Below are 72,089 nucleotides of genomic sequence, written 5' to 3' on the forward strand. Positions count from 1 at the left end.
ATAACATAGCTGACCATGTAAAGCTAGTGCGAGAGGTGTTAAGGAAATTATCGAAAGCCAAAGTATATGTTAAATTGTCAAACTGTGAATTCCATCAGACCCAACTGGATTATTTAGGCTAGAGAATTTCCAGTGAGGGTATTGAAATGGATCCTGGAAAAGTGAGAACCATAATCGAATGGCAATCCCCAAAGACTCACAAACAGCTTCAAAGCTTTTGGGGGTTTGCCAACTTTTACCGACAATTCATCCCCTGATTTGCCGAAATTGCTTTACCTCTCATGGATTTTTTATAAACTGGCAAAGATGGGGAAAAGCCGCGACCGGGCCAGCCTCTAACATGGACTATGAACTGTCAAACTGCTTTTGAGAATTTGAAAAGACTATTTGCATTTGAGCCAGTCCTAAAGCATCCCTGCCCAGGGAAGCCCTTTGTGATTCAAGCTGATGCCAGCGATATGGCCATCAGAGCTGTACTATTGCAAAAGAACCATGAGGGGGTCCTGCAACCCTGTGCCTACACATCAAAAAAGTTCACTGACTGTGAGAGAAAGTGGGCAGTGTGGGAGAAGGAAGCCTTCACCATTCATTGGGCTCTGTTATACTGGTGGCATTATCTAGAGGGGAGCAAGGTGCCTTTCGAAGTATGGACTGATCACAAAGAGGCACTGAAAACTTCTCGCAAGCTTTTTAGCTGACACTTTATCCAGATTGCCTCAATACAAGAGTCAGCATGAAGAGATTAATGAATCAATCATACCTACACCCTAAGTTGCATCTCAATTAATGCTGCCAAGAGCCCCATCTTTGAGAGTCCCAAACCCCGACTATCCTGGGACAAGAAAACTAAAATAGGAACTCCTCAATGATCTATGGTTCAAGGACAAACCACCCTGATGCGTAGGGACAGATTAGCCTACAAAGGGGGGAAGTTGTATTTGCCCGAAATCCTCCATCACAATGCTCTCCAGCACGGTCATGATGTGAAGCAAGCTGGACACTTCGGCTATTTAAAAACACTGCATTTGGTTCATCAGCAATTTTGGTGGCCAGGTTTGAATGGGACGTAGAGAACTACGTCAAAAGCTGTGTGGTGTGTGCCACCATGAAGAGGATTCCAGGAAAGCCCCCTGGACTACTACAACTGGTCACAGACCCTTCCCAGCCATGAGAAGAAATTGTTATGGATTTTATAATTGAGTTACCTGAGAGTAGAGGAAAGACGGTGATTTGGACTGTGATTGATCTTTTTTCAAAGCAGGCTCATTTCATTGCCTAAAAAGGACTCCTGTTGGCCCAGAAACTAGCTAAGATGTTTCTTAAACACATTTACAGGCTACACAACATGCCAAAGCAAATAATCTCTGATAGGGAGTGCAATTTACGGCCAAATTCTGGAGGGTTTTTCTCAAACTAATTGGCTCATCACAGGGGCTGTCATCGGCTTTTCATCCATCTATGAATGGGGCGGCTGGAAAACTCAGTGGTGGAGCAGTACCTCAGATGCTATGTGGATTATCAGCAAAGGAACTGGACTGATCTCCTCCCTTTTGTAGAGATGGCTTATAATAGCACTGTTCACAGCACCACCGGTTTCATGCCTTTTAAGATGGCATGAAACAGGCGACTGGTGGTAGTCAGATGTTGCCATATCCTAAAAGTGGTACAATGGGTGAAAAGGTTGAAAAGCCCTGATCTAGATAAGTGTTTTCACTTCTGCTTTTCTAAACCTATAAAAAATACCATTACTCCTTGTCTTGCATTTTGGAATCAATTCCTAATTCCTTCTGTCTGAGCAGTTTATAATTGTTCAAATCCCTGCTTTACTTATATGAATTAATTTTTCCTTTTCCAGTTTTCCAGTTTCACAAACTGGATAGAGGTTCACCTACCACTGAGAAGTTCCTTTAGAAGTTTAGCTTGCAATTTATCCAAAAGTGGAACTGTCTACGGTAAATACAAATTCTCTTATCATCCAACATGAGCATCATCCCTTCAAAGAAAGCCACCTTCACCAAAAACTGGCATGAGATCCTCAAGAATAAGATTGTCTTATTTGTTTGGAGGAACATACGCATTTGCTCTTCCATGTTAGATTTAAATTGCTTTTGGTTCAAAATTGCTCTTTTTAGGGTCTACCTCCTTCTTTTCTTCTGTCCTTTCCATCTGATTGTGACTGCATTATGATCTGCCCATAGATTGGTGTCTATTGTGACATCCTCTACTTTCAGGTTTAGTTCTTTTGATATCCAGACCATATCAATTCTAGACCACGATAGGTGGCGACCAGAATAGTATGTGAATTGCCTTGTTTTTAAATTTCTCTCTCTCCAGGTATCCTGTATGTTAAAAGGTACTGGTAGTGTTCTTGTAATTCCTTTCCTTGTTATACCACTTTTGCAATCTAACTCTCTATCCACTATTGCATTAAAATCACCCATTAAGCAAATGTTCTCATTTTCGATTTCTTCACTAGCCTTATGCAATTTTTTATAGAATTGTTTTTGTCTCTCATTTGGGGCATAAATTCCAATGAGGGCTACTTTTTTTGATTCAGAAGAACCTTGATTACTAATATTCTACCCTCTTCATCCTTATAAATTTGTCTTGCCGAGATTCCTTCCCTAATGTACACCACTATTCCTCCCTTTTTCTGTTGTGATGATGACACAAACATAGTTTCTAACTTGGGATAATTCAGTAAGTCTTGATGTTGCCTATTTATATGTGTTTCTTGTAGAATTATTATATCCAGATGCATTTTACTAAGCGTATTGAGAATTTTATTCCTCTTTGCAGGGGAGTTTAAGCCATTGATATTTAAGGATAAAATCGCCGTTTCTTCCATATCACTGCTTATATTTCAATCTTGTCACCCTTGTTGGTCTGATCTCTTTAAATTCTTTAAATCTGCCCTCATCGCCATTTCCATTATCCACTTTTCCCCCTCTCACGGTTTCCTTTTCTTTACTTTGTAATTCCCTTGTTTCTATAACCTGTTCTTCTGTGGCACCTTCTTCTCTCAGTTCTCCTATTTCTAACTCTTCTTCACTACCAACATATTGCCTAAAGAACTCTTCTGCCTTATCTATTGTGTCTAACCTGTATCTTTTTTCTTGCCATGTCGCCATGATTCCTTCCGGCGTCAACCACCTGAAGTTAATGTTTTGTCTTGTTAGTTTAGATGTTATGTGTTGATATGGCCTTCTTAGATTTCTTACTCTTCTAGGGATTTGTTTGAGAACAACTAGTTGTTTTCCTCTAAATTCTATCGGATCATCTCTGGTTCTGTGTAAAATTTCATCTCTGATCAATTTTTTAACAAATCTAATGTGGACTTCTTTGGGCAGATACAAACAGCCAAAACCTATTAGATATGGCCAAAGCAGTTATGAGAGGAATTGCAATTGCGTATATGGCCAATGACAACAACACAAAAAGGCAACACCAAAAAAGCTTAGAGGAAGAACATAGGAAATTGGAAATACAACTACAAAAAACCCACAAAGTCAGGATCTGAAACAACAATTAGATCTAATTAAACACAAACTGAATATTATGGAGAAGGAGGAACTGGTGCAGAAAATAAAAGATGCTAGACAATTTTTTTTGAACATGCGAACAAACCTGGGTGATGGCTAGCCTACAGATTAAAGAAACACAAAGACAAAAGATGGAGTAGTAAATTATGTAATGAAGAGGGGGAGATGATCTATCAGAGTGAAGGGAAAAAATGTGACGTATGAATTTTATAAGAAACTCTATAAAGATGAAGAAAGTATTAGTGAAGATAAAATATTACAATGCCTCCAGGAAGCCTACCTACTGAAGGTCCCAGAAGAAGTCCAAAACATCTTAAACAAGGATATAACATGCCAAGAAATCACAGAGGCAACTAAAAAGCAAAAAAGCAACAAGATGCCAGGCCCAGATGGACTACCATCTGAAATATATAAGAACTTTCAAGAATTTTTAGGTCTAATCTTACTAGATGTATTCAATGAAGTGTTAAAAAAAGCAAAGACTCCAACCTCATGGGAAGAGGCAATTATTACATTAATACCCAAGGAAAATTCTGATTTGACACTTATCCAAAGCTATAGGCTCATATCATTACTTAATTCGGACCATAAAAATTTTATGGCGATAATGGCAGAAAGATTGACAAGGTTTTTGGCTGATTTTATCCATCCTGATCAAAATGGTTTTTTGCAGATAAGATATAATATCAGGCAGATAAGATATAATGTCAGGATTATATTAGACATGTTGGAATACTATGAGACCCACAATGAAAAACATATGGTGCTTGTTTTTGTTGATGTGCAGAAAGCATTCGACAATGTTAAATGGGATTTCATGTTGAATCAGTTAAAATATATGGAATTTGGTGAAAAGTTTATAAATATGTTCAAAGCAATTTATTTGAAACAGGAAGCAAAAGTAGTAAAAAATGGAGAAACTACCAAAAGTGTTCAAATACAAAAAGGCACAAGAAAAGGCTGTCCATTATCACCATTACTATTTGTCCCCTCTCTAGAAGTCTTGACTAGAATAATTTGGAAAGAAGAACAAATTAAAGGCTTAGAAACCAAAAAGGAAATATTTAAGTTACAGGCCTATGCAGACGATTTGGTTTTCATCATGGAAGAGCCCTTGAAGTCTGGTGTAAGGTTGTTGGAAGTATTGGGAGAATATGGAGAAGTAGCAGGTTTAAAGATTAATAAAGAAAAAACTAAAATGTTAGTTAAGAATATGACGAAACTACAAGAAAAAGAGCTAGTTGGGAAATTAAATATTCACATAACAAAGAAGGTAAAATATCTAGGGATCCAATTGATGGCAAGATGTGTCACACTTAAAGGAGATAATTATGATAAATTAGTTGATTAAATTAAAACAGATTTAGACAGATGGAAAAATTTGCAGCTCTCTTTTATGGGAAGAGTTGCAATAATAAAGATGAATGTACTACCTAAATTACTCTTTTTTATTTCAATGTATACCAATCAGATTAGGAAAGGAGTTCTTTGGAAATTTAAATAAAATTGTATCTAAATTTAATTGGCAAGGAGAAAATCAAGAATCAAATTTAAACTCTTACGGACTCTAAGGAAAGAGGTGGATTCGGCCTTCCAGATTGGGAAAAATATTATCAAGCAGCCATGCTCACCTAGGTGAAAGAGTGGATACATTTGAGAAACAGGAGATTACTAGCCTTAGAAGGCCATGATATGCAGATAGGGTGGCACGCAATTCTTTGGGAAGGAAAGCACAAGGCTCATCAATACTTCCAGAAACATTACATCAGACGGGCACTATTAGATGTATGGGTTAGAATCAAAAAACGCAATTATATGGAAATCCCTAATTGGTTATCCACATTGGAGATGTTCATACACCCAAATTTCATGAAATTAGGAAAGGTGACCATATACAAAGACATCCTAGATAAAGGAGGAGAATTAAAATCGAGGAAAAAGTTATTAGAAGAAGGGATAGAACTTGAATGGTGGGCGTACCTCCAAATACAATTGCCATATATGAAGGATAAAAAAGAATGGGGAATAAAACTAGAACGTACAGAATTAGATAAAATTTTATTAGGAACAGAGGAAAAAGATATAGAAAGGATATATCAATATTTATTGGAACAGGATATGTTGGAAGAGCAAGTAAAAGACAATGTTAATTTGGAGTAAAACTTTTGGTTATGGTATTGATTTAGATAACTGGCAAGAATTATGGCAAAGGAATAGCTACTGCGTACAAAGAAAACTTATATAAGATGTTCTATAGGTAACACCTCCCCCCCACATGAGATTAGCTAAAATGGATAAAAAGACCTCACCGAAATGTTGGAAATGCAAAGAATTGCTAGGGACCTACTACCATATGTGGTGGGAATGCTCAAAAGCACAAAAATTTTGGCATTTGATAAAACAGTGGTTAGAAGAGATACTAATGCAGAACATACAGTTAAAGCCAGAACTCTCTGTTGGTTATTACCAAGAATAAATACAATAAAGGATCCCTATACCTATTACTACACATGCTATCAGCAGCAAGATTAGTCTTTGCACAGAGATGGAAAGATAATGAGACACCCTCAGAAGATTTTATCCTGTGCTGAAATGGATAGGTTGACGTTAGAACTCAAGGATAATAGTGAAACAGATTATTATGAAATCTGGAACAAATTGTATAATTGTTTGGGGGAAAATAGATGGAAAAACTCTCTGATTCAGCAAAACACATTGATCAAGAAAGATACTGGTCAAAGGAAAAACATTAAAGTGAAAATTAAGAATATAGATGATGGGATCTATTAGAGAGAATACTTAAAAAAAGAAACATTTGTTTGAATATGTGGATTATGGATTATAGAAACCAAATGAGGACCCAGATTGTTGGGGGCAATCAAGCTGACTTTGTAATAATGCCGCTTGGGGGGGGGGGCGAAAGCCCTAATAAGCAGGCATATACATAGAATGAAGGCTATTGCTAAGCACATTGGTTTGTGCTTAAATTGTAAGCCGCCCTGAGTCTTCGGAGAAGGGCGGGATATAAATGGGATTAAAAATAAATAAATAAAATAAAACTGTTAATGATTTCTCTTTACAAATGTAAACCCAGCAAACACACTGTTAACCAACTATTATGTGACTCATGTTTTAAAAAATCAATAAAACTTATGAAAAAAAGAATAAGATTGTCAGATTAATATGATCTCTTTTTATGACTGAGTGATTAGTTTGATGGGCCAAGTGAAGACTGGTTGTAGCATAACCTAGCATAACCTGATCTCATTTTGACAGAGTTTTTCATTATATGCTTGTGGACAAGTTGTATAAATAGAAGATGGCATTTCTTTGAAGAATAAAGGGGAGAGTATGTGCAAAGGAAACCAAACTATGTGCAGACTAAGGCAGCTTGGGAGAGGTAATACTGTAGTTCTTTTGTACTCTGTAGCAATACAGCCACATTTGGAGCTCTGTACTGTATCCAGTTCTGACCACAGCCCTTTAAAACAGAGGTGGACAATCTAAAAGGATTATCTATGTAGAAGAATGACAGAAGAGCCACCAGAATGATACATAGCCTACAAATCCAATGAAGAACCATTAACAGAGCATGTAGCTTGGAAAAGAGAAAACTGAGGGGGCATGTGATAGCAGTCTACAACTGTCAAAGAGGCTGATACATGCAAAATGAGGGCAAGGACCTGTTCTCTCTTGGAACCAAGCGCAAAACAATAGATTGATTTTTTTTTTAAAGGAGATTAAGTCTGACCTTTAGGGGGAATTTCCTTCCTATAACCACCAGTAAAGCACTGGAACTCCCTGACTGGAGCTTTTCAAGTGGAGCTGGATGGCAACCTATTGGGAATGAGTTAGTGGATTTCTGCAGGGGACTGGAATAGATGAACTATCAGATCCTTTCATGTTAGATTCTCTTTCTATTTAGGACTATGCATTAACTTTCCATAATTGTACTCTTGTGCCTCAAGACTGATTTTGTTTCAAGGGTCTCATTTTTGCTTTAAAAGGCTTCCTGACCCTAGGAATTCTGTAATGACCCTATAAACCTAACCTTCTGTGAGAATTTGCCTAGAAGCCTTGCACTAGCTAGTTTCAAAATTTCTCTCTCCGATATACTGTAAGGACTCGCAAGTCTGATGAAACCACTTGTTCATTCCACTCATTCCAAAACTCTGAAGATCTACCTGCTGGCCTGCTAAAATTAGGAAGAAATCCAGCACCAAAGTAAAGCATTTCCTTTGCCTGAGTTACCACTGTATGTGCTTGGAGACTAGTAGTGCCCTTCTCAGCTCTAACAAGGAGGGAGACCTTGTCTTTGTGTCCCACTGAGGAGGCCAGTCCTAGCATTGGGGACTGCCAGCTCCATGCACAACCAAGTGTGTATTGACTTTGTGAGGGAAGGTGGTGTGGAGCATGAGGCCAAGTCATCTGATCCCTAACTGACCTATTCTTCTAAATTGTATCCTTGAAGCATGGCAACAAGCAGCTTGATTGAGGTACAGAAAAGAACAAAGTTCTTTGTGTAGTAAGAACAAAGGCTTTTCCTGTGAGGAGGCGGCTTCCCATCACCCCACAGAGATCAGCTGGCCAGCAATTTGTTGTACAGCAATTCCTCAAGGCATCATCAGTGAAAGGCAGAAAGGTTAGGAAAGCTTTTGAGATGTGGAATGAGCAAAGACACCCCCGTTTTTAATGTCTTTATTTTCCTGTTGTTCCTTGCCTACCTACCCCTCTCTCCTTATTTTGAATTTGGGGAGATACTGCAGATAACTTGAAAAAAATGTCAGCTCTAAAATTCTTAATTTTCAAGTGTATAGAACACATATGTGCATACATTAAATGCTCTCATACAAAATGCCATGCAACTTCTCTTTAGCTTTCAGTCAACTGTAATTATTTCCCAGACTTTGTGCCATCTACTTCCTGTAGGAATCCAAATTAAAGCAATCTTGGCTTCTCTATGTAATAGCTAGTGAGGGTGGGCCCATCTTCCATCTAGATCAGGGCTTTTCAAGCAGTGGTACGGGTACCATCTGTGGTACATTGGCACCTGGCAGGGGGTACGCGACCATCCTAGAGAGGTGGTAGCGGGGGAGGGGAATGAGCTGAACCGGTGGCAGCACCGCACAAGCCTGAGCGAGAGATGGCTGGAGCTGCAGGGCTGTCAGGGCTCAGCGGAAGCACCAGGATCAGCACCAGGCTCCAGTTGGAGCTCGGGGCTGATTCTGGCGCTTCTGAGCCCAGAAGAAACGCCAACAGCTGGAATGTTGCAGCATCCCCAGGCCCTTGTGATTTACATTCAGATGCTTGGCAAATGATTCATATTTATGATGGTCTGTGTCCCAGGGTCATGTGAAGTGACCAAAACCTGCTGCAACTACCCAAGAGAGGGGGGGGGAAATAAAAACCAACCCCCCCACTCCACCCCCGCTGCCAATCCTCAACAGAAATGCTCACAATAATGAAAACCTCGGACAGGAGGAAGAGTGCCGCCGGGAGGGCAGGCAGGCAGCTGTCCTGCTCGGATGTGGCTTGGGGGGCACTTTTTTCAGTGCCATTGTAACTTCAGTCACTAAGTGAACTGTTGTAAGTTGAAGACTACCTGTACTTCATCACTTTTTTCCTTTTTTGGGGGGGTGTCATCAAGTTTTTGACACCTTGCTAGGCGACTGGTGGTAGTCAGATGTTGCCATATCCTAAAAGTGGTACAATGGGTGAAAAGGTTGAAAAGCCCTGATCTAGATAAGTGTTTTCACTTCTGCTTTTCTAAACCTATAAAAAATACCATTACTCCTTGTCTTGCATTTTGGAATCAATTCCTAATTCCTTCTGTCTGAGCAGTTTATAATTGTTCAAATCCCTGCTTTACTTATATGAATTAATTTTTCCTTTTCCAGTTTTCCAGTTTCACAAACTGGATAGAGGTTCACCTACCACTGAGAAGTTCCTTTAGAAGTTTAGCTTGCAATTTATCCAAAAGTGGAACTTGTCTACGGTAAATACAAATTCTCTTATCATCCAACATGAGCATCATCCCTTCAATTTTTTAAAACTGTTTAGTTCAGCACATGCCTTTTGTGGAAGATTGTTCCATACTAAAAGCTAAGGATAACCTATTATTTTGCCATTTACAGTGAGCAGCTTCTTTTATTTTAAACATAACTTTAAAAAGCCTTTTATATTGTTTGCATTAACCCCAGCTTGTCCTTAAATTTTCCTGTTATCTTCTCTATAACTCTTGAGCAACTTATATTCATTCGTGGTGAAACACAAGTTTGACCTTATGGATGTGTCCTTTTTGATTTCCTGTAATTGAATCAGAGATGGAAGGCTCATCAGAGGTCATCTAATCCAACTGTCTGCATCCTCCCTTAGGATGTGCTAAAACATTTTAGATAGCCACCAAGTCTATTTTTCAAGGCCCAGACCGCTTCATAATGTAATCTATTCCGTTGGTTAACAGATCTTACCAATAGGAGATGTCTGCTATAGAAAGTGAAGCTATCTCCCTGTATTTCAACCCATTGCTAGGGAAACAGAGAATAAGCCCACTCCCTCTATTACATGACAATCCTTGAAGCTTCTGAATGTTGTTGCTGCCAGACCAAACTTTTAACTGCTCTTTATGTTGATTTCTAGTTCCCTATCTTGATAACTGTTCCCTCTTAATTTGCTCTAATCTGTCATTTTTTTAAAATATTTGGTGCCCAGAACTCAACAAAGTTTCCACAGTGGCCTTGATTAAGGGAGAATACAATGGAGCAGTTGCTTCCCAAAATAGTTTGTCTTTTCAGTAGCTGCATCACACTGATGGCTCATCTTTAGCTTGTTCTATTTAAACCCTACATCCTTTTCATGTTTATACTACCAAACTAGTTTTTTTTAATTTATGTATTTACTTGCATCCGGTGGTGAACATATCCAACACATCTTTCTTGTATTTTCCCCTCAACAACCCTATGAGGTGACTTGGGCTGAGAGTTTTCCCTATCTTGTGGCTTTATTTTTTAGTTCCGATGACGGACTTTGTATTTCTCAAGTTCCCTACTGTTCACGTTGGCTCACTTTTCAAGGCTGTTAGATAAATTAGTCTGGCATTTATTTGTGATGAACTCCTGTTGGCTTTTATTGATTCATTTATGTTGATGCATTCCTATCCATGTGCTCACAAATGTTCCAACAATCTATTCAAAAACGTGCCAGTATCAATGTCAAGTTGTCGAGTAATTTCCCAAGTCCTCCTTTCTTTTGAAAATAGGGACATTTGTTTTTGCCATCTTACCAGTACTCCAGGCCTACAAAATTATTAACTGTTAGTTTCTTCATTAGCATTAGTTCCACATTAAATTGCCACTAAGGCTTTGTTGTAGCGAAACTAGTGGTCTTTCTTCCCCTTCACTGGTGTCTATAGTATTCAGTTTTAGCTACTTTCCCCATCAGTTTCTTTTGTCATGGAATCCTATTTATTGATGAATTAATTAAAATCCACATTCATGAAAAGATACACATTTGATTAGATCTTTCTAACTTCCAGTATTAACACAGATTTTGTCTCCCAAATTATAGACGTTGCTTTCAATATCCTGCTGCTTCAACAGTGGTACTGTAGCTACCACGGATTGCGGGATTAACACAGAAACCTGCTCTGATTTGACAAATCACATCTTTGTTGCAGAATATTATTAAGATAATCTGAGATCTCCAATCCCATTTTATAAATCCCACCCCAAATCCAATTTATTTTGAACTTGATCTCTTCTTGCTATGGGAAACACGTCTTTAGGCCTATTTTGGTTTCACATATGAGAGATTTGCAAAGTTTGACCAGATGGCATCTTATGCTCATGAAGTTCATACACAGATGTTCTGTTAGCTCTGTATGGCATTCTATAGAGTCACAACAAGAACAAGGAAAAATAGCTACCTGCTGAACAGCTCTGCAGATTTAAGTGGAGAAGTATTGTTGCTTATAAAATGAGGAGTGAAAAGTATCTTAAAATTCATTTCTATGACTTGCTGATCTTCCTTTTCTGAAGTATACTTATGATCAGAAAGAGAGTTTATGTTAACTAAGAAGCCAGTTTAACTTATCAGCCTGGAATTTAAGGTGGGGATGACTAATAATACAGGACCTGCATTAAGATGCTCAACAGCAAGGCCCAAGCAAGAAACACTGTTTATGCAAACCAATTTGTCTCGATAGACCTTCACTTTGTTTCGGAATACCTATCAACATCCAATTAGGATAGGGCATCCGCACTGTCCATTTTGCTGCCATTAAAAGGTAAAGGTTCCCCCACACATGCGTGCTAGTCGTTTCCAACTCTAGGGGCCGGTGCTCATCTCCGTTTGAAAGCCGAAGAGCCAGCGCTTGTCCGAGGACGTCTCCGTGGTCACGTGGCCGGCATGACTAGACGCCAAAGGCGCACGGAACGCTGTTACCTTCCCACCGTAGTGGTCCCTATTTTTCTACTTGCATTTTTACGTGCTTTCGAACTGCTAGGTTGGCAGAAGCTGGGACGAGTAACAGGCGCTCACTCTGTTATGCGGCACTCGGGATTCAATCCGCCAAACTGCCGACCTTCTGATTGACAAGCTCAGCGTCCTAACCCACTGAGCCACTGCGTCCCTATTTGCTGCCATTATGTATCCTTTAAAGAAACCTCAAAAGCCTCCTGACTCTGGTCCACTATTCTTGCCTTTTAAGCTGTTTACCCACCTTCTGAATTACTATGAATAAGAGAGACAGATTCCTCTTCTGATCCATCTTTATTTGTAAAAGTCCAGATATAAAATCTTAACATTTCTTTAAAAAACCTGAAAAGGCACATTTAAAAACTATTGTATTTTCCACCCCAAAGCCTGGACTATATTAACCACTACCCATTTTTTCCATTGCATTATTCTTCTTGCGCTCTCAGTTGCTTTCATCCTCCAAAGTTTCCCTCTTCCTGCATTTCAGGAGCAAAAGAACGGAAGGATGTCAAGAGTGCAACTACCTCTGGTCCAGCAGTCCTTTAGTAATAGGTTTCTTTTTCCACCCAGCCTACAGAGGAGAAAAACAAAGACGTCAAGTTGTATATGCCATTATTTAAATATCAGATTAATCCTTGTTATAAAAAAAAAATTAGAGAACACACAATACTGCACTCTGAAAGCACAGGTGGATAAGTTAACTATGTGTTATAATGTAAATTCATGCCACCTGGCCTTCCAAAGATACTAAAAGGAACCTGTCTCATTCATAACATTTACTATTATTATTATAAAATATATTTATGTTTCCCATCTGAATCCTTACATAGCTTTCTAGAGCAACACAATGAGTCTATGATACCCTAGAATAGGCATGTCAAACTCGCAATGTCACGTGACATTGCATGACATATCGCGACTTTTTCCCCCATTGCTGGCAATGGGGTGGGCACGGTTATGGCATGACGCATCCAGCCTGTGGGCCAGCAGTTTGACATGCCTGCCCTAGAACATCGTTGAGTAAATAGTTGCTCACCTCCAGGGCTGCGTCTGAGGATTAATTTTCTTACTTCATCATAGACAAAGATGAGGAGAGAATAAGGGAAGGCACAAAACCACCATGAAGGCCTGCAAGGTTAGAAAAACAGTTGTAATACATAGCTGTACGACATAATTGATGGCTAGCAAAAGCTCAGAGGCTTCAAAAACAAGAATGAACATATAATTCAGAGGAAGCCCAGATGCCTTTAATGCATCACTGAATTAAAAATGATCAAAATTATGTTAAATCCAGTAATAGCAACTGAGGAATAAATGAGCTAATTATCAACTTCAAAGATCCAACATTAGTCAGGTTTATTACTTACTTCAGTGGGTACATTCTCAAGGCAACATCCATTCCTGGGCAGTAAGAGAGGAAAGCAGCAAGAGCAGTTTCTTCAAAGAGACCAAATATTAGGATCTTGTTCCTGTGGAAGCATTGAGAGATCAAAGTTGATCTTGCAGACTTTTCAGCTTGCAAACATTTCTTAAGGCTGCTGGCCTACATTACTTCCACGTTGTGTAATATTCAACAAGGAAGGGGCCATAGAGAAAAAATGCCCTTGTTAAGAGTCTGCTACTTACTTCATTCCTTGCTGGAAGACAGAATTCCTTCTGGTCTTACAGATAACCAAGTCTGCCCACTGTACCACCACTATGCTGACAAAGAATGATGTGTGGCAAGTGAATTCTACAATTTTCCTTTGCTCGTAAGTCTAAAGATTAAGAGGAAAAGAATCGGTTATTGGGCTTCCTCTTTACTGCCAATGAAACAAAGATCCAATGGGCATGGGGTTTAATAATGTCTGGTAGTAGTCCCCTTAAGCTAAAGAGAAACTCACCCACTGCTGTCCATAGCTGTCCTCCACATCATTTACCCATCGGTCATCCCACATCACTCTAATCCCCAGTAAGGACGATGGCAAGAAGCCATTTTCTGCGAGGATTACAAAGTATGTGAAGAAGCCCCCCAAGGCCTGGATCATCCCTAAACAAATAGACAGAGGTCAACAAATGTTAGCAGTACTTTCGGAACCCACATTCCAAACACACTGGGTGTCTATTTTGTGTATTATTTTAAACCGTCTCATGAAACTGAAAATATCTCACCATCTTCCAATTAACATAAGCGGGAATCATTTTTGTAGTACAGATTTATTCAAATGATCTATTTGCTTTTAACAACTTATTAAGGATGAAATATTGGCTACTGCTGTACTGATCTTTGTGAAAAAATATACAAAAGCTACTGCAACTTTCCAAATTCCAGCGAAGTCTATCTTCATTATGTCAAAGGACTATAGTTTTGCTAAAGTCTTTTGCACAATGTAACTGTACAGAGGGCCATTCCAGGAAGTACTGCCCTCTTAAAAGTACCTGCCACCCAGTTGTTAACCCCTGGTCCAACATCCAGTTGCTTCTCATTTATCCCCCTGGGTTTCTTATTTATACTCACCTTTTCCACTGAAGAATTCACCTGCCCTTTCCCTAGTTGTACAATACAATGTACCTTCTTTTGCAGTTTCCCTTAATAGTGTTAGCTCTTAATATTATTAGCACACTAAACTTCTACAGTATACAGGTCATGATTAAGAAGCCTCCTTATCAGCCACAATTCTGCAATTAGATAACTAGACTGCTTTAGCAATTGTAGTTTTTCATGTGAGAAGTCCAAGAATGCACACCTTCCCTAGCATGTGAGGAAATACAGTGTGTTGCATGCCTTATCAGTAGAAACTGATCTCTGAAAACTAGTCCAGACATATTTCCACAGCTGTGGCATCAAATTTCAAGGTGATGTAAGCCACATTCTATATGTGAGGTTAGAAAATTTGTCACAGTAGATAATGGGGGTTCACTGTTTCCCAGTCTTCCCCAGTTAATTTCTAACATGCAAAATATAACTTGGGGGAGGGGAAGAAAAAAACATACATAAGAGAAATGCAGAATAGTACAAATGGCATGTCCTGAATCTATTTTAGATTTTATGTTAATTCTTCCAACTTTCCTGCTTACCTTTCATTAAAAGAATGCAATACTTTTTCTGTCAACTTTTTCCCATGTAAAGCATTTTGCTAGACTTCCGAGCATTTGCCCTTCCATAAAAAACTGCCATCTCTATTCACCCCAAAGAGGTACAGGCGGGTACCTCTCCACTTACCAATCTGACCATACGCCATGCTAATCAGCCTTTCGTTTACCAGTTTGTCTGTCTTGGGGTTTCTGGGCTGTCTCTTCATAATGTCACTTTCTGCTTGCTCATATGCCAGAGATATTGCAGGAACCTTTGGAGCAGGAAAGAGAAGTTGCAGAATTAAATTAAGCTTCACAGACTGTAAGCTGATTCATATATGAATCAGTATCATCCACACTGAAAAAGCATTTGGCCTCACTGTGAACATTGTGCAACAGAAATATACTGTATGTCTCATTCTGTGGGGTTGGGGGGGGTTAGTTGCAATATTAATCAATAAATTTTACTAACCATATCAGTGCCTAAGTCAATGCATAAGATAGTGACTGTCCCCAGCGGTAGGGGGATGTTGGCAATTATGAAGATAAGGAAAGGCGTAATCTCAGGAATGTTACTGGTCAAAGTATAGGCAATGGATTTCTTCAGATTATCAAAAATCAGGCGACCTAAAAATAAAGAGCACTTTAAAACAAAAGATTGTCATATACTTGAGGCCAACCTTCCTTCCTGCCCAAACTCCTTAGAATACAAAATTTAATTCACTTTAATGAAAAAAGATGATGAAAAATCCTCTGTAGCAGAGCATACATTAATAAAAGGCAGATGGAAATTTAGCCAACTGACAAGTGGAGAACGTGTCTACTTTTCCAAGTACCAAACAGCAAGTTTTACATTCTTGTATAAACAAACACAGTTCCACATAGAATTTGGAGACTTGGAATATAATATGGAAGAAGAGGAAGGAGACAAGTTCTTTAATTTAGAAAACTGAGCTAAGTATTTACCTTCTTCAACTCCAGTAACAATGGAAGCAAAGTTGTCATCTAGTAAAATCATGTCAGCTGCCTGTTTAGAGACATCTGACCCAGCAATGCCCATAGCAACACCAATGTCTGCCTTTTTCAAAGCAGGGGAATCGTTCACACCATCTCCAGTGACAGCTACAATAGCACCCTGAAAGATTAAACAAACTCTTTTTTCCAGATACTTTATTTCAAGGACAGCCTAATTCCCCCCCCCCCTTTATGAGTATGGGAAGGGCACATATTTTCAGTATTAAAGCACAGGACTGACACTGAGAGACCAGACTGAATATTTCAGATATTCTCATCTGAAAAAACCTACTGCCAGACAGTAATGGACCACTGGACATGCAAATATAAAGCAGTGAGGCACCAGGATGTTATACAGAGCAGATCAATGAAGGGGAAAACCCTGCAGATCTGCAGTGGATGGAAATGCAAGAGAGAGATATTTTGGTTATATATTTAAGGCAAGCTTATTAATTAACAATATAATATTACTGAAAGTGTCTAAACAGATACTGGACACCAACTGTCAGGGTTTCATTTTACACTGACAATCAGAAACTGGAGGGGGTAGATCACTTTCAGTCTTTACCATTCTGATGTCTATGGAGATTCTCAGTCATCCAGGTCATGGTTGTCCCAAGGGTGCTTTTTCAAGAGGCAACTGGACTTTGTTCTTCCTTGAAGATGTTTCATTTCTCATCCAAGAAGCTGGACCAGAGCTGAAGTTTCTTGGATGGGAAGTGAAACGTCTTCAGAGAAACACAAGAAAGTCCAGTTCCGTCTTGAGAAAGCACCTTTGAGTTTACCACTCAGATTTTATATAGAATGGACTGACCAACTTTGCAAGGATCCCCTCTGCTTACCTGCCGTTGGCAGCCTTCTACAATAATAAGCTTCTGTTGTGGAGACGTTCTAGCAAAGACTATTTCAGTATGGTGTTTCAGAATATCATCTAGTTGTTCACTGCTCATATCCTTCAAGTCAGACCCATGAATCACACAGGCTTTGGCATCTCTGTAATTTAAAAAATGGTATATTGAAAAGTTGCAGATTATTTCTTCAAACCTTGCTTTCTAATGAAAATAAAGATATCCTTGAAGTTAACTCAGGTTCCAGTGACTGTACCCGTGCACTTTACTTGGCAATACACTAATAGTGCTTTGCTAATTGCCCTCTTCCAGTATTTTAATTTCCTAATCTAGCCAACAGTCCTGAAATTATCAGGTCATGCCCCAACCAAGTATTTGCCAGGGTCCAACAATACTGCTTAGCTTCAGAGATTAGCCCATTGCTTTGTGCTGCCATCTAATGAAGTGCTGCTCTCCCAAACCCATTTCACACATTTTTTTTGTCATGGAAGGAATCGGAGGCTGTTTTTCTAGGTAGAACTTGTTTAGTGGCAGACAGTTGCTAAGTACCTGGGAAGCTAAAGGGCAGACTGAAGGCAGGTGGGCCAATGGGACATTCTGCACTGAGGTTAACAGTGGTGATGGCATCTGAGAGGGGGATCGGGGCCGGTGGAAGTTCCTGAGGGAAGGAGTACAGACAAAGAGCCTTGCCCTAGTTGCTCATCCACATTTTATTTCATCTGAAACCTAGGACAGTCAAAGCGGTCCAGGTTTGGGCTCTGCCAAACAGGCTGAACTGAAGAAGGTGGCAGAATCACCATAAAGATTTGTTTGTTCTGGGTTTGAAGCAAACATTTTCACTTTGTGTGTACAAATCCTACTTTGCTTCCAAACCTTCAGAAGGACTCAGCTGCCTAAAACAAATACTGTAAACATCTCTTAATCTGAAAAAAAAAGAAAATACTGAAACCATTTTACTGCTTTACTACTATTATTCCTCATATCCTACCAACAGATATTGTTAAATGCCAGAAAAAAGAAATTAATTAGCAGGATTGCTCCACATTGCTCCCAGAAATGCTCCACATTTTCACTCTAACTGGTCCAATACCTGGGGTTGACCTGGCTGACAGGGATGTTGAGGCGAAGAGCAATATCTTCCACAGTCTCATTTCCCTCGGAGATGATGCCTACACCCTTGGCAATAGCTTTCGCTGTGATGGGATGGTCTCCTGTCACCATAATGACCTACAAAATGAAACAAATCAACCTCACCAAGTGCAGTGAAGACAAGGCCTAGAAGTCTTTTCAAAGGCCACTTGCCTGACCTGAGCAGTAACAAAGAAGCTGGTGCTGAAGAGAAACAGAATAATCAGCAATGACCCTAACCTTTTGAGATGGAAAGGGAGGGTACCAATAGCATAGTTTATCTCTCCCTCTCCACCAGTCTCATTCTTTACCTATAAAGCTATCACACATAGCCCCTTTTCAGTTATTTGGCACTGTACTTAGCCTTAAATATTTGAGGGGATAGCTTAGTAATGCGCTTTTACCTTTATTCCGGCACTTCTGCATTTGCCAACAGCATCAGGCACAGCAGCACGAGGAGGATCAATCATAGAAATTAGACCAACAAAACACAGTTTCTCTATAGGGAAGTTCACTTCATCTGTATCAAATTGGAAGTCTTCAGGAAACTGCTCATCAGGCAGAGCCAGGTGACAGAAGCCTGGAAGAAATCCCATTTCTGTTATTTGTAGACAAACAGACTAGGGCAGACATTCAGCAGGGATTATTGATGGTTAAGTTACCCAGTTCTGTTTGGGGAGACTTTTGTGTATTTGACATGGGCACTTAGGAGGAAAATATTAAGCTAGGCACCCTCTCTGCCACAATATTGCAGCGAGTGCTTGACCATGACATCAAAGCCATACCATCATAAGTGATAGTTCAAGCACTTCTTGCCCATTGGCTAAGTATCTTCATCATATATCCTTACACCCATTTCATGCAATCTCTTGGCTCTAAGGTAAGCCAGCTGGCAATGGAGTCCATAGGGATGGCGGGGAGGAAGGCTGTCAAAAGAGGCAAGATGGTAGCAGAGCAATGTAATAAACACCCCACCACAAGGGTGGAGCTTTAACTGCACTGCCACAACTACCCCCTTATCTTTTGAGGGTCCTATAGAGATCATGGTTGACTGACAGATTATTCTGAGAGAAGAGGAGGCAAACAAGAATTCAGTCAGGCATCTTACCCAGAACTCTCTCCCCCAAGCCTCCCAATTCAAGATAGGCATTTTGAAATGCATCTTTTGCCTCCTCATCCAAGGGAACTTCTTTTCCATGCATCAGGATGGAACTGCAACGGTCAAGAATTCTCTCCGGCGCACCTTTCATCACCAACAGATATCGTGATTCTGACGTGTTTTGATTCATGTGAATTGACAGCTGCATATTTTTAATAACAATGTTAGTTAACTGCTTTTGGACATATTTCATACACTGGTTTGGAATATACCTCACAGATGACAAACACAGAGAGCAAAAGAACAGAACCCTCCCAGCCAGAGCTATAATCTGACTGATACATAATTTAGCCTAATTGAGTTTGAGGAAAATAACAACACCCCAACATAAAAGATATTGAATCTGTTCCCAGGGAATGCCTCTGTGCAAAAAGCAGGGATTTCTTACTTGGTATTTATTGGTAGAGTTGAATGGGATCTCCACCACTTTGGGGTTCTTCTCCCTCTGTTCCCTGACAGATCCACAGCAAAGTTCAATGCATTTTAGGAGTGCCGATTCAGAAGCATCTCCTGCCACTGCTCTCTATGAAATGACACAGCAGTTCACAATAAGATCTGAAGTCTTTTGAAGGCAAGTCCCCCTCCCTTTCCAAATAAGCTTAATTTTATCAACAAGACATATTTCAGCATTCTGTAAAAGAAAACCAATTAGGTTTCTTATTTTAAAAAAGAGGCTAGTGTTAAGCAGAAACCAACAAAAGTAAATATTTTTCTAGCAATACTGTAAAGAGCAGATAGGCAGGCTTGATAATAATTATAGAGTGGAACAGATTGTGCTCAGCACTAAGAGAGGGCATAAGCCATCTGTAAATAACTTTTAAAAAACACATGATATCTCAAGTCTCTTTAAGTTCCTTTTACAAGTACTTTCAAGTAGTTAAAATGTAAGTTTCTTACTGCTGCTTGCCTACAAGTAGTTTGTTTTGCTGATGATACACCAGACCTGTATCATCTGCATCTCATTGAAATTTAAGGCAATCAGGAAGCCATAGAAGCAGCATTATAGGATTGATAAACGTCATGTGTTTGTTGCAAGCCAAGATCAGGTAGTTTGTCCAGCACTTTGCAAATCACAAAACCTATCCATTGTGGGTTTTTCTCAGTTTAGGGGGCATTAATTGTACTGCCCTTCTTGTATCACAGTAAAAACAACAACAAAACATGTTGGAAGAAACTTTCTTCTGTCACTGGTATAATTTCCAGTAGATTCTTGTTCTATGCACAAATCTGTGAACTAAATTTCCATTCAAGTCTTAATCCTAACCCTAATCAACACTGCATGCCATAAGAACCTATAAATGAGGAAATAATGCTAATATTAAAGATGTTGCAATGTTGCCTTCCTACTAGTAGAAACATTCTATTTTCCAAGATGCCTTTTCTTTATGCTGCTTCACATTAACTGTAAGGCCGCAGAGGGTAGTGTGTGCAGCTATGGCAACTGAACTAAGGAATTTACTCACCTTCAAAATGGGAACATTTTCTTGGTTAGCCTGAAATACAGCCCGGTTACATAGTCCTGCAATTTTGGCTAAAGCAGTCCAAGTTGGAGATGTTTTGTCAAAAGAAGCACCTAAAGGGAAGGAACCCATATGTTCTACACAATTCCATGCTCAAATAAGTACACAATTCATTTCCTCTGCCACACTTTCCCCTTGTTTGATTTAAAGCTATCATGCCAGGCACAGTGGAGCGAAGTCCCTCCTATAACATCTTGACTACAAGCTTAGATGCAGAAGATAGATCCCTTCCTGGCTAGCATGGCCCTTAACAATAGCTCTAGGACTTCAGTCTTGATTAACTACCACCTTCTACATCAGACATGTCAAACTCATGAAGTCATATGATATCACGAGACGTATTGGGACTATTTTGCCATTGCCGGCAATGGGGTAGGCGTGACTTCTGGATGATGCATCCGGCCCACGGGCCAGCAGTTTGACACCCCTGTAGGTGACTTGTGAAGAACTCCCCAAGTAATCATGGTTATATTTGTTTACACCATACATACTTTACTTATCTTTTCTTTTAACAAGTCTGTGAATTTATTTATTTAGTATATGGTATGATGATCCAGGTTGCAATTTTGGTTGGTTACAGTAAAAACAAATGCTAGGCTGCTTATATGAAAATACTTATTACAATAGAAAGAAAATATTTATATAGCTTTTCCCAAAGATGCTTTTCCATGAGTCAATTTGACTTTGTTTTTCCTTTGAAGACATTTTGCTTCTCAAAAAAGACCCAGCAGGAGCTCCTCCATAACAGACAAAGAAGAAAACATTAAACGAAACAATGTAGTTATTTCATATGTTGCAGGAATATCAGAAAAGCTCAGGAGGCTCTTCAGCCAGCACAACATATGTACACACTTCAAACCCAAGAATACACTAAGGCAGAGACTTGCCCACACCAAGAATAAAACACCCAGACACAAACTGAGCAACGTGGTATATGCAGTACAATGCAGTGAGTCATGTGTAGATCTGTACATTGGGTAAACAAAATAACCACTTCATAAACGCATGAGAACAAACCTATCAGGACAAGATTCAGCAGTCCATCTGCATTTAAAAGACAAAGGCCACTCTTTCGAAGACAGCAAAGTTCACATTTTGGACAGAGAGGACTGCTGGTTTGAAAGAGGGGTCAGAGGCCATCTATGTCAAAATTGAACAGCTCACTCTAAACGAATGGGGAGGGATATGACATCACCTGTCTCCAGTCTACAACGCAGTCCCCTTTCAGCAGCTCCAAGAAGGCTCCACACCCATTTGCACTACTCAGGTGACCCTGACGACATAAACTCCAGGTGGCCTCAACAACTCTCTAAAAGAAGGCAAATCACCAGCTGTCTGCAAAGACTATAAATCCTTCCATTCCCCACCATCCAGTCAGAGCTGAAGAAGCTTCTTGGATGAGAAGCAAAACATCTTCAGAGGAAAAACAAGAAAGTCCAGTTGTCTCATGGAAAAACATGTTTGGGGCAACTATGACCTGGATGACTAAGAATCTCTATAGTCATTTATATAGCTTCAAAAAATATGGAAAAACACACTGAATAAATCTATTTTATCTCTGTTTTTCCTTTTCAATTAAAAATGTTGGCCAAGCAAAGGATATTTACTGTTATCACTTCCATAGTGGTTTATTAAGAGTTAAACTCATAACTTGATTGTTGTTTCTCATTAATTTTATGGGAAAGGCAGGGGGAATCTACAAAATGTCTCTTCTGCTCCACTGGGAAACAATACACTATTCTTTACAAGGATGAGGATGATTGGGAAAAACCTTGATATTATAAGCCTTCAGAAAACAGGATGAAAAGTATTGCAAATTTGGTGGAGGCTTATATCCAGCTATTTATCCTTTTATTATAGTAACATGGTCCTCTCCTTTGTCCATAAAAGTAGAGAGAAATATGGCAGGATTTCAGAATTAATGGAATTTATAATTTATTTTTTCTCTGCAATTAAACAATCAACAAAATAATACTCTTCAAACGATGATCAACTTTTTTTCAAATATATTTTATGCTTAATATTGTGCTTTAACGTGGGGTTTTCTGTTTTAAAAAACCCTATTCTTAAATGGTTGTTTCAGATGAGTCTGGATCACTGTTCCTCAACCTTGGCAACTTTAACATGGGCTTCAACTCCCAGAATTATCTAGCCAGCATGGCTGGGCTGGCTGGGTAATTCTGGGAGTTGACGTCCACCCATTTTAAAGTTGCCAAGATTGAGAAACACTGATCAAGACTGACTTAAAACATTATGTGAAGCACTGCAAATGTATTCTTTTTGGCTACTGTGGAGACAAAGCAAAGTTTTTACATATGGCTAGAAAGCTAGGCTGCAGGTCTGAACAAGTATTATCTTGACTATTAGCAGAAAGGAATGCCAAATTATCTCTTACAGAGATCAGGCAGGCTTACCACTCTGGTTTTCTGTTGTGTCAGCTTCATGGATTTGGTTATCGAACCACATGTGGGCAACAGTCATGCGGTTCTGGGTCAGGGTGCCTGTTTTGTCAGAACAGATTGTAGAAGTGGAGCCCAGAGTCTCCACAGCTTCTAAGTTCTTCACAAGACAATTCTTACGAGCCATGCGCTTGGCTGTGAGTGTCAGACATACCTACAAAGTGAGGAAAAGGGAGATGAAGGCTGCCTTCCATCACAATCTATATTTCCTCAGATCTTTTATTAAAAACAGAGTGCTAATCTCCTGTTTATGGCAACTTACTGTCACTGTAGCAAGCAGACCCTCAGGGACATTGGCAACAATGATGCCGATAAGAAATATTACAGCTTCTAGCCAAGTGTACTGGAGGATCAATGACAGGATAAAAAAGGAAATACCCAGGAACACAGCCACACCAGTAATGATGTGGATAAAATGCTCAATCTCTGCAGCAATGGGAGTCTGTCCTCCTTCCAACCCAGAAGCCAATGAAGCAATGCGGCCCATCACAGTTCGGTCACCAGTGTTGATGACTACACCACGGGCAGTACCTGAAAATTACAAGAAAGGCTGTAATTAAACTCTTCCTTCTCTCTTTGTTGTGTGCAATGCAGGCATAATACACCATGTTGGCTTTCAGCGCAAACAAGGACATCTCTTCAGTCATCATCTGTTTCCCAGTCAAGCAGTTCAAAGATATTGCAAATGGTGGTACACATTTTCATCCCTCATGCATTAAGAGCATTTTATAATCTTTGATTTACTCTTGTTCATCCTCCTTGCAAAACTTGTTCCCTAATCCATATAGGAATGACAGAAGATTCTTTGACAAAGTTTTCAAGTATAGCTATAGAAATTATGTCCTAGCAATAATACATTCTTGCTTTAGTTCAAAAAGACATAAAAAAAACAACTGCAGCCACTCTTTACAAATTAACATCCATCAGTTCTAATATGTGCTAATAGAAGACATGCTTTGCCAAGATGTTTCCTAATTTCTCCTTGAACAATCTATCATTTCTAGATCTGAGAACTGCTGTATCCTACCAGCCTTGTTGGTCAAATATTGGAAATTATATTTACCTTCAACACAATTAGTGGAGAAAAATGCAATATTTCTGGTCTCTAGTGGGTTATCATTTGTAAAATCTGGAGACCTTGTCTGAGGCTCTGATTCACCTGTGAGAGATGAATTGTCCACCTGCAGGAGAAAAAGTGCCCATATGGTTTTTATGCAGGCACTGGGTGATGCCATGTCTAGATCCTCTGCAGGTTGTCCAGTACAGTCTCTTCATTTTTACTCCTTGAAGATATACATACCTTACATCCATTAGCTGAAATTATTCTCAAATCAGCTGGGATTCTATCTCCTCCCTTCACCTCCACTAGGTCTCCAACAACTACACCTTCAGCATTGATGCTCAGTTTCTCTCCATTTCGGATTACCAAAGCTTGCTGCAAGAAGAAGCAACGTTCAGTAACAATATAGGATAGCTTCACTACCAATGTGTGATCGAAGATACATAAAAATGTGTAACTTGTGTATTTTAAAAAAACTGAAACCTTAGCACTTTTATACCTGAGGCACCATATTTTTGAAGGATTCCATGATCTTTGAACTCTTTGCTTCTTGGTAGTAAGAGAAGCAGCCAGTTATGATGACAACAGCAGCCAGCACTACACCTAGATATAACTACAAGTAGATACAAGTATATGTGAGTCAGTCTTCTAATTGATATTACTTACTCATACAAACCTCAGTAAACTCTGCTCCAAGTTTGCAACATTAATTGTAGGCAATTATTTTTACAACAATGCTGCCAATGATTATATGTTGCTGATGAAAAGAATGTGTGAAGAGAAGAATTTAAAGAAGAAGAAAAAAAACAGGACAGCAAACTACTTTCTGGTCAGAGGGAGAAGGGACCATAACTTAATCCAATTTGTAAATTAAACAATATGAGAAAAACCCACCCCAAACTTAACTGGCAGTGCACTAGAAATATACAAACTAAGCTTTAGACAGGCAGATAATAAATGTATCATGCAGAAACCTGAGTTCAAAGGGCAAAATGTAATTTGAGCATGTGTAGTGGACATGTAGCACTTGCAGGGACCTTCTGTAGTTGTTATATAATCTAGAGAAAAGATGCATCTGATTTAACGTGACCCTACGGGTCAGACATGCACACTCTAAATCACGTTTTCAACTCCCATCTGGATTGCTGCATAGCCTTAGATCATAGCCACCATGTTTATACTTAGTCCCAGCAAAAATGAGTAGCCAATAAGGACAAATCAAAACATCAGTATTTTATGTTTTCACAAGAATATATCCTCCCCCTAATTCTGGGCAACTAGTAGTTTTTAAGTAAAATCTTCCAGCAGCCTCTTCTGACAAGACATATAACCTTGAAGCCCACAGCCAATATGTTGACATATTGGGGCATCACCACATCCCATGATATCTAAACTGGGCTACTCAGTCATGCCTCCCATTTCCCCTCCCCTCCCCTCCCCACGTACATTGTCATTATTAGGTTCTTCTCCTGTTGCAGCTTGAATGCCAAACGCCAGAAAACAAAGAAGGGCTCCAATCCAAAGCAGAAGGGAGAAGCCCCCAAAGAGCTGCCGGCAGAATTTAACCCATTCTGGGGTCGTGGGAGGGGGAGTGAGAGTATTAGGGCCATCTCGAGCCAGGATTTCTGCAGCCCGTGCAGCAGACAGTCCCTAAGGTGCAGAAAGGGAATGAGGAATTCAGTTACAGAAATGCAACATGGAGGTTACTTAAGAGTGCTATAGCTGTCAAATTGTAACATAGCAGTTTCTTTCTTAAGTGACATGTCAGTTTTTTACTCATTTTCAAAAGAACTTTTTTCCAAGTAAGCTCAGCATTTATCTACTACAATTATTTGAATGTTGCCTGCTTCAGCTGCCTCAGCTTATAATAGTGGATTAAAATGCATGAAATCCAAAACATTAAAAACATTAAATCTGAAAAAAACAGTCTTCACTGATAAAAGACCACCGTCCTTAATATTATAATTACCATAATGCTACCCTTCAAGTATGTGACAGTCAAAACATATGAATGATAGTAATAACAGATTAACAGAATTGGAAGGGACCTTGGAGGTCTTCTAATCCAATCCCCTGCTCAAGCAGGAGAATCTATGCATTTCAGACAAGTGACTGTCCAGTCTCTGCTTAAAAACCTCCAGTGATGGAGCACCCATAAGCTCTGGAGACAAGCCATTCCACTGATTAACTGTTCCCACTGACAGAAAATTTCTCCTTAATTCTAGGTTGGATCTCTCCTTGATATGTTTCCATCCCTTACTTCTTGTAAGGGATGGAAACTTATAAAAATGAATGATAAGCTAGAATATTATCATACAATGATCCTCTAGTATAATTCACAATGATTCCACGGCAGCAGCATTTTAGAAAGATGCTCAAGCCAAGCTGGGGAAGAGAATGTAACTTCTGAATTATAACAAGAACGTGAATTGACATTGTGTTCCTCACAGAACTTGCTGCCACACATTTTGTACTTTCAAAGCAGAAAACTCCCTCCAAAATTACCCAACTTACCCGGCTGAGATCAGTTCCATATTTGCGATGAAGTTCATCAAGGCTGAGTTTGTGATCATCCTGCAAAGTCAAAAGACTAGTGAAGCCACATTTGGGTATCCAAGGATATTGTCAAAATATTGATGGAGTTTAACCTTAGCAGTTACTGGAAAGAATTTCAAGTTGATAAACAAATTAAGTTTACCTGAGGTTTAAGCCTGTGTGTGTCAAGGGGAAACAAAGAACTTTTTGTTATTGTTAGTTGCGAAGTCATGTCCGACCCATCGCGACCACATGGACAATGTTCCTCCAGGCCTTCCTGTCCTCTACCATCTTCAATTAACAAATTACCATTTTATTACCTGACATCCAGACTTTTGATGATGGTGAGATGGTAAATTATCTAAGCCAATTTGGAAAACTTTTAAGGTAGTCAACTTAAAAGTTAGAAAATTGACAATTCATGCCAACCCAAGCATTATATTAATTTCTTTGCCCCTAATGTGGATAAAAATTGGTCTTACCAGTGAAACTTCCTTTTTTAGTTCATCCATATCCTTTTCTTTTTTTCCTTTTTTCTTCTTTGCTCCATTCTCAGATGTAGCTGCAGGTTCATACTTGTCACGTCCAGTCTAGATGAAAATCGGAGACACGATGAAAGAACTGCCTTACACTGAACCAGGTCATTATTTTTATTTTATTTTAGTTACTTATTTGAATTTATTTACCACCCAATTCCAACTGACTAACCCATGCAGTTCTGTATTTTCAACTTCTGACTAGCTTTTCCAGGGCTCTGGACAGAGGTTCTAATACTACATCTCCCCATGAGAAATCTTTGCTCTTTTATGTAAAAATCCTAAAAACAATCATTATAATACACAGTCCTTCTCAGATTTCACAACATATTAAAGACAATGCTCTATTAATGTGCGCAGAAGCCTACTGCACATGTCACAAAACACAATCACAAGATTTCATTTGTAAAGCTGATTTTCATCACTCTTAGGGCATAATACTAGGATGTCTGGAGCCTGAGTATAGTTCAGGATGATTATGCTTTGAAATAGTGTCTGTACTGATACGGCATTAGCAAAATAAAAACACAGAAATAGCTGCTTTTTAAGTGCTTATTCTACTGGCTTGTTTCATACACGACACTACCAATAATATAGTCTGCTTGATTACAGTATAGCCTGCCCCGCTAATCATAGTTAAAACAAATAACAACATTATACAATTACAGTCATGGTATTAGGCTACTCACTTCTGGATAAGGAAGTAATTTAATAAAAAAATAAATACAGCATACAAGAAGCCTTAGAAAACCTGGTTTGCTATATATTTGAGGTTAGGGCAGGGGTCCCCAACCTGTGGGCCACGGCCCGGTAGTGGGCCGTGGCCTCCTGGCCACTGGACAGGCTGGCCACTGTGCACACGTGTGCATGCATACCCCCTCACTTGAGTTAGTGCCATGGCTGTGGGGCATGAAAATGGGCCATCGCCGTGCCTCAGCTGCAAAAACGGAACACCGCTGCCGCACCTCAGCCACGAAATTGGGACCCCGCTGCACCTCGGGGTGCAAAAATGGGACACAGCTGTGGCAACTCAGGGCACAAAAACAGGATGCCATGTGCTGCGGGGCAAAAAACAGGGTGCCGCCACACTGCCAAAACCGACTACCACTGCGCTGCAAGGTGCAAAAATGGCCACTGCTGTGCCACGGGGTACAGAAACAAGGCACTGCACCACACAAGAACGGGGCAGGGCTAGTATCACGTGGGCACTAGCCCCACTCCATCTGCGGCGCATGCTTGCTTGTGGCCCTGTGCACATGTGCGCATGTAAAATGCTTCCCCCTCCTTTTTCCTCTAGTCTGCCAACCGACAAAGGTTGGGGACCCTAGGTTAGGGAGATGGTTCTTCAAACTTACTGTGCCATTTGGAATGTTGCAGGACTGAATCTGGGTCACTCACCTGGGACCAGGGGTTTTTGTTTTCCGAGCTTTCGGACTCCTGCCAGAGCCCCCATCCTCAGGGACCTTCTCAGCAAGATGGGCTCCGGCACGAGTCCGAAACCTCAGAAGACAAAACCCCTGGTCCTGGGTGAGCGACCCAGATTCGGTCCTGCAACATTATTCTGGGACACATATATTCACTTCATCCATTTGGAATGTATTTCATGTAATGGTTAAATGTAATGTACTGTTACATATAAATATTTCAGCCCTAAATATTTCCCCTTTCCAGAAACATCCTATTTTGAAAGGCAACATGTACATTAGTTAAATCTAATGCAAATATTAATAAAAAATAATAATTAGTTCTGCATCTTATTATTTGAACTGCAATTGCCTTAGATATAATGTCTTTCTTTCAGGGAGATCAAGTTGTTTTTAATCCATTTTCCCCCTAAGAATTGTAGTTTCTAAGATCAGTATGTGCTAATATTTACAAATCCTATAACGAAGGAACAAACTTTAAACTGAACAATTGTTTCACACAGGACGTTCAAATCAGTATTTTTACTATATCAAATAGACCATGAGGAAGGAAAAAGAAGATCTCAGGTCATTTTGAACTTAGCCACTGTTTTTACTCATATTCTGCTCCAAGGACCTTCCCCACCCCGCAACAGCTATTATTTGAAGAGTATGAGAAAACTCTTACATACAGTACTGACTGCATTCCAGGGGCTAGGACTGCATAGATCAGGGTGGCCTCTTTCCCATTCCTCTCTAGGCATTCACCTTTCCTCTCTCTAACTGCTGCTTGCAGCGTCCTGCCGGAATCCTGATGATAAAAACCCTTGCTAGTCTTCACCATTTGTGACTCCTAAGAGTCACAAATGATCTATTTCACATATACTCTATTTCACAAATAGAGTGAAGGGTTCAATTAATGTTTTAAAATTTTATTTCTTAAGCATATTCCTGAAAAGGGAAGCCTTAAGAATAGAAGTGCTGAAATTTAACTAGTGGAAAACTTCAGTTCCCTGCTCCGCCTGTTGCCTAAGAAGGTAAACAGAGCCGCTCACACTTTTTAAGTAAGTTGTGGAAAATCTGGGTCTGGTTGCCAATGGTATCCTTCAAAAAGCTTTGCAGAGGTTAGGATATTATCAAGAGAAAATGGAGCCCAGCTACTTGGATAAAGCATTACAGGACATTCAAGGAATAATACTTTGTTCATGTTTTTCACACACTCAGGGCTACAGAACATTTGGAAGAGCACTGCGAGCTGGAATGAAGCTTTTGTTCTCTGCCTCTTATCTGTTTAGAAGGTAAAGCAGAGCTGAACATTCCTGACATTCCCGTCACTGTATTGTTTCCCTTCTATAAAGAGGGGAAGGGAAAAACATTTCAAAAAAAGAAAACGTCTACATTCTTTAGATAAATGGCACTTCTGCTATCCCAACTGCTTATTTTAAATACAAGCAAAATTTTTTAGATTATTTTAGATTATCCTCAGGGAAGGGCACAGGAAACTGTTTCAGTCAGAATCACTTTATTTCCCCCCCACATACACACATTTATATTTAAAAGCCCTAATAAGCAGGCATATACATAGAATGAAGGCTACTGCTAAGCTTGTAAGCCGCCCTGAGTCTTCGGAGAAGGGCGGGATATAAATGGAATGTAAAAAAAAAGGGAGCACAATCCACAATCTTATTTTAATGCCCCCAATTATCTTCCTTCTCCTCACCTCTTCAGAACACAAATTCCCCTGAACTACAAGAACTAGTGTCCTGAATCTAAGTCCTTGATGTAATATCATGGCTGAAGAATTGCTTCCAATAGCCTCTCTGGCAAGGCGGCTTCAGATCTATACAAAAATTTCTGTTTCAGTATATGCTGATATTTAATTTAGATGCAGCACTGGAGTAGCACTTACCTACTTCCTTACTATGCAACTCAATCTGCAACATGGCAGTGTACTGGACACAATTAATCAGGAGGATAAGATCTTATTTAATCCACTAGTTTCTGGTAAATATGCAAGTAATTCCTCCAATTAAGATCAAGCCTGGGCAGAACAGGGATTAGGATGTCCGCAACCAGGATTTTGTACTCAGACAAACATTAATCCATGATTGTGTATGAGGAAGGGAAATTGATCCAATATTCAATAAAATACAGCAAATAAAGTTGCTTAATTACCAGACCCACAGTACATTTGTTAATTAAGATCTTCAATATTAAAAGATGTGCTTAGTCATGTGGATGTATTCACCCAAATGGCAAAGTCTGCCCATACGTGTAATTTTAGAAGTACAGTCAAAACATTTATTTATGCAAACAGGATGGTAGTGCTGTAACTCAGCTATGCAAAACAATATTACACACCCAGCCAAGTTGTATTTCAATAAGATACCATGAACGTTTTAAAGATGTCAAGAATTCTTCCTCATTTTCTGATTTGCAAAATTAACAATGTGCCCAAACTAAAACCTGAGGGGGGAGTTGTAGGAGGGCTACTCTATCAATCTGAAGAAAATAAGAGCAGAGAGGAAATCTTAACAAAGTCCCTGGGAATCTATTCTATTATTATAATAACATCACAAAAGCAGCATCTCAAGGAGAGTTAAAAACACTACTGTTCTCTAGCCTCAGCAACACCTGCAGAACAATTACTTTCATATGGTAATTCATGGATAATGAAATTTTCCCCTAAAGACTGGAAGAAGAAAAAGCTACAGATACTTTTTTTTGGAAGTAGTGATGTATGCAAGGGCACAAAGGAGGGATGTGCAGCATTCCAGACCCAGAGCAGAGGAGGTGTTTCGGAGGGGGGATGGCTATGTTCAGTGCCTCCTTACTTCAAGCATGCATTCTTTAAAGTCAAATGGCAACTAAAAAAGGTGGTGCCAGCCTCCCCTGCAAATCACCTTTTACTTTTTCATATCCCAAGTATGGCATGTCCCTAGAGTAGGGGTGTCAAACTCAACTTCATTGAGGGCCGCATCAGCATTGCGGTTGCCCTCAAGGGGCCGGGTGGGCGTGGCCTACTGGGTGGGCATGGCCAGCTCTAGATCATTCGCATCAAGGGTGCCTATGGGGGCCTGGGCAGGAGTGGGACAGATCTGAGGGTCTCTGGGCCAGGGCCAAGGCAGTGGGGGCCGTTCCCTCACTGTTTCCAGGATGGCTTCATGGGCCACATGAAACCACTTCACGGGCCGGATCTGGCCCCTGGGCCTTGTGTTTCACATGTCTGCCCTAGAGGATGCTGCTGCTTGAGAAGCCAAGACCAAAGGTTAACATTCAGTCACAAAGCTAGTGTACAATGATAAAACAACTGGACATTGCAAACCTGAGAACAAAAAGAGATCTTTTATCCAATCTGAGCCAATATTACCGGTAATCTCTTTTAACTGAATCTTTTAGGCATACCATGATTTATTTCAGAGACAGGTAACTTTCTTTCACTATGGGGGCTGAACTTTTTTTCCTGCAAAAAGCCCCATTTTTTGGCTTACAAAGACCACAAAAATTATAGACATGACTTCACAGGAAAATGAGCTAGTATTTTCTTCCATTCTAGTACGTGTTTGTGTGCTTACCCACCAAAAATTATGTTGATATATATTTGTTATAAGCCTTAGAATGTTGGCAACCAAGTCTTTGGGACTGCAAAACAGGCTGCATACATCTACTATCCCTCAGCAAAGTTACACTGCATCTCTTGGCTGCCTGTCTTGAAAGTAGCCATGTTTTTTTCCACGATTGTACAGCAGTTGCATAGGCAACCAGGAGAACCCAGGAAAAAATATTCTTCTTTAAAGAGTTGCAGACAGGAGCTCTATGCTTCAAAGGCTCTTTTTATGCTTGGATCCGAACTATCACAGAGCCCTGGTTTGGACTAGACCAGAGAATCAATCCAAAGGCTGTTAGACAGAGTAGGAAGTTAAAAAAACATCCTGGAAGAAGACAGGCAAATCACCTTCCTATCTCAGCTCTGAAAAATACCTTAAGGTGTCTATGAAGTCACCAAGCTATGTGAATAGAAAACTTCCTTTTTCTACCCCTATTTTTGGTTGCCAACAAGCACAATTTTTTAATGGTTTCAAAACTAAAAATAAGCGATTTCCTTCAAACAGAGAGGCATACTCCTGACATGAGGTTGAAAGTACAGACTGGAAAGTAGGGATGTGCAAAATTCTGCCTGAAATTACTTGTTTGAGGGGGGGGGGGTGTACCTGAACCAAAACATGCATCATTTGAAGTACTTTGGTTCATGTGTAGAACAAGAGAAGAGCTGTCTTGCTCCAGGCATGGTCTGAAATGCAATTGTTCTGGAAAGAACTGGTTTGAGAAGGAAGAGCCCAACCCATTGGTGATAGCAGCTGAGGGGAGGGAAAGGAGTGCTGGGAAGATGAGGACATGGGTTCAATAGAACGTGCCCACTGGGACACTGCAGATAGTGGCAGTGGCAACAACCGAGAGGAGGGAAAGGAAGGAGCTGGGAAGGGCAGAGAGCAATGCAGGTGGGCCAGTCAAATATGCCCCTCTGGCAGCTGCTGAAGGAAGCAGGGGTGATACATGCCAGTCTAATCCACTTGTATCATCCAGATATTGCTTCTCCCGAACCTCTGTATAGCCGAAACATTCTGAGCTTTGATTCTGCCAAACCATGGCTCATCTAAAATGATTTGGCAGAATTTCTGGGGCACAATGGTTGGCTCCAATTCAAAAGAAGATTTAATTTTCCATTACATGCATACCCCAACAGGCTCCACCGCACCTGCTACAATCTTCAGTTTCAAGCACAATTGAAAACAGCAAGTTTTATATTACAAGGTCCTTTACAACCTGAGAAAGCAGCATTCTGAGCTGTTCAGTAACCACCTCACAAATGGTGTCTTTATACAGTATTTACAATTTTCTATTTCAGGATGTTCTAATATGACATAATGATACTGTAATTTCACCCAAAAAGAAGCATTTGTATTTATTGTATCTTCTGCTTCTACCTAATTTTTAGGATATTAGCAGCCACTGTTCACATGCAGCCTTTTTTTAAAAAGCTCTTGGAGTTCCCAAGACCAGTATGGAAGAAACTGAAGTAAAATTGCATTAAGCCTCTGACACATTTCACAGAATTGTAATGCCAGAAAATTAATCCCTTTAAGCAGCAAAAAAACCCACTCCAATGTAGCTTTGTGCAATTGCATCACCCCACAGCAGTCCAATGTTCATTCCTCCTTCCCAGAGTACATCAAGTTCTTTTTGAAGATGGACAAACGTCTGTTCAAAGCTCATACCATTTCTCTTTCCTGTGTTGCCTCGAGTGGCATTTTTCAGGTATAAATTATGTTCTCAGCAAAGGATCAGTAGCTACAATGAAAGGCGACTCCTGTGCTCCAGTGAACCAGAAGCATGCAATATTTCTAGGCTAGGGGCCACACCTAGATTGCCTAGGGTGGAACTAGTACTTATGTGACAAATTTTCTCTTCTGTGAGTGTTTCAGGTAAAGTGTGTCTCCCTTCATTTGCTTCTTTCCCTTCATTCCTTCAGGCCACAGCTCCCCTTCTCATGCTGCTGCTACTGCTTCTCATGCTAGCTCTCCATTTGCAACACAATACATACTGCGAGCACAAAAGGTACTGGGGCATTCTTCCACAGCAGCCAGTCGGTTGATTTGAGTAGTACACCAACACTGCCAGAGAACAGCTTAAGTGAACAAAGTCAACAATTTCTACTTGATAATTTCTCACAGGGGAGCAGGCCAAGGGACACAATGGGAGCCCCCTGCCCTGGGTCAAATAAAAATTTTCCTGTTTCAAATGTTCATTTTCCATTTGGAGGGTTTATGAACAAAAATAGGGGTTTAAAACAGCCATTTTTCACTTATATGCCTATAAAACATGTACATTCAAAATTCCTTTTTACTGTGTGCAATCCAGGTTTTTATACATTGTGCACTGTGCTTTAGCAAATGTGGCTTATATGAGACAATAGCTGCAATGTAAAGAGAACACAGCTGTGGATGTCTATTCCCCTGGCAAAAATGATCCCTTGGTACAAGGCATTATCTTTAAACTTCTATGGAGAGTGAAATGTAGGAACAATTTACAGCACAAACACCTTGACTACGGTCTTGTTATTTCATGCCCAAATGCAGCAATTAAATTTTCACTGAATCCTGCAAAAAACAAAGACTAATATGAACCAAGGACTATCTCAAGGTATGGACTGGAAGAACTCCTGAAATCAGGTGTTGCAAAAAATGCATTTTAATTGGAAAAACTAGAAGGGCAAAGATGATTCTGTACATTTATCCTATGCCTCTCCTACCTATTTTGGTTCATATAACAGCACTTGTATAGATTAATGTAATCCATCTCAGGCTGCAAGATGTTTTGGATACATCTCTCGCCCCAAACATGCTTGGCTGGGCCTGATCAGACTTGTAAAAATTAAACCCCTATTAACTAGGAATGTGCAAAATTTGTTGAATGCAGAACAGTATGTTAGGGAGATCTCTGGAAAAAACTCTTTCCTTCTGAATTAAATTCTATGTCTAGAAGTGCTTGATGGTATTCTGGGTACAATGTTTTGGGTAAAACATACCCATTTCTGGATTCCATTTCCAGGTCAATCATTTTTTGATTCTGTGTAAAAGCTTCCAAGATCATTCTGATTTTTTTAGATGGAAATGAACAACTCTGATGATGTTAAAGAGAGCTTTTCTGCATACTTCTGTATGTTATAAGATCATTACGGGTATGAAATATTTCTCTCAGTACTTGTGGGAGGTGGGAGGGAGAAGATGTTGGAAATCCTAAAAAGGGCATTATGGCTAGATGCTAGAAAATTCTTTACCATTTTTTTTAAATTACAAAGGTATACATTTGAATGAATTCTTAAAATATGTTTGATTTTACAACCACCTCTTCTTTTATTTTTATGTTCCATTAACACAACTGTTTTGTTTTCTTCCCAATCCTATAAAATACTTTGCTAAAAAGAGATTTTAGTTACAAAAGGGGAGGGCAGTTCATGCATATGTTAAGCAAAGGACACATAAGAGTTGTCCTCTAACATAGCTCAATTACATATGGTTAAAACTGAAAATAGTGCACTCAAGAAGGAAAAAAAAATACTGGCTAACATCCATAAACCCAATTAGATGGGAAGGATCCCATTTACATTTACAGTAATCATCTGTGCAGGAAAGTTATGTCTTGCAACTATACTTGAATTGCTGCTTACGTAAGAGCCAAACCCAAGGATCTAACCCGCTCAAAGAGCAACAAGATAGGTTCAAGTACTTTTCCATTTCTCTAGTGTTGAAACACATTCATCTGAGTCTTTAGTATAGCATGGCTGTTACTCTTTATTTGAAATCCAAATCTGATTCATCTGAATCAAAGATCCCTCTGCGATTTGCTTAACGAAGTCAGTGCTAACAAGAATTCCCAAACTACACTCTTGGCTCTGTTTATTTTACCAGGAAAGCAACAGAGCATTCAAAATAAGCTCTTACATTTCTTCCAATAAAGATACAACTTCATAGCAGCGCATTGCAATGAATCAAGAAATCTAGTTGTTGCAGAAGCGACCCCAGTTCAAAACCTATGTTCCCAAAGCCTTAACTATTAACTAATTCCACCTCCCCACCCCTCGGAAAGCTACCAATTGCTAATATAGTGCTAGAATCATACAGCTAGAAATAGTTTATACATATTTTAAGAATTTTACAGGCAAACATCTATACCAAAATCTTTCCAGCCTTTGCCATTCAGCACTGTGGTAAAAAAATATTGGTGGCAGAATTTTAATCAATCCAGCAAATGCATACCTCCTTGGCCATTACCATTGTTTCCTCAACACAGCATAACTGCATAAAACTATCTATAATCCTCAACATTATTTTGAGGCAGTAAATCCTACAAAATTTGGTACATCTTCAGAACTATACTGAAAATAGACTTTTGGTTCTGCTGAGAGCGGAGCTACCATCTGTGGTGAAATGAAGAACCACCAACTCACTCCTCATGATGTGACTGGAAGACAGTAGCCTCTGTTGGGTGACTGCGAGATGGGATGCCCTAGCCATGGTTGGTGGCTTTATGGACATTGGGTTTTATTGTTGTTAGCTGCGGTCGTGTCCGACCAATCGCGACCCTATGGACAACGTTACATTGGGTTTACATACTTCTTTTTCTAATCACTTTTGGAAATTGCTTATTAATTGCTCTTCAGTTATTTGGAATCTTTGGAATGACACGGGTTTTTTACCACTCAGTGAGTCTCCTTCAAACTTTCATGAAAAATATTTTAAATTGCAGGTTTAAGGTTTAATTTTTTTGGGGGGTGGGTGGGAAATAAGCAGTTAAAGGGTAATTAAAACATTAATTCTGGAAAGTTATAAACAGATTACGCATCCAGATAGATTTGAAATAAGATTTTGGAATTAATTAATTACAAGAATTCTTCCTTTGGGAAAATGCTATTGTTTTGAATTATTTTTTAAAAATTGATAGAATGGGATTTTGAAGGTTAGACAGAATGAACTAAAGAATACTTAAATTTCACTTATTAATACAGAATGGAGCAAAATACTTTAACACTGCATGTATTAAAGGATATTGGTGAATAATGAATCCAGAAGTTAATTTTAAGAATGTCTGCCACTATAAATAGTATTTAAAAGATGCTCTGAAAGTGAACAAGTTTTACCAGACAAGGCGGAGACTGATATGAAACATGGATTTAAAAATGATAGGCTAAAAGTGATACAGATAAAGATGAACAAATGAAATTGGCTGATGTCTTAATAATTAAACGGGATATAAAAATAATAAACTAAAAGAGCAATCTGGACAACTTTCCTATATTGGATTTACAAGAAAGACTGGTTAAAATTTTGAAGAATTTTATGAGAACTGGCAAAGAAAAATGAAAAAAAAAAGTTCTAGGACATTATTTGAAAAGATTGAGCAAGATTGTTAAAAGTAAAAAAGGAATACAAAGTTGGTTTATTTGATCAAGGTTAAAACATGTGTTATTTCTAGTGATGCTTAATGGACTTGCTTACTAGAACTTGAACAATGAGGTTTTAAAGATTTGTTTATAGATAAAAAATGAGATACAAGAAAAAAATAATTTGCTTGAACAGTTTAAGAGAAGATGCTACTAAAATTGTTTATACTTATGTAAATACTTTCTTTGTACTTTTCTTTTACTTCACTACATTCTATTTTTTCTTCCATTTGTTTTTTCTGCATTTTTATTTTTCTTCTTTTAGTTTATATTTTTTATCTTTTTAATTATTATATTTAATAAAATTACTATTAAGAAACTAGACTGGGAAAGCAAAGAGGCTAAAAGCCTAAAAAATGATTCTTCTGCTTCTGAAATTGCAGTTCTCTGAAAACCAACAAAAATTCCTAATAGTCAAGCAGCTTAGTTTATTTAATTACCTGATCAGGCTTTACCTGTGATTCTTTTAATGCTCCGAACTTTCACCAAAAAGGCATCAAAAATAACAGTACGCCTTCTGTCTGAAACAATCACATACATACGCATTTGAAAATGAAGCAAGCTGTTGCATCAAACCACAGGATTTTATAGAAGTTTCCACAATGTGGCAACAGCCTCTTGTTTCCACCTGCCCTACTGAATGAACCATTCTAAACAGCAATCATTCTGCAGATCTAGGCCCTCAAGGCCTCAGCAGAAATAGAAAGCTGCTCTAACACGATTCTAATATTCAAGTACACAAGCATGATTTCAACATTATGGAGTGTCCTGTGATTAGACTACCTTGGGCCATTGTTCATTTAGGACTGATTAAAAAGCATCCAGATTTCCACAAGTGAATGAACAGACAAAATGGCAGAAATTAGTTTTCGCCTAATTTCCTCTTCAGGAGACAACTGAAGTACAAGAAATACTTCCAAGCAACAAGTTTAAAAAACTCAAGTTACCATTTTTTAAAATCAAGCCAACCATCAGTCTTCATCGTTTTAAAAATCATACTTCCAACCGTTTTCGGATTGGAAGGTTGGTTAGAAATGGTTACCTCCAACACAGAAAAGCTCATATTATCATGTCTGAACCGGCCTGCTTATCTTTTTCACTTTTCTGAGTCACTACTAACTCTTCTAATTTCGTGGTTAGAAAGTTATGCTTTTTAAAAGCTATTAAGCGAAGGAAGTAATATTTTTTTCCTACGGGCATTCCTGACTAAACAAAAGAAGAATGTGATATGTGTGCCCGCATATTTTCAGTTACCTCATGTCACAACATTAAACGGCTAAATTAACAAATAGGTAACCGTCAATTAACACATTAAACCGAAAAAGGAACGGGAACAAAGGATTAACCGGACAAGACGGGGAGGCTGTGGGCAGAATGGCATGCATTTCAAAGGCCAAAACGAAACTCTCCTACAGGGATAATATTTAATGTCTCCGGGACATTACTTTATCTAAGTTTCTATATATAACTCAGAGAACAGTTTGTAACCTGTGGGATTTCTATTTTTTTAAACAGGTCTTTCCAAAACCTAACACGAACCCTCCGCTCCGGAATTCGGAGAATAGTTCGATTCTCTCAGCCTTAGGCGCGCCATTCTGACTGGCACATTCGCGAGGCTCGCCACCGGTTAAAACCAAGAAAAGGGAGGATATCGCTACGGAATTTCCCGAACGCCTTTCCGGAGATCGTCGGCTGGCCGGCCCGCCCGCCCCCTTCCCACCAGCGATTCGTTGCTTCACTCTCCGGCAGCCTGTTTGCTCACGGCGAGCCGCCGAGAGTGGAATTATCCGCCCCACGACAAGATCCTGTTCCGCTTCTACGAGAACCTCGTGTTTGGGGCACATTCTCAGGTCTAGTTTGTAGGGCGGCGCTTTTAAGCCTTCGCCTTTTCAGTCTCCATGGCAGCGCCTCTCCTCGGTGCAAACCGTGCCGGACGGCAGGGATCGCGGCAGCGGGCCATCCATCTTCAGAAAAAAACGCGCCCGTTCAGCGGCCGAGCAGGCGGGGGCTGCCTTGGCCGTCGGTACCATTAAAGGAAAGAAACTTCCTTTCTAGCAACAGGCGGTGCTACGGTAGTTCGTACCGCCGAGGTCCAGGCGATTATCGCCTTCCGGCTAAGAGACGCTACCGAGTTCGCGCGCTGTTCCCCGACCCCAAGCCCGACCCCGTCCTTTTATTTTCCTCACCCCTTTGCTCATGGTGGCTGTCGGCGGTCCTTTCTGGGGCTACTGTCGATCTCCGGGAAGGGGGGGCGGCAGATAGAGAAGGAGAGTCTGCCACGTGTGCGCTGCAAACAAGTGGGAAGCCCGGCTGGGGAACGCTTGTTGGGCCGCCCCCTCTTCACCGACCGCTTGCCGGAGCACCCGCGGAATGCAGCCGGAGTGACCGCCGAAGAGCGCCTGTGCCGCATAAACCCAGCTGGCCAGCCTCATCCGCCCCGCCCTTGAACGGTGTTGGCTCCGCCCTGATGGAAAAGTGTGGGTAGGTGGAAGGGCCTCCGGGCGGTTTACGCTGGTGGAAGGGCCTGGCGAGCGTTGCTGAAGCGGTTTTGCTAGGGTTGCCGCTCCGCCTCTTTCAGGTGCCTGAGAAGGACTTGCCCCCCGCTCCTTGTTCCCCAGTTTCTACATTTGAACGGGATTTGTAACCGTGTAGGCAGCTTAAAAGAGAGACCTATAGGTCTCGATAGTACGGAGTTTATAGGATATTCTAGATGAGCGATTAAAGTCGAGAATAGATTCGAACAAATGCGAAGTAGAATGTGAACGTTAGACATTAAACCAGCAAAACATTTGAGATATACTTTTAACTTTATACGAATACACCAGCTTTCTTTTCTTTTATATTGAAACACTAGAAATACAACAGTGCAAAAATTTTCATGAAATGTAAATGTCCAGAGATTATTGCACTAAGCGTAGCAAACAGTATGTTCTCTCTGGGAATGTGAGGGTGCTCTCCAAGTGGGTGTTCCTGTGAGCATGAACGGGGTGACTTCCAAGTTTTCGAAACAAATGTGTATATGGAGCCATTTTCATTTTGCAATATTTATTGGTGAGCAATTTGTTTTTTCTCAATCCATTCCTATTTTGGAACATCTGACTTACTATAAAATCAGAGTAATCTTTCTTGTCTATATAAATCTGTCAGTAGGGAGAGAAGAATCAAAGAATTGCATACTTTGCTTAAAACTACGTGCCTTCATCAAATTGTGAGACATTTAAGGATGGTGGGACTTTCCTTTTGTGGAAGATGTAGATGTCAGAAAACACATTCACTGTCCTATGAAAAATCTCCTTTGTCCTAATCTATAATTATATAAATAATATACATAACATTTTAAAGAGAACTATTTAAGGGAAAAGTTATTGCATAATGTAAAAAATAAACAGTATGAGAACAGAAATGAGAGGTATAAGCTTTAATTCTCCAGAATGACATCTAATGTCCCTATTTCCAATCTATACTCTCAGCATGATTGCCAGCTATGACAGCAGTGTTGTGCTTCTGTGGGGAAAGACAAGAATTCTGTTTCCATCACTTACAAGTTCACTTACCAGAGTTCCTGTTTGTGAATGCTATGGGAGTGTGTTTGATAGAGAAATAGAAGGAACAGAAAGGACTTTTGTTTTCTTTATTATACTTTCAAGAAAAAAACCAACACAGTTATAAATATCTTCTATGCCAGGGAAAAGATTCATAGATGTAATAGGGCAACCTTTAAGATTTATCAAGTCTGCTGACAATTATTTCTTCCTAGTAACCACATATGAAGGAATAACTGCAAAGAACCATCAAAGAAGTACAATCAAAATCCTGAAAGCTTAGAAGCATTTCCCATATCCATCTTTCTAGTCAATGGATATGGCTTGGAAAAGAAATAGTACTTGTTTACACTGTTTCTTGATGGGACTGATTTGATTTTCAGGACCAAGCTCTTCATTATCTAAGTGACATTGTTGATATGAAATGGACTGAACCTCAAACATTATTAGAAGTGTGAGGATGAAGGTTCATTCTCCAAGCTTGTGGGTGGGTTTTCGAATGTTTTGTTACCAGGCTAGGTAACATCTTCAGTGGAGTGTTTGGTCATAGCATGGTAGTTTGATCAAGAGCCATTTAAAATCATTTGTGAACTTGAGATGAAAACCTTGGTTTTTCAATGTCCCAGAATGTAACCTATAGACTAATACAGTTGAATGATAGAAAAACAAATTATGATGGAAAGGGAGAGAAGAATCTGAAAAAACCTTCCTTAATTTTCTGTTTTATTTTATAGGATCAAGTTAGTTATTTTGTATTGAGAGTCAGATGTAATATTAACCTTATATTAGCAAATTACTTTCCTTTGTAAATACCCAGAGTCTCTTAGCAGCCATTTTACAATGGTGTTACAAAAAGAGCCATTTTAATGATATCCAAAGTTTTCTTCAAAATTTTTATTTTAAAGATGTTTGGCATGGGTTCTCCTGTAATCTACTAACAATTTGCTGAATTCCAGGTTTGTAAAATCATTTGATGCCAATTTTAGTCAATCCCTCCTTGTGTTTTATACAGTTAAACTACTGGATAGGCTTAAAAAATGAAAACATTTTTATAAGGTTAATATAAAACAAAGTCTATATATGTGTGTATTGCTGAGAACAGGAAGTAAATGAAATTTAATTCAAAAGATCCTCCATAATTTTATTCAAAATTCAAGCAGGATTGGTCATTATATTAAAGCATACATGTTTTTTTCATTAAACGGATAGAATTTTAACCAGTTTATGAAGATATGGCCATACTTCCTCACTTTTGCATTTGTTAAGGTTGTTACATTGTAGATACAGATTCGTTGAGCTTTGTTACATTACAAATAGGCAACTTGGTACTCTCCAGATAACTGGAGAAGGGCAGTATACAAATTTAATAAATACTAAATACTACTCAACCCACATCTATCTGTCTATCACTATTCCCATCAATTTTTGGCTGTTTCTCTCCTGCTCTCCTAATTAGGATCAGGAAGAATGTCTATGAGGACAAATATATGATATTCTTTTTCCTAGCATAAATGGATTCAAAACCATCCATCCAGGAGTTTATAGGTGACTATATACTATCATACTATATATCACTATCATACTATCAAGTTCCCCCACACATGCGTGCTAGTCGTTTCCAACTTTAGGGGCTGGTACTCATCTCCGTTTCAAAGCTGAAGACCCAGCGCTTGTCCGAGGACATCTCTGTGGTCATGTGGCCGGCACGACTAGATGCCAAAGGCGCACGGAATGCTGTTACCTTCCCACCGTAGTGGTCCCTATTTTTCTACTTGTATTTTTACGTGCTTTTGAACTGCTAGGTTGGCAGAAGCTGGGACGAGTAACAGGCGCTCACTCTGTTATGCGGCACTCGGGATTCGACCCGCCAAACTGCCAACCTTCTGATCAACAAGCTCAGCGTCCTAACCCACTGAGCCACCGCGTCCCATATACATACATACATACATACATACAGTACATACACACACACACACACACACACACATATCTTGAGCACCTCGTCAGCCCAACTATGGGCAAAATCTTTTGCCTGTATCAAGACATATCTCCTCCCCTCATCTCTTCCTTCCCTAATGCAGCTGACAAAGTGAGAAAGAGCCTGTGGCCTAGAGGTTAAAACAACTGCCTAACATGCAAAGCAGCCCACGTTCGAATATCAGAAGGGTGTGGCTGACTGATGAGAACAAAGAAGCTTGAAATAGCTATATCAGTCTCCCCTCAATCATGATGATGAAAGGCAGCACATTCTTAAAGCTGAAAACAATAAAATATTGATTCTCATAGCTGATGCCATTTTAGTAACCATATGCTTAACAAAGAATCAATCTTTTCTCTGTGAGCTTTCTATATAGATTCTTTACTCCAGATTCAGGGCACTCCCACAAAGATACCAGCCTGACCCCTCTCGTCTTGTTCAGAGTCCTCATTCCTACTCCCTGGGCATCGGGAGGAAGGAGGAGGAAGAGAACTAAAAGGACAATCTGGAAAAGTGGAAAATGTTATGCCTCTCTCATTCTGTGTTATAGCAAAATAAATTAATCATTTATTTATTATTGGGGCATTCCTGGAGGTTTTTAAGAAAAGATTGGACGTCTATTTGTCTGAGATGGTATAAGGACTCTTGCCTTGGGAAGGGGGTTGGACTAGAAGACCTTCAAAGTCCCTTCTAGTCCTATGATTCTATAATTCTAAAATTGCTACTGTGGTCACTCAACAAGTGATGGCAATAAAATGCTAAAAAATCCAAGATGACAAGAATAGACAAGATGCATATTTCTGCTGACCAGAATCCACCTTGATTCACAATTTCCACTGGAGCTGAGCTGAGCTGATCAACTTTCAGAATCCAAATAAGAACTCCAATTTTGTGCAGATTGCCTTTGGATAGCTTGGGTGCTTTTACAGTCCTAAACATTTGCAAAGAACTCCCCATCACCATTAAGGCAGTTGTAGTGTGCTACTATTTTACTTCTTCAAACTCATTGTGGCCTATCTGCTTCTGTTCAATTACTATCTATCATCTATCTATCTATCTATCTATCTATCTATCTATCTATCTATCTATCTATCTATCTATCTATCTAGAGGAAACTTTGTTGCAAGCAGTTCTCCTAAGAAAAGCTGATACTAATAAATCTACTTTCCAGTCTAGCAGCATAGTTGTATTCTAGAATTTAGACTAATCTTGTGAGGAAAATAGGTTGTTTCTGTTCTGTTCCTTTTCAGTTATGGATAATGATAACAACACAATAATAATGTAAGGAAAGAGTCTAGGTTAGATCAACACTGGATAATGAATAGTTAAATTAACCTAACATGGCTGATGCTGCTAGGCCCAATGGTAATGTTTTTGGTAGTACTGAGGTCAGAGTTCACATCTGGGTTTATTGCAGATGTAGCTACATAAAAACACTTTTACAGTTACACATTACCCCCACTGAGCATACGGTATTTCTTAACTCCACTTATTAGGTGTTTAGTAAATAGCCATTCTTATTTTTAAAAAAAATAGCCATATACCTTTCGCTTCTATGGACAAGAGGGTTCAGGACCTTTTGGTCAGAGGAGAATGGAATTTGCCTTTTGTGGCTTTTCCTATCACTGTAGCTCAATGGAAAATACCCCAGTTATTCATTAAATATATAGCTATCAATTAAATGGACTGAGATGAACATTCTAAGAATGGAATATTCCCCAATTATCTTGAATCTGGATGTTGGCAAACAATAGATAGCGGCCACTCTGCGAATCCCTCTTTTCCAAGGCACCTTGAAAACACTAGGGCAAATCACTAAACAATGTTAGAATGGGTATATCATCTAAAATAACCTTTTGAAAATCTTTTCAAGTCATGCTCTGAAATTACAAGCCCCTCAAATTGTAGTTTTATTTGATAAATGTGAGGGTAATAATTGACCATCAGAAGTTTACCTGACTTCAACATTTCTTAGATTTAAAAAGCGACTGTCAAAAAGCTGGAACTAAAAAGTCTACCAGCTCTTATTGAGCAGCATGGAACATTTTTTTCAGCATAAGATATATAACTTCTTGCCTTTGCAGAATGGTGTAATTTTATGATTGACTCGCCACCTGCAAGAGCCTGAGTATCAGTAAGGATTCCAGCACATGAATGATTGATGACTCATGCTACTTATATCTGCTCCCTTGTTCTGCAAAAAGATGGACTTGATACAAAAATGCAGGGAGAGGAGCAACAGAAAGAAGCAACTCTGTTATAGCGTAACTGATAGCTAGCAGAAGGATCAATCAAAATGTATAGAAATGTAAATGTAAATACTAAATACCCACCTCTGCAGTGAATCCCCATTGCTAATGGAACCTTGGTTACTCATTGGATTCTATTGGAAAGCCTAAAAAAACCCCTTTCCTTACTATTGGAGCATCACATCTGGTGTGCTGTATGCTTTGGACTTGCCTTCTGTCTTGCTTTTCTGGTTTCCCTGTTTTGTTTTTCTTTACAATTCTGACTTGGGCTCTTGAATTACTTAATTGCTTACATTACAACATTTGCATGTAAACATACAATAGAGCTACCAATCTGGGGTGCATATACTGTATCTGGATGCCTATTAGATGATAGCAACAAACAGTTTAGATCTCTTTGCTGCCATCTATTGAACATCTGGAATTTTATACTCTGTATGGTAGCTCAATTCAATCAGATAAAATTCTCTAAATGGCATAATTTGAATATAAAAGAGATGGGATATGAAAGCATAACATCTAAACCAACAGTAAATGCAGAAAGCATCAAAAATTACTACTACCCTAAAATTAGAAATATATTTAAATAGAGTCCAGGGTTATATTGGCTGGATAATTAGAAAAGAGTTCAACTGGTGTTAAAAATTCCAGAGATGATGCTGGACAAATCTCTCTCTGAAGTCTGTTTCATAATAGCGTGTTGTTATTGAAAAGATCCCTGTCCCTAGCTATCCTCCTTCCCTGAGAGGCATTCATCACAGGACCTTTGAAACTTAGGAGACAGTTTTCTTTTCAGTAATCTGGTGCAAATCTTTTAGGATTTTAAAGGTTTGGATTGAACCTGGATTTTTATCCTTTTACTCTCTTGGTCCTTGGGCCCACACCCACCTGGCTTTACTACTTAATAATTATTTTTTAAAAACAAATGTTTGAAAGAAAATGTCTAATGAAGAGAGATGTATCTTCCTGATCAAGCAGTTTCTCTCTGGCTGATGTGGAATTAACTCAGGGACAATTGGATTGTATTCTTGCCAGGAGATGATATTACTAACCGCCTCACCTGCCCTGTTCAGCCTTATTGAAACCTGGCTTAACTCAGCTTTGCTCATTCATGCCTAAGCTGCTTGCCTGCACTTAAACTTTAAATTAATAGGCAAGTTCAGGCATAACTGTCTTTCACACTTTCACATTACTGTACTATATAAATAATTGATTTGAGTTTCAGAAGTGATGTTTTTTGAACTGATTTTGGTGAAGATATTTTAATCATGGTTTTATTAACTAAATCACACCTGACCAGTTTGTCAAACATGGTAAGCCATAAAAATAGAAAGCAGTTTTGGGCTTAGTGTAAAGTAGGAACTCAGACAAATTAAGTAACTCAAGAGATGACTCCAGGGTGGATCTCTCTTAGCATATTGAGCAATTTTCATAGTGTTCTGGGAAGGAACAAGATTCAGACAATAGAGATGGGATGTTTCTATCATAAGCAACTGGAAACTTGTCCTAAAAGGAAGAGTTGGTGTCATTCTCCATGCCATGGCATACATCTAGCTTTGTACATTTGCATTGTATATTTGTATTAGAAACTTTAGAAGCAGTATATTCTTGCCACTCCCCTATTAAATGCTGAAAGTATAATTGGATTTGATTACCTTAGACATAATGATTTTTTTATGTTCATTATGTTCTTATCTTCATATATGTGAGACCAGCTTCAACTTTGGAATGTAATACCCATTTGAGATATGGGGCCCTCTTTGTAAATTAAAGATAAATTAGGGATTTGCATCTTGGACTTAAAAAAATTAAGTCAGAGTTGCTTGCCTTGTGCTCCAAAAAAAAAAAGCCAGTGTGCCATAACTTTAATTCCAACTGGCCACAGGCACATTTTTCATCTGGGGGAGTGGGGAAAATGTGTAGGGCGGACTAGTTCAAAATGTGAAAAATCAAACTGAGTATCTTAAGAGGATGGCATCTGATTTTAATTACACAAAGACTGTGTGAAGCAGGTATAAATGAAGAGTTATGTTCCTTGCAGCTATTAATGAAAGCACGGTCTGCACATTGTCCCTACAAGAATCTGCTTTATAGCAGTGCAGGCCTCTGATCCATTTGGCCCAGTCTTATCTAATCTAGTGGAGAGGTTGGCCCTGTCTGTCTTTCCAGTTCTGATACCAAGGATCCTTTATGGAGATGCCAAAGATTGATTGCAAGACCTTCTTTATATGCACTGAGTTAAGTAAGAAAATGTGGGTATGTTCACTCACAGTGTGATTTTTATAGAATAACAAACAAAATCCAGGAGCCAAGTCCCATCCATGCCAAGTTGCAAGTTAAATATATTTCTTATAATATAAGCAATATTTATGTTTCTCTCCTGCTACCTACTAATCATCTGTACTCAGTTTCAGCTTTTAAACAGCCTCTGGATTCATAGAAGACAATGTGTCTTTCATTCACTTTGTTTACTGTCTTCACCCATAGAAAAACTGGAAACTGAATTAATAAACTTTCAGCTATTTATTTTTGGAGTCACAAGATTTCATAGACAATGCATGCTGCCAACTATTATATCAAGTGCTTTTTGCAAAGGTCGGAACAGAAAAAGTGACCTGAAGTGACCAATATTCATTTTTAGAGTTTTCTAATTAAGGAGATGTTAAAAGTGAGCTGTAGTTTGAAGGCAATGTAGAGGTAATACTTGACTTACGACCACAATTGGGCCCAAAATTTCTTTGTTAAGTGACACATTTGTTAAGTAAGTTTTGCCCCACTTTATGACCTTTCTTGCCACAGTTGTTAAGTGAATCATTGCAGTTGATAAGTTAGTAACCCGGTTATTAAGTGACTCTGGTTTCCCCATTGACTTTGCTTGTCAAAAGGTTGCAAAAGGTGATCACATGACCCCGGGACACTGCAACCGTCATAAATATGAACCAGTTGCTAAGTATCTGAAGTTTGATCACATTATCCTGGGGATACTGCGAAGATTGTAACAGTGAAAATGGTCATAAAACTTTTTCCAGTGCTGTTGTATCTTTGAACGGTCACTAAATGAATTGTTGTAATTCAAGGACTATCTGTATTTTCTAATAACAAAACTTCTTATCCTGCATTCCTAATATTCAGAAATCATGCCCAAAATAAAAGTCACCCCTTTTAAAATTGCTTGCAACTTTAAAGCCAAGGAACAAAATCTGCAAACCATAAACAGATTACTAATCTTGTCTGGTGAAACTCAAGTAGTTAGTCCTCAGCAATGCCTCAGCAGGTTCTCTTAAAGTCTGTTGGCTCTTATTTGGTATCAATTTGCCTTGACCATTAGTAGATCAGATTCTTGTGTACAGGTTGCATGGAATAAACTCACAGTGCTTTTGAACTCTACCCTGGCTCCTGATTTCCTGTGCCTGATAGGAAAGTTATAATTTGGGACTGGGTGACAAACTCTAACACGACAAATTTTAACTTCCTTCAGGATTCATAGGAGGGCAAAATAGCTAAACAAAGCAAAAGATGTCAGCCTGCAGGAATTTTGTCAGGCCAGAAGAAGATATATATTTGTTTAAGTGATTGTAATTGGCATACATTGCCCACATCTACCCATTGTTCTTGTATGTTTGCCACCAGATATTTTTTAACATGACTTTTTGCATGAATTTGTCAAGAAAACGATTCCAGTTTTCTAATCTAGGTACAGGGCAATCCAGTTTATACCGAGTCAGACTCTGGTCTACCTACTTCACTATCTGAATGACAGCACTTCTACAGGATTTAGAATGGGAAATTTTCTAGCCAGACTAAGGCATCTGCATACTCTGCAGGCTCAGACATCAACCTATTAGAATAACAGGTTAGTATTTTGTGGGAAATAGTGGTGGAGTCTTTTGCAATGGGTATGGAAACATACCTGACTGAATCTAAGACAACTTGCTGTGGCCAACTCGCCACCAGACAACTTGCCACAGCCAACTCACTGCAGCACAATTCAACGCTGTATTAATAATTTCATTCAGTTACTTTTATTAATGGTGACCACATTTTCATTGAAATTATTGTAACTCGTGTATTTCTGGATTGACTTTATTTTATTATTATTGACCATGGTTCCATTGAAATTAATTTAACTTTTGTATTTGTTGAATTGTACCACAGTGAGTTGTCCCATGGCAAATTGGCCATGGCGAGTTGTCCCATTCTGTACCTGACCAATATATAAAACTTGGAGGACTTCCGGTTTGACATGCAACGAGACGGGTGAAAGAAGCCGGGGCTCCAGCTTCCCAGCCGATTTTGTTCTGCCCGGCAACTCTAAGGGGTCGGAAAGTTGCCCTGGAGGGGCAACGAAGAAGGAGGGATGTTTCAGGAGTCCGGACCAGATTGCAATTGGTCTGGGTGGACTGAAGAAACCCTCTAAAAGGACGGAGGAAAGACAGGTTCACCCAGGCAGCCCAAGTCACCACCAGCTGGAAGCAAAGCTGCGGTGCTCCGATAAACAGCTGACTGTCAACAGGCTGCTGAAACTGGGTGAGCCAGTTCTTTTTTCCTTTTGCTTTTGGAATTACAATTAAAAAACGTTGACCTCCTGATTGGGAAGAGCAAAAAAAAAAAAAAAAAAAAGGGAAGACCCCAGAAGGATTAAAGGAGAAAGTCAAAGGCAGCGAGCAACTATAAGGGGGAAGGCTTTTTAAGGAATACAAAAGAGCTTTTAAAACTGAACTCAGATTGATTCAAAGAAAGACTATTTAATTTACAAGTAGTGGAAAAATCTTTTTTTAGCTGTAACTTTAAGACTAAACAAGTACAAAGAACTTTAAGAAAAAAACTTTATAACAACTTTTTAAAACTAGACATTGATTAAACAGCTATAAGGACATCTAGTGGTGAAAGAAGATATTATAGTAATAAACAATAAAATAATCTTACAGTATGCAACCTTGAGACATCACGTGTTCTAAACAAAGTGTCTTTGTGTGAGTTTTTAAGTGAGAAGACTTCATAGCTAGACTTGTTGACTTTGGATATAACTAAAACAGAAATTATTTAAAGAGCGAATGTTTTACATCTGAGACACAGCTGCAGAAGTTGGATTTGGCCTAAAGAAGTGGATTAGTTTTTTCCTGGCTGGGTCTTAACCTAAGACAGTTGGAGGGTTTTTTTCTTATTGCCTGCTTTATTCTGTTTTCTCTCCCTGAGATATTGAATTTAGCCTAAAGAAGTTTGCTGTCTTTACTTTTTGGATTTTAGCCTAAGTTAGTTGGCTGGAAGAATGAGTATATCAAACCTTACCAGACTCATAAAAAAGACTTCCTCTGCACCCTCTGTTGGAACACCCAGTCCAACAACCCAGGGATCTGTTGAAACAATGTTGCAATATGAGAAAATAAGCACTGCACAAAATGAGATGCAATCCACATTAAAATTGATTCAAAAATCAATGCAAAAAAATCATTAAGAGACAGAAAGTAAATTTGACAAATTAAGTGAAGAAATCTTGGAACTAAAGTCACAAATTGAAGTTCATCATCAAATGATGCTTAAAAATGAAGAAAGAATTCAGAAAATGGAAAATAAACAGAAGATATTGATAAAAAATTGGAAATACTACTGCAAGAAAATGAGAAACTGGAACAAGCAAATCAAAATCTTGAAGGAGTGGTGGCGATCCTCGAAATAGAAAAAGCAGAACATTATCTAAGATTTCAAAATATCCCTGAAGATAGAGAAGAAAATATAGCTATTGTGATTATTGAGCTTTTGGCAGAGGCCCTGAAAGCAGACAGAGCAGAGATACAAATGGAGATAGATGAAATATTCCTAATGAATTCAAGCTATGTAAGAAAACACAAACTATCCAGAGAAGTGCATGTGAGATTCATAAAGTAAACAACACAGGATGAAATACTGAGAAGAGTCCGAGAGGAACCATTACAATATCAGAGTAAAGAAATTGTGGTCTTAAAGCAGATATCTAAAAGAGTAAGAGAGACTCAAACACAATATCATTTTTTAAGTACAAAGCTGATTGCAAAAGGCATAAACTTTAGATGGTTGATGCCAGAAGGGATTTTAATCAACTGGAATAATACAAGATACCGATTGGATTCAATCTGGAAAGCAGAAGATTTTGATGAAAGAAATAGAGCATTTCTAGATGAAGGAGTGCAACATCGACAAGAAGAGAGAAAAGAACAGAAACAAGCGGAAGACGCAACAGAAGAAACACCTACACAACTAGAACAGAAAGAGAAATCTGAGCAAGAGACTGAAGGAATGACCAGAGACCAGAGGATTATGAGATCTACTAGACCTAAATATAAATAACTGAAATGGAGAAAGAAAATGGAATTTTTTCAATGAATATAAATGGATTAAACTCCCCATCAAAAAGAAGCAAATTTTTTAGGAAACTACAGAAATTAAATATAGATATAATTTGTTTGCAAGAGACCCATATAAAAAAAGAACATTACAAGCTGTTGGAATACCCCAAAATTGGAAAACTTTATCATGGATCAGAGCAACAAAAGAAAAGAGTCATGGTCTAGAATCGATATGATTTGGATACACCTGAATTGAGGATGAATATACAGGAAATTGAGATAGAACCAGGCACGTGGGCAGACCACAACCCTTTAAAAGTGAAGTGGAGAGGAATACAAAACAATTAAGATGGACTCTGAACCAATCTATGTTAAAAGAAAGAGAATTTATAGAACTAGCAACAAAAGAAATTGAGTTTTTTTAAAAGAAAATAAAGACACAACACTATAAAATGTATGGGACACAGCTAAAACATATTTTACAGGTATAGCTATAACTTATATGGTAAAGAAAAATAAACAGAACAGACAGCAGTATGTACTATTAAAAGAGAAATTTGGAAAATTAGAATCAGAACTACAAATGAATCCTCAAAAGAAGGCCTTGAAAAGAGAAATGGAAATAATAAAACATAAATTAAATTTGTTGGGCTCAGAAAAACTGGCACAGCAAATAAAAAGAGCAAAACAAAACTGTTTTGAAAATGCAAATAAACCAGGAAGATGATTAACTTATAAACATAAAAAACAAAAGGAGAAGAAACAAATTAGTAGATGAAAAAGGTGGTCTACAATATAAATAAAAAAGATAATTAAACAATACTACAAAAAACTTTATGACATAGAATAAATTCCAAGAAAGAGAATGATTCAATATTTGGAAGGAAATAACCTTCCAAAAATTCCAGAAACTTATACGACTATGTTAGAGGAAAAAATAACAATGATGGAAATAACAGAGACCATAAGAAGAGAAAAAAATAAAAACATATCGGGGCCAGATGGACTACCGGCAGAGTTATATAAAACCTTACAAGATACACTAAGTGAACTGTTGAAAGACGTTTGTAATGAATTCTTGTTGGAGGCTAAACTTCCAAATACATGGATAGAAGCAAATATCACTTTAATACCAAAAGAAGATGCAGATTTGACACAGATAAAGAACTACAGACCAATATCGTTACTGAATGTGGATTATAAAATCGTTACTTCAATAATGGCAGAGAGACTGAAATGATACTTAACTGAATTTATACACTCAGATTAAAATGGTGTTTTTTTTACCAAAGAGACAAAAACAACTTAAGAGTGATAATGGATGTATTATAATACTATGAATTGCATCCAGGAAAACAAATGGCACTAGTATTTCTGGATGCCCAAAAGGCATTTGATACTGTTTCCTGGCAATTTATGATTCAACAATTACAAATAATGGACTTTGGTCAGAATTTTATAAATATGATAAAAATGATATACAATAAACAGCGAAAGTGACTGTGAATGAAGACTATATGGAGAATTTTGAGATAAGGAAAGGCACAAGGCAAGGATGCCCACTATCTCCACTGTTATTTATTTTCACTTTGGAAGTTTTAAATAGAAATATTAGACAAGATACAGAAATTAAAGGACTAGAAATAAAAGGTGAAACATATAAACTACAAGCATTTGCTGATGATATTTATTTTAGAAGAACCTTTGGAGATGATTTCTAAACTATTGGGAAAGATAGAACAGTATGGAGAAATGGCAGAACTGAAAATAAATAGAGAAAAAACTAAAGTGATACTTAAAAACCTTACAGATAAGAAAAAAGAAATACTGGAAAAGACAAAATTACAGATAGTCAAAAAGATTAAATATCTGGGGATACTGTTAATGGCAAGATGCTCAACGATAAAAGAAGATAACTACACAAAATTATTGACTCAAATAAAATTGGATTTGGAAAAATGGGAAAAATTGCAATTGTCAATATTAGGAAGAATTGCCACAGTGAAAATGAATTTATTATCGAAAATTTTATTTCTATTTCAAACAATACCTATAAAATTGGAGAAAATTTTTATTGAAGACTTGAACTCACTAATTTTGAAATTTATTTGGCAAGGAAAGAAAGCTAGAATCAAGCGGAAATTGTTACAAGATGCCAAGGAAAATGGAGGGTTTGGCCTACCAGAGTGAGTTCTGTATTATCAAGCATCTGTGTTAACATCGGTAAAAGAATGGATAATTCTTGAAAACAAAAGGTTGTTATATCTGGAGAGGCATGGTTTAATTTAATTAATTAATTAATTTTATTTTATTAGATTTATATACCGCCCTTTCCCGAAGGACTCAGGGCGGTTTACAGGGTATTTAAAATCAGCAATACAAAATACAAAAGTTAAAAAACAATTTAAAAAGATTAAATTATCCCTTAAAATAAAAACCCCAGTTAAAAATTCTCAGCCTGGGCCGGAGAGCTCAAAGAGCCAGGTCTCACCCCCCATCATTAAAGGTGGGATGGACTGGTTAGTCCGAGATGCCGATATGCACAGCCACTCAGTCTTGGCAGTATTGAGATGAAGCCTGTTTCTCCCCATCCAGACCTGCACCGCCTCCAGGCAACGGGACATCACGGCGAGGGCATCGCTGGGTAGGTTCGGGGTGGAAAGAAAAAGTTGGGTATCATCAGCGTACTGATGATACCCCACCCCGAAACCACGAATGACCTCACCCAGCGGCTTCATGTAGATCTTGAACAGGAGGGACGAGAGAACCGACCCCTGAGGAACTCCACAAACGAGAGGCCTCGGGGTGGATCTCTGCCCTCCCGTCAACACCGACTGCGAGCGGCCCAGGAGATAGGAGGAGAACCACCGTAAAACGGTGCCTCCCACTCCCAACCCCCTGAGACGCCGCAGTAGGATACCATGGTCAATGGTATCGAAAGCCGCTGAGAGATCTAATAGGACTAGAACAGAGGAGCAACCCCTGTCCCGAGCCCGCCAGAGATCATTCACCAGCGCGACCAATGCCGTCTCCGTGTTGTGCCCGGGCCTGAAACCCGATTGGTATGGGTCCAGATAATCAGTTTCCTCCAGGAACAGAGGAAGCTGATGCGCCACCACACTCTCGACAACCTTAGCCAGAAAGCGAAGGTTGGAGACCGGACGATAGTTATTTAAAACAGCCGGGTCCAGGGCAGGCTTTTTGAGGAGGGGTCTCACCACCGCCTCTTTCAAGGCGGCGGGGAAGACACCCTCCTTCAAAGAAGCAGTTATTACTGCCTGGAACCAGCCTCGTGTCCCCTCCCGGGCCGCATAAACCAGCCAGGAGGGGCACGGATCCAACAAACAGGTGGTTGAGCTCAGCCTCCCCATGATCCTGTCCACATCATCAGGGGAAACAGGATCAAACTCAGTCCAGATAGCATGCTCAAGATCGTCCGATTCTTCCACGTCAGACTCCGCCCAGTCAGACTCCAAGCCGGCCCGGATCTGAGCGATTTTGTCCATCAGATGATGACTAAACTCCTCAGCCCATCCCTGTAAGGGATCCTCCCTCACCTCCTGGTGTAGAAGGGAGCGAGTCACCCTAAACAGGGTGGCTGGGCGATTATCTGTGGACGTGATGAGGGCAACGAAGTAATTAGCCCTCGCCATCCTCATTGCTGCAAGATAAGACCTTATAAAGGTTCTTAGCTGCAATCGGTCAGATTCGGAACGGCTGGACCTCCAACCGCTCTCTAGACCCCGTCTCCGACGCTTCATCTCCCGGAGCTCCGCAGAAAACCATGGAGCCCAACGGGATCTGCGCTGGGTCAGATGTCGCAAGGGTACAACACAGTTGAGTGCCTCAGTGGCCGCCCTTTCCCAGGCATCCACCAAGGCATCAACTGGGCTGTGAGTGAGGGCGATGGGTATAGACCCAAGCGCCATCTGGAACCATTCAGGGTCCATTAGGCACCTGGGGCGGAACCATCTAGTTGGTTCTGCCACCCAGCAGTGGGGGGTGGCATAACGGAAGACCAGCCACAGGAGATGATGGTCGGACCATGACAGGGGGGTAACAACCAGTAAACCCCCTCCCAAATCATCCAAGCACTGTCCAGGTAGGAACACCAGGTTGAGAGTGTGACCCCCCACATGGGTCGGGCCTTGAATTACCTGGGTCAGGTCCATGGCTGTCATGGAAGCCATGAACTCCCGGGCTAGCTCCGATGACCCTCCCAGGGAAGGCAGGTTGAAGTCACCCAGCACTATGAGCCTGGGGAACTCCACCGCCAACCCTGAGAGGGTGTCGAGCAGCTTGGGCAGAGCTGTTGCCACACAGCTGGGCGACAGGTATGTAAGCAACAAGCCCATCTGAACCCGAGAACCACATCTCAGGAGGAGGGACTCACTCCCGCCAATCTGGACAATGGTGGTCTCCCGCGGGCATAAAGTCTCCCTGATAACCACCGCCACCCTGCTGCCCCTACCCTGAGCCCGTGGCTGGTGTAGCACACGGAAACCTGGGGGGCATAACTCGATCAGAGGGACCCCTCCCTCCGAGCCCAACCAGGTTTCCGAAATGCATGCCAGATCCGCGCCTTCCTCCTCGATCAAGTCACGAACGAGGGGAGCCTTATTAGCAACAGATCTGGCATTAAGGTAAACCAGCCGGAGCTCAGGGGCCTGATCACCCTCACCCCCGGGCAAAAGGGTGCTAGCCGGAGGGTCGGAGCATGTCACCACTCGCAAGCAGCGGGGGCGCGATCCCAGATGTCGATACGGCCCTCCGTGCACACACCTGCTGCCATTCCCTATCGTCGTGGGGATTTGAAGCCCCACCCCAACACATCCAGAACCAGCTGCCTCTAACCCAAGCCCTGACCTGCCAGGACCCCAAACCGGCCCGGACTGAGTGCCGGTTAATAATCCCCTCCCCTCCCTCACCCTCCCTAACCTTTTAAAATAACTGGCTAAAAAGTGGATCAGAGGCCTCTTGATACGTCTCCGCTCGAGGTCCCTATCTAAGCCCAACCACCTCTCGGGGTCCCAACACTTGGGCCCGTCATTAAGGGGAGTGCAGGAAAGGGCGGCAGGTCAAACCCAGGAGGGAGAAACCCCCCTGAGGGCATACAAATTGGCTCCAGAGTAGTGTAAGGGAACCATGCAATAATGAAAAATGTCCACACAATACAATTGGGGTGGCACGCTTTGTTATGGTATGCGGAAAATAGAGTTCATAAATATTTCCAAACTCATTATATAAGGAATGCATTGTTAACAAAATGGGAAAAAATAAAAAGTAAAATATATTTAAAAATTCCAGGGAGGTTGTCAACCATGGAAGCATTTGTACACCCAAATTTAGTGGACTTTGAAAAAATCTGGACATATAGAGATGTTTTAAACTCTGAAGGAAATTTAAAATCTAAACAAGAAATGGAAAATCGGTATCAACCTAACATGGTGGACACATATACAAATGCAAACTAGATATGATAGAGATGTTAAAATGTATGGATTTTATAAGGAACAAACTAAGTTTGATAAGACATTGTTGACTTTGGATGAAAAATTAATTAAGAAAATGTATAATTTTTTATTAACTTTAGAAATGGAAAGTGAACAAGTTAAAGAAACAATGATAAGATGGGCGAAAATTTTTGGTTATAATATAGAATTAGAAAAATGGCAAAATTTATGGGAAAGAAACTATAAATTGACAATGTCAACTTCCTATAAAGAAAACTTATATAAAATGTTTTACAGATGGCATTTGCCACCAGCAAGATTAGCAAAACATTTTAAAAATATGTCAGATAGATGTTGGAAATGTAAACATAGGTCAGGCATGTATTATCTTGTTTGGCGGACATGTGATAAAGCAAAGAGTTATTGGGAAAAGATACATACTAGACTAGAAAAAATGTTAGGAGAACATGTTGATTTTAAACCTGAACTTTTTTTATTAGGTGTAATGGCAAAAAAGACTAATAAACAAAGCTTACACTTGACTTTGCATGTCACAAACAGAATTATATTTGTGCAACACTGGAAAAATGAAGTAATACCATCAGATGGAGAAATAATTAAAAAAAAATATTAGAATGCGCTGAGATGGACAGATTCACTATGAGACTGAAAGAAAAAGAAGAAATGGACTATTATCAAACTTGGGATTTATTTTACCATTGGTTGGAGGAAAGAAGAAAGGATTAGAAATTAAATATGTATTAGCATGCAAACCCAGACAGCACGTTGGTTGAAGAATTATTATTGTATGTATGGAAAAAATGAATAAAAAAACTTAGGCATGTTTTCCATCTGTTAAGAAAGGAAGTTTTGCATTACTGCACCAATATTCTGTGTAACTGGTTCCCATTTAAGTAAAAAAAAAGATTATTCCATCTTGACTTTTTTTTTATCTAGTTGCTGCTTCTAAGAATTTGCCATTAGGATCAGGGAAGCAACTATTTGCCTCAAGGTTACAGAGGAGTAATAGACCGTGCAGCTCTTTCTTGGCACTATACAATTCAGCTAAGTCATGTCAATATTAAATGGAAACCACTGTCATTTACAGGGAGGCTATTAGCACTTATCTGTCCAGTTCCCCTGCCAAGAAAGCCTTCCCCTGTTTTAATAAAGAACCATTGTTTCAGAGTGTGGCCAGTGAATCTAGCTGGGTTGCAATGGATAATTAATATAGTATATGCTTTTCTTTAATGTCATGCTAAAGGGCATAAGAGGACATATATAAGCCATTATTTCTATAGGCCACCCCAACATATCTGAAATTATGACTTGCCTTCAGAAGACAGTAATAACACCAGTGCATACAGTTTTTGGAGGAACCCTTCCTAGCAAATAACATGTTTGTTGCTTTTCTAATGATCCACCATCTATGGGAACTTTCCAGACATCACATCAATAAACAAAGAATTCTCAGCCAAAGAGGCAGGATGGGAAACCGCAAAGTTATACACTGCCCCCCCCCCCCGTTTATGCAAATGGAGGAGTCAGACAAATAGTCTCTCAGAGCCACTGACTCATCTGACTTGGCTGGTTACATTTATAGTTAAAAGTACAAATTTCTATCTATTTTTCACATAAATCTTTTAGAGATTTTTTTTCATGTTTACCAACAACTAAAGCAAATACTAAATATGGATGAGCCTGTAATTTATTTAACCATAATTTGCTGAATAAATCCCACTTAGGTTCATACAGAAGTCAACCATCTCAGGATGTCTCAGGTACTGGACTAGGATTCAAATTTTATCCCACCTTAGGCTACTCTCCCAAACCAATCTACTTGACAAGAACTTCATTGTGGGGGAAAAGTTGGAGGAAAGAGAGTTAATATGGCTTTCTGGAGAAACAGTGAGACCCAAGCCTAAGGAATAAATAATTAAACAAGCATACCTATAAAAGTCCCTTTTGCATTGGGGGAAAATCTCCCACTAATTCCTGTGAATTGGAGTCTTCCCAGAGGCAATGATAATTGCAATTTCATAAACTTGAAAACCCAAATTAGTTGAAAAAATGAAACAAGTTTAAAGTCATTTTTTAAGACGGGCAATATTCACACATACAGTACTGAATCATAATGTCATTTGTTTGCTTATGAATGATTTAGTTTACATTTTGTGCTCAGCTGTAATTTGAATAAACCACATTTATCTAGATATTCATAACACAGTGAATTGTGGCATTTTTATATGACTAGATTACAGCATAGAAGTTAGATTTAAAATTCCTTTTTCTGCCTGTTGTATTCCAATAATTGCTTTGTTTTTTAAAAAAACATGCTGATTGAATGTATTTCAACCTTATATAATACTACTCAGTTCTTTCTTCTGTGCACTTCCAAATATTAAAGCTTTTGCCCTGAACAAAGTAGGAAATAGGTTCATTTCCATATTTGTACTACATGACTTCCATATATATGGAGCACATATTCATAACATGCTAATCATCATTAAGTACCATTGAAGCACTCACTTAGGGAACATACCCCAGCTAACACAACAAACTATAGCCAGCTTAATGTCAAACCCCTCCTGCTTTTGAGTGATGCCCCAGCAATCTTTCTACTAGATGGAAAGTATGCAAAAAATCAACAATGGCAAAAGACTTAACTAGTCCAATGGGAATTGCCACACTATGTCTTGGGGTGTGAGGGAGTGGAGGACACATGATATGTATGAAAAACAAAAGTTGAAACGGCAGGAACTCTACTTTGGTACCTCTCTTCATTTTCTTGGAAGACAATCTTTTTCATTGGAAATTATCCATTTGATTGAATTTGGATGATACATTAGACTGAATTTAAGGTAAGCTAATCTACAGCAAGTGATGGTTACAAACATTCATTAAAGCATTCCTTCTTAACCATAGCTTAACCTGCCATTTGGCTTCAGGCAATACACCAACCCAATATATTGCTTTTTTTTAGCATCTTCCAGTCAGTCTTGACCAGAGGTCCCCAACCCCCAGTCCACAGACTGGCACTGGTCCACAGGCTGCCAGGAACTGGGACATGAAAACAAGCAAAACACATACACACCCAACACACACACAGGATCCAGGCAGTACACAAACCATGTACCCACCCACCCCTCCAGTCCATGGAAAAACCATCCTCCACAGAACTGGTCCCTGGTGCTGAAAAGGTTGGGGCCACTGGTCTTGACTACCAGCAATGCCTGGATTAGTCCCTGCAGTTTTCTTGGCCTTACCACTTCTTAAGACTGAAAGAGAGGGGGTAGCTAAAGATCACCCAGATCGTTCTTAAGGTGGGACTAGAATACTTGGACTCTCAGTTTCCTCCTGATTCTTTACCCATTCACCAAACTGATTCAATATATTGCTTAAATATTGTTTAACATGTCATAGGAATCAAACAACCATCAGAGCAAACCTGTATGGTAAATTAATATTCTTCTTACAGGGGATAGGGAGTAAACCAATAATGATATGATCAAGCTACCTGGATAAGGTGAGGTTTTTAGAGGGCTTCTGGGAAATTGGTAAAAAACCAAAATGGATTTGAATTGATGACAAAAATAAAATTGATGCTAGAAACAGATGTGTCAAAGATAATGTGAATGGTCTAAGAAACAACCATTTCAAAGGACTGTACGCCTTTTAGTAAGCTCCCAGCCCTCCTGCAAGAAGATTAGAACAGTGCAAAATGCATAAACTCACCAATCACAGAGCATTAAAGGGAAGCTGAAACTAACATGGGAATCATATTCTCTAATAATTGGTGCAGCCAAAATTCAATATAAGTGCCGTGGTGGTGCAGTGGTTAGAATACAGTATCGTAGGCTAATTCTGCCGACTGCCAGCAGTTCGATTCTGACCGGCTCAAGGTTGACTCAGCCTTCCATCCTTAAGAGGTGGGTAAAATGAAGCCCCAGATTGTTGGGGGGCAATACACTGACTCTGTAAATCACTTAGAGAGGGGTTGTAAAGCACTATGAAGTGGTATATAAGTCTAAGTACTATTGGGCCTCCTCAGGGTGCCATCGGTCAGAGAGTGTCGACTGGTGGCCCCCAGGGGGAGGGCGTTCTCTGTGGGCGCGCCAGACCTTTGGAATCATTTACCGGTTGAGCTCCGGATGGCTCCTGACCTTCGCTCCTTCCGCCATGACCTGAAAACTTACTTATTTGAACAAGCCGGCCTGGTCTGATGGGTTTGGGGTATTTTAATAGTAATTTTAATTAATTTTTATTGTAATTGGGCTTTTTATTTAATTTTTATCTTAACTTTTGTATATTGTATTTTTATTGTATTTATTGCCCTGTACACCGCCCTGAGTCCTTCGGGAGAAGGGCGGTATAGAAATTATAATAATAATAACAATAACAATAACAACAATAACAACAATAACAACAACAATAATAATAATAATAATAATAATAATAATAATAATAATAATAATAATAATAATAAGCCAACCAAATAATAGGTCTTTTGGCTCTCTGAGATACCTGTGATTCAGGCAGCTTTCTAAAATAGGGACTTAGCAGAGGGAATTTCCATGGAAGATTTACATCTATTATCACTTGCTTTGTATAAATTCACATAGTTGTTCCTATACACTTCAAGTATCTTAAAAATATTTTTAGCTCATTAATTTCTTCAGTCTGGATAATGTAGACAGAGTATCAGCCAAGTTTATTATAGACAGCAACCAAAATAAAATTCCAGAAAAATCTTTGTTGCATAATATTGTATGTGCCTGTATGTATATATATGTGTATGCGTGTATCTGTGCACAAAAAATTTGTCCTTAAAGCCACACACAGACCAGAGCTCTTGAATTTTATTAACAGCTAATACAATTTAGCAAGCCTTCCTGGTGGCAGAGATGGTAATTTATTTATTTTTTATTTATTTTAATTCCATTTATATCCCGCCCTTCTCCGAAGACTCAGGGCGGCTTACAAGCTTAGCAGTAGCCTTCATTCTATGTATATGCCTGCTTATTAGGGCTTTCACACACACCCCAAGCGGCATTATTACAAAGTCAGCTTAATTGCCCCCAACAATCTGGGTCCTCATTTTACCTACCCTGGAAGGATGGAAGGCTGAGTCAACCTTGAGCCTGGTGGGATGCGAACCTGCACTAATTGCAGGCAGCTGGTGTTACTTAAGGAGGCAAAATTACAAATCAAAAAGAATATGTTTTAGCTGCCACCTTTCTCTAGTTCAGTTAGACACATTCTAAAGATAAAAAAAGCCCTGAATATTTTCCCCAAAGCATCTCTGAAGGCAATGCACTTAAACTGAAATGAGAAAGCTAGCTGATAAGAGCTAGCAACTTCACATTTCCAAGATAAGCAGTTCACTGAAAAGTATTTCCGCAGGAGATGCCTGGGGAATAAAGGGAAAACAGGTTGTTTAAGAAGCAAGTTCCTGAAAGGAAATGGCCTCGAGTCTTTAGTTTATTAGTTTTATCACGAAGCTGAAATCCATCTGGAAAAAAGGGGAAAATCAATTTAATAAACTTTGAGGGCAATGCAGATCTCTCCCCGAACCACTAGCTATCTAGCATTAGGACAGATGCCTGCACATTTCCGTCTAGTTGTTTGCCCCCTGGAAAAGCCAAGGCACTTATTGATGTGTTTCTGTCCCCCCAAAAAGTGTTGCCATCACCTGCTAGCTAGAACTATGTGCTGGTTATACAAACAAGCTCAGTTTCAACAGCTTTCAAGCTACCCCATAGTTGAACTCTGAAAAGAGGGCAAGAGTTGAATTGTACTGCCTGCAGCATTTTCCAGCCATTCTGTCTGCAGTTGTGCTTCAGATTATGTGCACATACCCTTTGTATTCTCCATTTACAGCTCTGACTTCTCTTTGAGGATTAAAGGTCACCCAATAAACCTGCCCATCCCCAAGAAGTCCATAGGACCAATAAAAGGGATATTTAGGATCAAATCAATCTGGCCCAAAATATTTGTTGGAGAATTCACAGATAACCTTATGTAATTATACATTCATGAAAAAGACTTGGCAACAAAATACATTTTGTGAGATAATTATCTTTTTATTCAGGAAACCATAATTCAAAAGTGTTCTAGGAGGAACATCCACATGGGCAGCAAGATAGGCAAGCAAGAACATGCAATCAGAATTTGAAGCACATCCCAAAGCTTCATCAGGAAATTCAGGGCATAGGACAATCTGAGGTGATTGTCTAGCTGGGAGCAGGAAGCAAATCTCAATAAGATCCAAAGAGAGAATCCAGATACAATTAGATTTTACAAATTAAGTTTACATTCCCATAATGCCCAATGTCCAGGCTGACTTTAGAACATAGAATCGTAAGACTGGAAGGGACCTCAGAGGTCTTCTAGTCCAGCCCCCATCTCAAGGCAGGAGATCTTATACCATCCCAGACAAATGGTTGTTCCAGTCTATTTTTGAAAATCTCTAGTGATGGAGCACCTATAACTCTAGGAGGCAAGCTATTCCATTTATTAATTGTTTTCACTGTCAGAAAATTTCTCCTTAGGACTAAGTTGGATCTCTCTTTAATGAGTCTCCACCCTTTACTTCTTATCCTGCCCTCTGGTGCTTTGGAGAATAAGTCCTTGATGCTTTGATGCTCTGCAGCGAAATGTTATCCTGGAAAAGAAAGTAGGAACTGAACATGTTGCCATAAGAGGTCTTCTAAGCACAATAGCTGAATTTACTAACCATTGAGAACATGGCCTGGGGGGAAAGGAGAAAATAATTTCTCCTTCACCAAGATATATCTGAAGTTGTTTGTGATAGCAGCAGCCCTGAAGTATCATTGATTCTATTTACTGTACACACATTAATTTCCATGGAGTTGGGAGGGGGGGAAACAGAGCTTCTCTGATAGGTGAGGAAGAAAAAGCATCCTGTAGAAATGGGAAGATGCTGCACTCACCAAAGCAGCCTCACCAACTTTCTTGTCTACTTCTGCCTCTCCCAGCCGGAGTCTGTCTATCTGTATTAATGTGTCCAGTTATCTTCCAGAAAACCACAGTACAAATAAATGCTCCTCAGAGTTTAGGCTGTCCCACCCTTGGTTTCAGCACTGCAGTGTCAAGGCCACAGGGCAGGTGGGGGAAATATGTGTTAACATCAGTCCTTTAGACTTCCAGGTACTTTTAAAATGCGCCTGTGGCTTTGACCCAGTGCTGAAGCTATGGGGAGAGTCCTACCATGGGGAAAGTGACTCTGCCACTTGCACTTTGTGTTTTTGTGTGTGTGTGTTTGTGTTTGTGTGGAGGGACAGCTGCTCAGCTGCTGCTTCTGTGAGAGGAGAATCTTTTTATCTTGCAGGAAAGTGCTGCTTTCCCTCCTTCTCTCCTTGGCACGGAGTAGGGGATAAAGGGAGGAGTGTACCATTTTTGTTTCCTCCCCCAACTCTTGAGGAGAGGGGGAGACTGAAGGAGCAAGGAATGGCTCCTTTGATGCCAGTTTGCCAATCTGAGGGAACTGACAGAAGGAGAATGATGAGTGCTCTGCCTGCTGTTAACTGACCCCTCTCCTCCTCCTCCTCCTCTTCCAGATTTTCCATGTGGATCCAAATCCAGTTTATGTGACTGAAAAGGCAGAAGGCAGGGTGAGGTTTGAAAAAGCAGTTTTGTGCTGCTGTGGGGAACAGCTCTCAATCTCTGCTGCTTCCAAAATTTATTCATCCAGTGGACTACATTGCAGGGCTGCCCTGAAGCACAACTTCCTGGGCCACCCCCACCCTCCACTACCAGTAGGTCTGGATCACAAGGATGGAATTTATTTGTCTTTGAATTGGCAGAGGGGTTGCTGACTGTGAGTTGCAAATGGGAATGACTACCTTGTGTTATTTTGCACACAAGCAAATCTAATTTTAAAAGACTATTTAAAGGACTTCACCTAAGTACCTGCCTTTTGTTTACAAAGACAGAGAAATTGCATATTCACAGCTGTGTGAAAATTTTGACTGCCTCTCTTGTCTCCAAAGCCTGGGGCCATTTCTGCCCTGCCCTGTCCTGCCCAGCCCAGCCCCTCCCCACCTCAAAGGCTTCAAAGAAATCTTGCTTCTAGGCAACAACAATGGAATTGTTCACACAGGCATTAGCCTTGGGGTGGGGGGAAGGGCCGCAGTTAAAAGAGAGGCACTGGAATATATAACAATAGTGTCTTCTAGCCATGGAAAATACTTAAATTGGCTTCCTTCCCAGTGTGGAAATTTACTATGGAAACCAGTATCCCTAAATGTTACAAAGGACATGATCTAAATGATACTAACACTTATAGCCAGGGAACACATTACTACAAGAGAAATAGTTTGGGTTGTTTATATCTTGCCATTCCTTATAAGACATCTAGGCTGTTTATCCTACATCTAATGAAAAAATACAGATAGATAGGTGTTCTCTTTTTGCTTTGCCCATTTAGAAACAAAGAGCAACTCAGATATTAAAAAGGTAAAGAAAAGCAAGTTTCATAATCAATATTTTAAAATACCTACCTAAATATAAATATAGCCTTTTTGGCCTGGTATTCTCATTACATTTTACTGATGGAAGTAGTTTGGGGAGAAAACCTGTTTAATACTATACTTCAATGCTTAAAAAAAAATTTTTTTTCAAAATGTTCTTCCGTATGAAAAAATATATAACATGATTCTGCCTTAATGTATCTTATCAAATTGCAAGGATTGCTTACATGTACCACTTGATATTGGTTGCTCTCTCTAAATCGGAATTTGTAGAAAGCCACCAATAGAAAAATATTACCTCCAAGGAGCTCCATCTCTAATTTCTTCAGAAATCTCCAGTGTCATTTCACATATGATGTCCTCAGAGTGAGGGGAAGGGCAATGATGTTACTTATGCAGTGTTACATATTCACACACACAACAACCCCCTTACATCTATAAGGGATCCCCGGCAGCCGTTGACAACCGTCAAAAGGCTGCCGCGGCATTCCCCCCCCCCACACACACGGCTAGCAGCCGATTCTGACAGCTGTCAAACTGCCGCGCATGCGCAGTACACTGACAGCTGTCAAACTTTAGAGAACTGCGCATGCGCAGTTCAGCCGGAGCTGTCAAAGCTGCCAGCTGACCCCGGCAACAAGCCGCTACAGCCGCGCCTACCTTTAGCCGGTCTCTCTCTTATTGGGCGTCCTTGTTAGGCGGGAGAACCCTGTTTGTTTATTGGTTCTTGAAGTTGTTGTTGTTGTCCCTGTTCACTATAAATACGGGGGATTCCCGGCGTTGTTTCGCCCGGGACCTCTGCCCAATAAACGCATTGTTTGGACCGTGCCTGCTCTCTCCTGTCGTCCCTCAAGACAATCCACCTGGCGACGAAGGTGGGATGCGGGTCTGCTTGTTAGCTGAAGTCACTAGCTGAAGCCACAAGTGAAGGAGGGAAGCCGTCCCACCAGCTGACACCGCTGAAGTCACTTGCTGGTCGGGAGAGCCCTCCACGCACACCACCCTAAGCAGACCCGTGGACCTGACAGTATGGCAAATCTTGGGCATGTCCGAGAATTCGATGTCTCCCAGCCCGAGGGCTGGGAATCGCATCTCGGGCAAGTGGAGGGGTACCTCCTCGTCAACAACATTGTCGAGGATCGCCCCAAAGCCGCGGCGCTCCTTTGCCTCAGCGGCCCGGTGGTCTATGATGTCGCCGTAGGGCTCTGCGACCCTGCTCCGGTGGCTTCTGTGCCATACGCCGAGCTGGTCGACCGCCTCAATCGTCATTTTGCCCCGAGACGGTCCGAGCTGTACTGGCGCCTGAACTTCGCCCGCCAGTACCAACGACCAGGCGAGTCGGCCAAATCATTCATAGCAACGGTCCGACAAGCGGCCCGACGCTGCCGTTTCCCGGACCTCGAGGACCGCATAAGGGACCAGGTCATCGTCGGTCTGAGAAACCTGAAGCTCCAGAAGAAGCTCGTCACTAAGCCGACGATGGACCTGGCCGAATTAACAATAGAAATTATGGCATATGAAGATAGCCATCGGGAAGACGTGCTGCCACCAGGAAATCCCTTCACAGGGTCAGTCCACCACGACTGCCCTAGAAATGCCGACCCAGGAACGGCCGAGCAGAAGACTGAAGTGGATGCCATCCGTCCGAGACCCACCAACCCCCAGACTCGCCGGGAGGGCGACAAAAGACCAGATCGTCCGGCCAGAGGCCCAAGGGAGACCATCAACCGCTCCAAGTGCGCCAGCTGCGGTGGCAACCATGCCAGGGCATCATGCAAATTTCGAAATGCCAAGTGCCATGGCTGCGGCAAAACTGGCCACATTCGCTCCGCCTGCCGCAGCACCGGTCGCGAGACCCTTCACGACCTGGAGGCGGCCCCGGAAGGTAATATTCCCTCCCCCAAATTGCCAGGGAAGTCCCTATGGTCATCTGTCATGACCACCAGCATGGACCTGGGGCCCTTAACCACCAGCTATATCTGCCCCAAAATTAAAATTCAGGTCCGGATACAGGGAATCCCCTGCGAGATGGAGGTGGACTCTGGGTCCTCAGTCTCCATTCTGTCCTGGGACACACTACAAGGGATCGCGCGCCAGTGCAGACGCCAGTTCCCTATTACCCCCTCAAAAATTCTGCTAGCTGATTTCCAGGGCGCCCCTATCAAATTAAAAGGGGAAACGAGGCTCTCTATTAGCTATCAACATTTCCAGGGAGAATTAACAGCCCAGATCGCAACTGGTAAACGAGCCAGCCTCATTGGCCTTGACTGGTTCGAACCCCTGGGGATAAAAATTTTGGGCGTGAACCATATCCAGCCTCACCAATTACAAGCCGTCTGCCAACAATACGCAGTCGTTTTTGACGGGTCGCTGGGGAAATTCAATGGCCCCCCCATTGACCTAAAATTGAACCCAGAGGTCCTGCCCATCAGGATTAAGGCAAGAAGAGTCCCCTTCGCTCTCAAATCTAAAATAGAGGCAGAGCTCGACAGGCTAATTGGACTGGGAGTCATAGAACCCACAGAAGGGGGCACTTGGGAGACCCCCATAGTCACCCCTGTTAAGCCTAATGGGGAGGTCCGCCTCTGCGCAGACTATAAAGCCACCCTGAATCGGGCTTTGAACCCCCACGCCTACCCAGTCCCAGCTGTCAGGGACGTGCTTTCTTCTATTCAGGCAGGCACTATATTTGCCAAATTAGACTTAGCCCATGCATTCTTGCAGCTGCCAGTCTCAGAACAAACGGCCAATGCCCAAACCATAGTCACCCACCGCGGAGCGTTCAGGGTGAACCGCCTGCAGTTCGGGATCGCAGTAGCACCTGGAATATTCCAGGAAACCATGGAGCGGACCCTTAAGGGAATCCCGGGGGTCTGCCCTTATTTCGATGACGTGCTCATCGCGGGGGAATCGGAGGAAATACTAGCTGACAGGCTGCGTGAGGTGCTTCAAAGATTCCGCACCGCCGGCCTCAAATTAAAAAAAGAAAAGTGCTCCATTGGAGTTCCTTCTACGGAATTTCTGGGGTACAAAATTGACGCTAATGGAATCCACCCCACGGATTCTAAAGTCAGAGCCATCAGGGCAGCACCACCTCCCAAAAATAAGGCAGAACTACAAGCCTTTTTGGGTCTCATAAACTTCTATCATGCCTTCCTCCCCCACAAAGCTTCCATAGCAGAGCCGCTCCACAGGCTATTAGACAAAGGAGCCCAGTGGCTCTGGACCCAAGCCCACGACGACAGTTTTAACAAATTAAAACAACTCCTTTCAAGCAAATCCACTGTAACCCACTACAAAGAGAAAATGTCCCTCTGTGTCGCTTGCGACGCCTCCCCCTATGGCATAGGCGCCGTCCTCAGCCACCTCCACAGCGATGGAACTCAATCCCCCATCGCATACTACTCCAGGACCTTGTCCAAAGCCGAGCGCAATTACGCGCAAATTGACAAGGAGGCCCTAGCATTAGTGGCGAGCGTGAAGAAATTTCACGATTACTTATACGGTCGCCACTTCACAATTTTCACGGACCACAAACCCCTGCTAGGACTCTTTACCTGGGACAAATTGACCCCGCAAATTTTATCCCCCAGAATGCTTCGCTGGACTACATTCCTAGCAGCATACTCTTTTAAAATTGAATACAAACCAGGCAAGGAAATGGGTCACGCAGACGGCCTTAGTAGACTGCCCCTGCCCAACTTCGACCCAGACCCCGCACCCGCCGGCCAACTCCTGGCTATCCAGGAATTGCCTGACCGACCCGTATCTGCCAAAGAAATAGCTACAGCAACCAGCAAGGACAAAATCCTGGGTAGGGTTCTGACCTGGGTCCTAACCGGCTGGCAATCCACCTCCCCGGGTCCAGAATTTCAGCCTTACTTTCTAAGACGCCTTGAACTGTCAGCCCACCTCGGCTGCGTCCTTTGGGGCAGCCGTGTCATCGTACCCGCCCCGCACAGGCAACAAGCTTTAACCTCCCTTCACGAAGGCCACCCCGGGGTGGTCAAGATGAAATCTCTCGCCCGCAGTTACTTGTGGTGGCTAGGGCTCGATGCAGACATCGAACACTTTGTAGCTACCTGCAACATGTGTCAACAGACCAGGCCACCTCTCCCACACGCCCCTGTCCATAAGTGGGAGGTGACAAAAAACCCCTGGTCCCGAATCCACATCGATTACGCCGGCCCCTTCCAGGGACAAAATTTTCTTATAATAGTAGACAGTTTTTCCAAATGGCTCGAGGTCATCCCAGTAGCCAGCACAACCTCAGCAGCCACAATCAGGGGGTTAAGGAGGGTATTTGCCACCCATGGGTTGCCTGATGTCATCGTATCTGACAACGGGCCCCAATTCACCTCTAATGACTTCCAGGTTTTCATCAGGGCCAACTTGATTAGGCATGCCACCTCCGCGCCCTTTCACCCCTCCACGAACGGTCTCGCAGAGGCCATGGTGAAGGCGACTAAAGAAGCCCTAAGAAAAATCATCTCCGGCGACTGGCACTGCAGACTGGCGAAATACCTCCTGGCTCAGCACTCCACACCTTGCACCACCACCGGCAGGTCTCAGGCCGAACTACGTTGGGGGCGCCGCCTGGTCACAAAACTGGACCGTTTGCACCCCGACAGGGCAGCCGCCGAACAAACCCATGCACCAACTGTCAAGGTCTTCCCTCCCGGCCAGCCCATTTGGGCAAAGAACTTCGGGGCCGGCAACAAGTGGCTACAGGGTGTGATCTCCGACCAGACTGGCCCAGTCTCCTACCTCATCGACTTAGGAGACGGAAGGCTCATCCGGCGACACGCTGACCAACTGAGGAAGCGGGTGCCGCAGGACCGCAGTTCCCGAGCCCAACCGGGCACACTATTTTCCCCAGCAGCACCGCCAACGCCACCTAGCCCAGTACCATTCATCCCAGACATCGCCGATGAACCCCAACCTCCAAACCCCGAAACTTTCCCCACCGAGGAAAGGGAAGACCAGCCCAGCACAAGCCAGCCCAGCCCGAGCTTCCGCCGCTCCACCAGACCGCGGAAGGCCCCCTCGTACTTGGCGGACTATGAATGGGCCGGCAGCAGGACTAGCGGAATTGACCCCAGCTAAACTTCCAGGGGCAAGGGGGGAAGGGGTGTTACATATTCACACACACAACAACCCCCTTACATCTATAAGGGATCCCCGGCAGCCGTTGACAACCGTCAAAAGGCTGCCGCAGCATTCCCCCCACACACACACATGGCTAGCGGCCGATTCTGACAGCTGTCAAACTGCCGCGCATGCGCAGTACACTGACAGCTGTCAAACCGGCCAACTCTGACAGCTGTCACACTGCCGCGCATGCGCAGTACACTGACAGCTGTCAAACTTCAGAGAACCGCGCATGCACAGTTCAGCCGGAGCTGTCAAAGCTGCCAGCTGACCCCGGCAACAAGCCGCTACAGCCGCGCCTACCTTTAGCTGGTCTCTCTCTTATTGGGCGTCCTTGTTAGACGGGAGAACCCTGTTTGTTTATTGGTTCTTGAAGTTGTTGTTGTTGTCCCTGTTCACTATAAATACGGGGGATTCCCGGCGTTGTTTCGCCCGGGACCTCTGCCCAATAAACGCATTGTTTGGACCGTGCCTGCTGTCTCCTGTCGTCCCTCAAGACAATCCATGCAGGATGATGATGGTGATGTATATGTTATTTTTATGTTGTTGCAGCTTGTTATGGACACCATGAGATAGAAGCAGAATTTGCCAGCGAAAAAGCTGTTCTTCCTGAGCTCACGTTCTTTTTTGCTCATTTTGGCAATATTTGATTGGTTCCATTCAAACCTTTGAACTATTACTAAACAAACCATAACAAATTAAATGGCTTTTTTTGTTGTTTTACCATTTAAGCATGACAGCTATTTGCAGCTTTAAATGCAAGTTAAGCAAGTATCTAATATGTTTTATTTAAAGTAGTAAAAACTGTTTTCAGTTATTGATTCTATAGATTCTATTCCAAGGAAGGATCCTTCAAATGATTATTAGGGTAGTAGTATAACCTGAAGCCATGGCATCTGCATACTTTGCAATGTGATGATTTCCCCAGTGTTTATGGAAGAAATCTGCAAATGGAACAAAACTAGCTAAGTATGCAGACAGAAATAAAATTCAGAATTATATTTGTAAGCTAGGGAAAAGACTGAAAGCAACACAATGAATTTAAATAAAATTTAATTAGGAAAATTATTATTTATTTATTTATTTATTTATTTATTTATTTATTTATTTATTTATTTATTTATTTATTTATTTATTTATTTATTATGGGGATTTATATGCCGCCCT

At 40.5% G+C, this 72,089-nt stretch overlaps 1 protein-coding gene across 1 annotated transcript; it reads right to left on the reverse strand.

Annotated features, from left to right (window-relative positions):
- Positions 1-12,292: 12,292 nt before the first annotated feature.
- On the reverse strand, positions 12,293-40,171 carry ATP1A1 (ATPase Na+/K+ transporting subunit alpha 1). The gene is made up of 23 exons (XM_081318778.1): positions 39,921-40,171; positions 27,277-27,384; positions 26,774-26,833; positions 25,706-25,909; positions 24,759-24,872; positions 24,500-24,634; positions 24,263-24,380; positions 23,462-23,730; positions 23,155-23,353; positions 20,684-20,793; positions 19,609-19,743; positions 19,170-19,362; positions 18,466-18,641; positions 18,024-18,160; positions 16,928-17,078; positions 16,038-16,206; positions 15,544-15,698; positions 15,220-15,343; positions 13,901-14,046; positions 13,644-13,774; positions 13,385-13,486; positions 13,054-13,145; positions 12,293-12,588 (listed from the first exon to the last, which is right to left on the reverse strand). The coding sequence occupies exons 1-23, from the start codon at positions 39,930-39,932 to the stop codon at positions 12,560-12,562; spliced, it is 3,069 nt and encodes a 1,022-aa protein (XP_081174904.1). The 5' UTR covers positions 39,933-40,171; the 3' UTR covers positions 12,293-12,559.
- Positions 40,172-72,089: the final 31,918 nt, after the last annotated feature.

Source organism: Vipera berus (assembly GCF_964194415.1).
Source record: "Vipera berus genome assembly, chromosome: 2".
NCBI classification, from domain to species: Eukaryota; Metazoa; Chordata; class Lepidosauria; order Squamata; family Viperidae; genus Vipera; species Vipera berus.

Coding starts and splice junctions, on each gene's coding strand:
- ATP1A1 (XM_081318778.1), bottom strand. Junction 20,794..23,154: donor CACAACAGAAAACCAGAGTG/GTAAGCCTGCCT, acceptor CCTTCCCTTTAG/GTGCTTCTTTTGACAAAACA. Junction 19,744..20,683: donor AAAATGTTCCCATTTTGAAG/GTGAGTAAATTC, acceptor GTCATTTCATAG/AGAGCAGTGGCAGGAGATGC.